This window comes from Ambystoma mexicanum, chromosome 8 (assembly GCF_040938575.1).
Source record: "Ambystoma mexicanum isolate Mex_15411 chromosome 8, UKY_AmexF1_1, whole genome shotgun sequence".
Taxonomy (NCBI): Eukaryota; Metazoa; Chordata; class Amphibia; order Caudata; family Ambystomatidae; genus Ambystoma; species Ambystoma mexicanum.
Genome location: NC_090929.1, coordinates 770127096 through 770199184, shown reverse-complemented (window position 1 = coordinate 770199184; position 72089 = coordinate 770127096).

Genomic DNA, 72089 nt, shown 5'->3' with positions numbered 1-72089 from the left:
TATATATATATATGTATATATATATATATATATATATATATATATATAACATTTATACCCCTGATGAAAGGACATCAGGTTGTCTGATATACCGAGTTCCAAATGCGCAAGCGGGGCACGCATGAGTGAGCAGTTGAAGTACTTAGTTATAACTTGTACTTGTGCTGTTTTGCATGCATGCTGACAGCTGCAGACAGTGCAGGCTGCCTGTAGAGGTATTTTTTACACGCTGCAGGCCTGAAGCAGAGATACCATTTTGGGGGGGGGGTTAAATGCCATTATATCCTCCCTACTTAAAATTGTGGGGGGGATTTGTCCTCCATGTCCCCCCCCCCCATGTCCTACACCAATGCTATTACTATTGGCTATGCAGGCAATATTGTATCAATTGTATACACTATGTACTCGTCAGTGTGTGTGGGAAAGGGACATCTAGAGACAATCTTTCTGGTCGATTTCCAAGAGGAAATGCAGACATGCACGTGCAAGAGCCTTCTGGCTTTATGGTGGGGTGCTCTGTTTTCCTAAAGAGGCAAATTAAGTCTTTAGGACCATGAAACCTTTAAAAAGACATGCTGGCCATTTTCATAGGGGGCTTACTTTTTGAAAACTGACATTTTGTTCTAGTCTTATCACTGTTAATATATTTCACCTTTGTGGGAATGGGCAGTAACCACACTTGACCCTGACCTGTTTATACACAACAAAATATGTTGTAGGACATTCTTATATCAATTTCCCAGGTCCCAAGAGTCGACATCTGCATGAATCAATAAGTCTCCAACATGGAGAGTCTTTTATACCAGCTTTGTCACAGTAATTCTCGCTGATTATAGGTTTGCTGGTATCCCATTGGTATTATCTTTGGGATACCGGAAACTGCACTAACTGTCTCTGACGCCCGATATCCCGGTATTACCGGGATATTACAGGAAGCAGAGTCCCTTAGGACTCCATGGTATGGGATTTACTGAATCACCAGCATCATTAGTAATGGTGCCAGTGATTCAGGAATTGAAGTATGTCAGTCCGGTATATATGTCGGAGATGGAATTATCTTCATTTTTAACAGACCAGCACACTTGTAATGAGGCCTCATGTGAAGTGTCAAGCTCGAGGGGGTTAGTCTTTAGTTGCATTATAAGTCACTGTACCCACAGATGCCAAGGAGCATGAAATGGAGGTGGGCATGGGATGGACTAAATAGGAGCCAAAAGTTAGCAGAGAAACAGGGTCCGGGCGATACACTCAGGGGTAGACTTTAGTCTTGGGGTAAAATTGATGGGAACAGCCAGGGTAACATCATCCATCACTGGAATCAGCAGCTTCGCCATCCTAAGATCTTACAGATTTTTCAGATCAGGTGGCAGATACTGGATGGGCACAGTAGATGCCACACTGAAGTCTGAGGGGTCGCAATATCACTGGGATTGGGGCAGAGGAATCAACCACACTGGCATTCACACCAGCAGGGCTATTTGCTTTGTCATTGGCAATATCCATGAACACAGATTGCCCTCCAGTGGGGGACTTACTACAATTAATGACTTAGTCTTCACGGTGTAGAACTGTGCAACCTGCTTCATGGGACATGGTAGCTGAGCCACCCAGGCTGCCGGATATCGCGCCTCAATGGATATTGTATGTTGTAGTTCATACTCCTCCAAGAGCCTCTTGGCTATACCCCAAAAATTGGTGGATCTCTTCTATCAGAGAGTAAGCCTCCCCCACAGAGTTTCTGGGATTGTTGTCAGATGCCCAGGTTTCCCCCCCAGGAATAAAGTCAGTGGTAGTGGCACACTTCCTACCATGGCTCATTGAGTGTGCCCCCCGTTACTGCTTCCTCCCCACAGTTAGCATCTTACTCTGGAACTTGTCTTGTGTGAAGGGCTGATTGATAACCTGTAAGAAAAAGAGGAGCGGGGGAAAAGGAGAGGTGGGTGGGTACTCCATGAGAAGGCCCTAAAATTGTCCCGCCTGACTCAGAAGATGCCATTTGGCCAAGTTACTGGGCCAACAGTCACCCACACAGTATTCTGCAAGAGTCTCCAAAACAGTTCCAGCTTGCTTTTTCCTTGCTCTCACTTGCTCTCATGTTGGGTCTTCAAGATCTTCAGGGAAGGTCCCTCCAGGCTCCAGGTTGTCTTCATTTAGGTCACCCCCCACTGCGACAAACACATGCAATGCCAAACACTGCAACCTTGACCTGCCGTGGGCTTCACTGCTGTGGGGGACTCTGCAGCAGGGTATTTCCCAGGGTACGTAGCCAAAAGAACGGCAACCAAAGAGTTTCTCAGGCCCCCAGAGTGACGCCAAACACTGCACCCTTGCTCCGCCATGCACTTCACCGCTGTGGGGGTCTCTGCAGCCAGGTATGTCAAGGGGACATGGTCAAAAGAACGGCAACCAAACAGTTTCTCAGGTCCCCTGAGCACCACCAAACACTGCGTCCTTGCCTCTCCGTGGGCTTCACAGATGTGGGGGACTCTGCAGCAGGATATGTCCAGGGGGCGTATCCAAAATAACAGCAACCAAAGAGTTTCTGAAGCCCCCAGAGGGGCACCAAACACTGCGCTTTTGCCCCGCCGCAGGCTTCTCCACTGTGGGGGGACTCTGCAGCAGGCTATGTCCAGGGGGCGTGGCCAAAAGAAAGGCAACCAATGAGTTTCTCAGGCCCCCACAGCAGCATCAAAACGTGTGCCCTTGCCCTGCCGTTATCATAAAAGCAGAAATATCTAGAGTTGGCATTCTATGATCAGTTTGCCAAACAAAAGCTTAAATACAGCTGCAAAATGTAACTCAATGCAATTTAATGTGTTCTGTTACATTATGTTGTGTTATTTTATGTTATTATATGTTTTTCCAGTGATCGTTAATACTGTGCCAAATCATAACCATAGTCGTCTCAAAGTTCAGGGGCTTGTCTGGAGGTTGGCATATGGGGCGCCCATTCAGAGCGTAGTCTGTGGATGAAAGGAAAAGAGAAAGGGCAGGTGGTCCTAGAAAAAAAGACTACAGATAAAACAAATAGGGTGGTGGAGGCATGTTATAGGAAGAAGGATACTGTTTGTGAAAACACTAGTGCATGTTCATCCAGCCAAAGCAAATCTTAGATAGCGACTTTATATGGGATTTATCAAATTAGGACGGCCAATTAGAAAGTGGAAATATTTACTGATAGGTAGATTTTAGAGCGGTAAATAGGCATTACTTGCCAGAACACATGCACGCACCAAGCCAGGCTATTGTTTCAGTGTTAGGGGATTTTTCCTAACGTTCCACTTGGAGGTAAGACTTTAGTATGCTATCCCAGTGGTTGGTAGATCTCCAACTCTTAATATCCGGCTGTACTACCGCTGGAACCTTGGTAGAGTGGCAGAGCAGTCTGGCTTATCATAAGAGGAAGATGTGAGCTATAAGTAAGTACTCTGAACCTAGTTAGTAATGCACATCAAAGAAACACTTACACATAAATGTATATTAAAATACAGATGTGTTGGATTTGCACCAGAATCCCTTTAAATTACTTAGCACAATAAACCAAAACACTGAGGAACAATTTAGAATACATTTCAAAGGCCACTACTTAGTTTGTAGTTGCTAGCTGTTAAATGGTTTACAGCTTTTGACAGTAATGACAGTTCTATCGTATTATTGGTATTAACGCATACTCGTGAATCTTAGCAGGAATATGGTAAAGACATTTGCTCTGCATACACATATAATATAGTGACTTTTGGGATTTAAATTTGTTGGTTAATGCAACACTAGTAGTTCTTAAGGTTTTAGAGGCAGTTTCTACACACATCAAGTCTTTCAAGGTCCAAAATGCAGTACGGAGAGGGCTTAAAGTCTTAACAAACAGCAGAATATGAAGGTTCCTGTGGATATTTTGCAGTCTCCAGTCTGTAAAGAAGTGATAGTGATACTATCAAATGCATCTCTGAAGAAAGTGAAGTGCAGACTGGTCAACCCCGCAATTTTCCTAGCAGATGTCTTACAAGAAGGAGACTATGCACACAACTGCACAAAAAATATACATGCATTCAGTGACACTCGCAAGGAAGATGAGGATGCACTTGGGGGGGGGGGGTGTCTTGTACATTGACGGGTCTTCAACTATTGACCAGACCGGTGGTGTCAGGCATACAGAAACTGCAGTAGTGAGGTGGAAATAAGATGGGATGAGTGAGGTAGTGGCAAGTGCACAACTACGATCTCATTATTCTGCATAAGCAGCAGAATTAGTGGCCTTAATACTAGCATTAGAACACAGCAAAGACAAGGAAGTGACAGTATATTCTGACTACGCTCATGTGACATTAACAGTACACTCAGGATTGGCACAGTGGACAGGTAGAGGGTTCAGAAGGGCAGATGGGACACTAGTACAACACGCACTAATACTGGGTAAATTGATTGATGTCATTGAGTACCCCAAGAGGGTAGCAATAGTGAAGTGCCAAGCACACACTATAGGGGAAGATCCCATCTCAAGGGGAAACAAAGCAGCAGATTTTGAGGCAAAATATGCAGCATATTTGGGAGAGCTATTAAAGATGGAGGCAGCATCAAATGCCGGAGAGTGTGCCAGGAGCATGCTACTGAAGGAAGGGTACAATGCTCGGCCAGAAACACAGTTTATGGAAATGCAGCAAGCTGCACACAGGGAATAAAAGGAATTGTGGATTAAAAGGGGATGTACAATATCTCCTACAGATGCCCAATGGTGCAGAAGAACACAGGGAAATTGGTCATGCCACTAGCATTATTGAACACTGCACTGACACAATTGCACCACCCAACACACACAGGAAAATAATTAATTGCTGCCCGCATAGGAGAAGCATGGTTCTGTCCTAATCTGGTGAAGCACGTGGTTGAATTTGTGAGTAATTGCTTCAGTTGCAAGCAATATACCTCAGGGCATACATTGAGAATTGTGAGAGGAGCCATACCTTGACCAGTAGACCCATTCCAGCATTTACATGCTGACTACGTTGACATGATACAAGTATGTCAAGGGTACCACTACATGATAGTGTTTGGGTGTCCATTCTTCATATGGATTGAGGCAGGTCCCTGTTCACATGCCGAAGCCTTCAGAGCGGCCATATTTATGGTCAAGGAAGTGTTCCCAAGATGGGATGTGTGTGAGATACTGCGGTCTGACAATGGCCCTCATTTCTCCAATGAGATTTTCCAGCACATCACCACGTTGCTGGGCATTCAACACAAATTCCACTGTGCGTACCACCCACAAGCAAATGGGGTGTGTTAGCACCTGAACAGCCACCTGAAAGAAGCCATAGCCAAAACGCAGCAGAGCACAAAGAAAAGTTGGCTGCACTGCTTATCTCTTGCTTTGTTTGCATTGCGTAATATGTCTGGGTCCAACCACCATTTAAAGCCCCATGAGGTGGTGACAGGATGGCACATGCAACTCCCACTGGCTTCTCCTACAAGAACACTGAAAGACTGTGAGAATAGTGCAGTTGTGCTAGGACAAGAGATCAATGAATACATTCATTCCTTGATTGCTAGTGCCTCTTTTATCTCTCGCCCGATGCAACAACACCGAGGGGCCCATAAAACAGGGGACAGAGCAACTGCGACAATGCACCAAAAGACTCAGGTCTCCAGAGACAAGTGAATGTAGGGGACCTAGTGTTATTTGCAGAATAGTATCCACCAGTGGAATGCACCAAGGTTCACTGGTCCTCACTTTGCGGAAAAGGTGTCCGACCGTGCTGTCAGGCTTGAGAGGAAGACAGTTTGGAACCACCTGTCAGACATAAAGCACTACAAGGCAGTGGCTTCACCTGGCAACAAGTTCAACAGGGCCAACAATCAACAGCAAGAAGAGCAACAAAACAATCCTGAACTTACACTGCCAAGTGGAGGACACACAATGGTTACTGTCTCACGGGCAGCAGAATTAGGGATTTAACTGCTAATTGATTTAGAGTAAGGAGACACTGGGCCTCATTACACGGATGGCGGTGAACCATGGCGCTATTAGCCCCCTTCCACCATTGCCCTTCCCCATTCTCAATTTTGCCCTATAGGGCTCGATGGGAATGGGGAAGGCGCTAATTACGGTACCGCAAATTGCAGTACTGTAATTAGCACCCTGGTCCCTTTGCGGGTTGGTTTTTAACGCCTGCAAAAAGCAGGCGTTAAATTCCCCAACCCACAAACGGACCTCGTAGTAAGGCGGTAAGGATTTACCGGTACAGGTAAATCCTTAGCGCCATCCGTGTAATGAGGCCCACTGTCTGTTTGTTATGTTATCCTCTACACATCTTCGATGAGAAAGCCAATGTAATTGATGTAAGTAATTGTGATGTTAGTCACACCAATATCTTTCACTGACAGCAGCCTGATGAAATGAGTGACTGCGACGGCCTTCGCCTCCACCTACCTACCCCCTCACACTCCCACCTCTGACTCTACCTCTGACACTGCCCTCAGGAACCTTGTCCATCACCAACACCCTTGACATTCTTGCCCCAGTTATGAGGATTCGTCTGAAACCTGCTTCAAAGCGTAACACTTTGTACAACTCTGAACTTGCAGCCCTGAAACGCCCTGAAACGCAGGGCAGCAGAATGGAAGTGGCTAACCTCAGACTCATCCTCTGAAAAACTGGCCTGCTGCCTGCTCCAAAGACAATACAGACCCCGCCATCCGTGCAAACAAAAGAGCCCACATTCAGGCACGGGTCTCCGTTGCATCCAATGACTGGGCTGAATTTTTCAAAATCTGTAGGGAACTCCGCAATGCATTAGCCTCACACTTTGCCACTAAAACACAGGATATTCTGACCTTCCTTTATACACTCCCCCACATCCTATCCCACACACCCCCTCCGCACCCCTCCTTTCCTTCTTTCTCACCTATCACACCAGAGGAAGTTACCAGAGTTGTCCCCTCCAAGAAGGTCTCTTCTAAACAGGTCTTCCCTTGCTCACACTCGACCATCAAGGATAACATTGGCTCTCTTGCCCCTGCTCTCGCTGAGTTCTGCAATCACTCTTTTATGACAGGATTTTTCCCTACTACCCTAAAACACTGCCTTGTGTGCCCAATACTGAAAAAACCTTCCTCTGACCCTATCTGCACTGCCGCTATCGCCCTATTTCCATCACCTCCTTCCTTGGGAAGCTTCTCAGGAAGCTGGCCTTGCCCCAACCTAACTCTCACACTGAACTTGTTGGTGGCATCCCATGACCATCAATCTGGATTCCGAGTATCCAGAGGCACGGAAATTGCTCTTCAAAACACCCTTGAAGAACTACTCACCTCTCTTCACTCCTACTACCCAGCGGTCCTTATCCTTCTTGATCTTTTCTCCCCTGGCTCTTTAACATCTACCTTGCTCTTTTTGCACACCTCATCTCCTTCTCCTCCAACTTCCAGTGTTATGCAGACAACAACACACAGCTCTTCTTCAGACTCCTTGCTGACCCTCTTGCACCCTCCATCATCCCTGACTGGCTTCCTGCCATCCAGTCCTGGTGTGCCTCCAATGATTGTAGCCTCAACGCCTGTAAAACTGAGATCCTTCCCATTGGGATCCCTGCTTCCTCTTTCATCCCTTCACTCTAGCCCTCCTCCTTGGGTTCTCCCCCTGCTCCTTCAACTGAAGCCAGAAACCTTGGAGTCATATTTGACTCCTGTCTCTCCTTCCTACGTCACACTCAGGATATTGCCAAGAATTCCAACTACCAGCTATTCCTTCCCAAAGGAATTCTACATTTTCTCACTTTCCCGCAGAGGGTCAATGTGACTCAAGCCCTAGTTCTCTCTAGACTTGACTACTGTAATAGCCTTCTTCTGAATCTTCATTCATCCACTATGCGACCCCTTCAGCCTATCCAGAATAGAACAGTTTTATACTTGGCCTTAAACCCAGGGACTAAATACTCTGCCACAATACCTCTTTGCTCCTCTGGCACAAACTCTGTGTGTAAAGCATTTGGCTGAAAAGAGGGCAGGGGGTTGCTTACTTTCTTCTGTGGGCTCTCTCCTTTGGAATAGCCCCCCCTGCCCGTGCGCCTTGAGCAGGACCTTCTCAAATTCTGGAAGTTCCTTAAGACTTTCCTCTTTTCCTCCTCCTCCCACCTTCTCTCCTCTGCTAGGCCCACAGTTGCTGATTCAGTGTCATTAACAATTATGCATCTTAGGGGCCTTTACCTTCCTCACCAATTACTCCCAGCTCCTGTCTATCCACATCACTTTGCATCTGCGCACCCTGCACTTACACCGTCTGCGGCTCTGGCAGTGTATCACTCAACATTCCTAGCACTTGCTGCATGGCTCTTCCACAAGCTCAGACTTCCTAGCACTTACCCCCTCTTCCCTCTTCCTTTATGCACTTGCACGTTCTGAATACTCACAAGGCTTAATAGGTTTGTCCCTCTTCCTCTTCCCCTCTGCTCTTAATATTGTATTGCAATGTACCCTCACTCTGTCCTTCCCTGTTGATGCTTTGAAACAGTTTATTCTTATTATATAAGTGCCTAACAAGCAAACAATGAATAAATAAATAAATTGTTGATAATTGTTCATGTTGCCCACTGCCCACCGCCCTGATACTTTCTCAAACCAGCATGCCCACACTGTGCGAAGACCCAGTAGGTTCCGAGCACGATCTCCTGGAGTATATTTTCTTGCCTTTATAGAATATCTGGCCCAAACATGCCCACAACTCGAACACGGCAATCCCCCTATTCTTGCCACACTGAAAGACCAATCAGTAAGGGCAGTGTGGGAAGAAATGTTTGTGTTTGCCATAAACAACTATTTGGTAGGCAGGGCTTAAATAGTTACTTACAATTCTAAAACAATAACATTTCTTAGCGCATTTCAGGCGGGCAACTATATATTCAAGCTGCATAAGGTTCAGCAGCAGAGGTCAAGATGAGTGAAATAATAAAGAATGCAATGATCCTGTTGTTTCTCATTATTCCTAGCGGAATTGTTGTGTTTATATTTTGGACAATCTCTTTTGTTGCCAGTGCTACTGCTGTATCCTCTACTAACATTCCCCCAACCCAAGCAGGTGGAAAGACCAAGTCAGGTGGACATGAGAGCACTGCAGACACGGGATGGAGAGGTAAGCGCATTGTTGACACAGACATGAAAGGGTTAGACATGTATCTCACCGACACTGCTTGAGCGTCTAATACCATGTGGTACAAACACATGACATAGGTAGGTAAGGAATCCAATGGGGAAAGCTGCTATGTCTGTTCATTAATCCCCTATGTCATGAGTGCCTCCAGAATGTTCATAGCAACTGAAATACCAGCAGCCAGAGCACAATGCTTGATGTATATCTGGATGGTGACAACTAGAGTAAGGTTTCAAGGGTAAGCAGCAACATTGAGATGGACGTCTTGAGCAACGTTCCCGTATGAAGATGATTACATAAAGACATTGGAGATGATGAACAATTATTTGCAGTCTGATGAAGCGATACAGTAGATAACTGATTGGCACGAAAAGGGAGAAACTAAGACTATAACACTGAAAAAATTGCCATGTCAATGGACGAGAGTGAAAGAGAAAAGAGGAGACCCTGGTTGCTGGGAAAGGCTGCAGATACTTGTGTATGGCCAAGTATACACAGAGGACAGATGGATGGACGGAGTGGTGGGAAGCAAAGCGCTAACACTAGCACAATCACCAGTGAACAAGGAACAGGAAGAAAATGAAAAGTGCCTGAAAGAATTAGATGTGAGTGCAAAGTTACTGACATGGGTGGAGAATGAAGCTCGACCAATGCCAATAATACCCCTGAAGACACCAGCACTGCACTGTCACAATAACGGTGAAGTAGAAGTTGGCGAGAATATCGAGTGCATGCCATAGAGAAGCATGCAGCAATGAAGACAGGCACAGCAGTACTGATGGACCACTAATGCAACCACCCATTCTATTTCGGACAAATCCCAAATGCACCAATGATCGACAAATACACTGAGCAGTACCCTCTCAGCCAGCCATATAGACCAAGTGCGGTACAAATCTATCCATGTTAAAAAATTCTAATCTATCCATTTAAATATTTGAATCTAGCTGTGCCCTGTGGCTGCACTGTGTTTTGATTTTGGCTGCGCCCAGTGACTGTATTGTGCTACTCTGTGCTGCTGTTCCTGTCTTGTTCCTCCCCTCCTGCTTCCTCCCCCACCTCTCTCTCCTCTTTCCCCTCCTCCACATCACCTATGGCGCTCTCTGTTTCTCCTATCTTCTCTAACTGTTTCTCCATTGACTATCCTACCCTTCTCACTAAGTCTGGTATGAAGAAGTTCAAAAAGGATATCTTGGTGACTGGCCACCAGGGGGCACACGGATGAGCTCGACCTCCGTGTGAGCTCCCAGTCCTGAGGTCCCAAAAGTGGTCTGAGCACCCACTAAATGGCCTCCTCACCTCTCAAAAAAGTTTGAGGAAATGGTTATGAAGACAACCTCCCACAGCTGACAAGAAACCTGGAGAGAATCGGTGCATAATATCCTGAATAATCAGCTATTTCCCAGACGCCTGCGAGGATCTCGGCAAGCATGGGCCGTGCCCTGAAACTGAAAGTAACTTGGCATCGGGTGCGCAGTTTGAGTCCTCCAAGATAAATCTGCGGTGGAACGTGCCCAGAAGAAGAGATCGAAAGCAGAGACATCTCTCCCGCCCGGAGGACTGCTCATCCGCGGCCGGCAAGAAGAGCACCCCCCTTGGGTGCACACACGAGACGGAGACGTGCTAACCAGAACGGCTATGGACGTGTACTGCAACAGGGACTGAAGGTGAGTCCACCAACACTCCTTCTCCCATGCTCCCCATGCTTCAATGAGTCCCCTTCTCCCTCCTGAAACCGGAGAACGGACCTCTGGGCATCGTCAGTGCAGATCGCAGTGAAATGTACTTCCGTCAGGGAAACCCTGAGTTAAAGTGCAGACAACCGCGAGATACGGCGCACAACTGAACTTTTATAGGGGCCGTGCAGAGTAACTATATTCTATGCCACCGTTGGAGACAAACGTGCTACACAGAAAGATCTTGCTCCATGGGGAATCGGGCCGCGTACTGTAAAATAGCTGGTGGTTTGCGCGACTCCAACGGCCCAGCAGAACCCGAATCACGCTAAATCCCTCATAAGTAACAATACCTTGACCCCGTTACACCCCGCCTGATTCCCCAATGAAGGAGGCATACACCACAGAGCGACGACAAGCAAACCTCCCCTTTGACCACGCTTACCCACATCTGGGTGTCACAGAGCCCAGTTCGCAACAGATACGACTCTGCATAAGCTGTTCCTGGAGGGGCCTTTTACAGAGCCCGTTTTCTGGCTAACTCGCTCCAGCTACACTACACTAGACCTGCCGGTGAACGCTAGGGAGAGGAACCCCTCCCTCCTGATCCCCCACTGACCCAGTTTACAGCTGAAGAACGTATGTAACGCTCCACATATTTTGACACGCTCAGATTGTATCTATTGTAAAGAAATAGAACCCGATCGGTGACAGCGGCAAGAGCCAGGGAAAACGGCGAGTTGGCGAGAAGCCGACCCAAGAAAGGGGACCCTGGTGCAAAGAAACCTATTGAAGGGGGCTGAACTCCTCGAATCACTCTGAGGGCACCCAGATTGAATATCAGCAAAGTCAATTTGTACCTGCTATCCGGGAAGGTTTTGTTGCGGAGGGGATGTCATAGATGTGTACAAGGATCACCCTACGACCCGGTGGGGACGGCACTGGCAGGCAGCTTTGATTTGGGGAGACGCACCCTCCTCTAAACATGTGGAAACCCACAGCCCCTTTTATGGACACACAAAGCAGGTGAAGACTTCACGAACCACAATAAAACTGAAGCCCTGCATACTCAACAAAGAAATACGACCTTCTCATCTTACAGAAGATACAACCTAGGCGCACACCATATGAGCCTACTAGAGGGTTGGGCCCCTGAGTCCGGGGCATGTGCCCTCCTCTAAGTGGTACTAACACACTCATTGGGAGGTGAAGATCCTCCTCACCTCTGCAACACTTCTATAGACCTGCACCCCTGAAATCTGCACAATGCTCACAGGCAAACTCTGCCAAAAGGAAATCTGAACACCCTCTCCCATTTAGAGTGCATCCTTAAAACACATGCTTAACACTTGTGGTGCCAATCCTAGTGGGCGGCTGAGAGGGTTGGGCCCCCTCTTTAGGGGCGTGTGCCCTCCTCTATGGATAGCTCGCGCCGGAACCAAAACACCCTTGTATCGCATAAAGAGATTGAGAAGGAGAACTATACCAGTACAGGTTTTGCCCAGAGGAGGTGAGCTCAAGGTGGGAAATTGCATGCAGCGCCAAACTACATACAACATAACACACCCTATCGACGCAGCACCAACTAAGAGGCACATGGACATACAACAGAAGCTTGCTTCATATCGATTTGTCCCACAAGTCACTCCAGAGACCCCAGAATGGCATCACCGGGAGCAGAGGTGGCTGCAACCAAGGGAGACGTGGTGGCCCTGCTGAGCAAAATAAAAAGCATGATGGCAGATATCAGTGGGAAAGTCGACAAAATAATTGACAAGATGGAAGAAAGATTAGATGAGGTTGAACACAACCAAACCTCCCTAGGAACACTTGAGTCCCAATAGATCTGAGGATCTTAGAGATAGAAGCGAGGGAGGAAGAGTTCTGTCTGAAAATTGACAATCTAGAAAATCGGGAAAGGCGGAACTGACACATCTTTGGCATACCGGACAAGGAGGGAGAAACGGAACAGGACTTAAAAGATCCTCCATGCGATTATGAAAGTCTTGTTTCAGGATGAGTCCATCGACGAAATGAACCCATACCCCATACATAGAGCCAGAGGGGCAGCAGGGGGCCCAAAGACAGTACTAGCACATCCACACCCGCAGATCCTCTTGGGCACAGCACGAGTGACAATCTTCCAGGACCTGTCGTGACTAACTCTCACCATGAGGAGTATGTGCATGCCAATTACCAAATGGCTGAAGGAGAAAGGAGTCTGGTACCACTGGGGCCACCCATTCTCGTTCACGTTTCAGAGGGAAGGAACCACAATAAGACTGCGAACGAAGAAGGACATCCAGACCTGTACGACTGATCTGCTGGGAAACCAAGAAGATGAGGCGAATGAAGGAGAGAGACAAAACAACGTCAGGCAGTGGCATATCCAAGGCCCGAGGCGAGGGCATATACAAGGGACCAGAAAATTTAGGAGGATGAATGCCTCACCAGGGACAGACCATTGAAGATATTACTGGTGTATCACAGGACCTCCTGGATTAACCATGCGACTGACCAGGCATATTATTGCATGTGTCGGAGAACTACAAGACGGCATCTGAGTGGTCACATAAGCAAGTGGGGGACCAAGGTTTCAGACATTGGATGCCATATTGGTGCCGTAGCCGAAAGGTAGATGAGCCCAGGAAGCAAGAAGGTTATCTCTTGGTGGTTAACTAGCAGCAGAGTGGAGAGAACTGCGGATGCCCAACTCTCGGTTCATAATCAAGAGGTACTTGCGTATGGGCCTAAGTAAAGCTGAACCAAGGTAAAAATGTAATGATTTAGGGGTTCCGGGAGGGGAGGCAGAAGGGGGAAACTAATGGGGGCTCGATAGTTGGTTGAATGTTTTGTAATTGGACCGGGACCATTCCGTTTCTCACTGGTGGTCCGACTTCGGGTGGAAGAAGTTAGCCAAGCTGGTTCAGACGCAGCTAAGGCATCTGGGGGGAGGAGAGGTACACAGTGTTATGCAGATATGGGGTATTTGGTCCATTAAATTACATAAGGAAACCAGATTTGTTAAGGTCTATCACACGTGCACGATAGGCCCCGTATAGGTAATGGCAGCAAGACTTGACGTAACGAAAGGTGAGCTTTCTAGAATCTGTAAACTTAACGTCAAAGGTCTCAACCCCTCGACAAAGAGGTCTCTGAAGTGCAGGGAATTTTGGAGATCTACGATAGATGTGCTCTTCCTGCAGGAGACCAAGTATGTGCGTGGGGAGGAACGTAGGATTCTGCAACCTAGAGTGGGAATGGGATATTGGGGATCTGGCCCTCTTAAGAAAGCGGGTGGGGATATTTGTTAGAAAGGTGTTGAATATAAAGGTCTCTGAGATGTGGATGAATGTGGAGGGGAGAGCTTTTATGGTAGTCGGGACTATGAATGGTCTAACGGTCACACTGGCAACAGTGTACGCCCCTAATGTGAGACAACCAGGGTTCCTACAGCGGACGATATCCAAAATAATGCTAGAGGCCGCAGGCTATGTGATCCTGGGAGGGGACTTCAGTCTCTGGACGAATACTAAAAGGAATAGATACAGAGCTGCCCCACATCAGCCCAAACCGGCCGATGCCGGCCGAACAGCTGTAGTGGAGATGATGCGAACATACAAGCTACGAGATATATAGTGGAAGTTACACCCAAACACCACAAGTTACACCTTCTACTCTGCACCCCACGGCACATATACTAGAATTGATTATATATACATTTCGGAAGAGTTGGCGGAAGTGATGGCCCGCTCAGAGATTGAACCCATCACCTAGTCAGATCACGATATGGTCTCTGCTGATCTGGATTTGGGAGATCTGCCACGTAGAGGAAATAAGTGGCGTTGCAATGAAAATCTGTGGAAAGACCGAGTCTTTCAAATGGAAATGGTTAGAAGAGTACCTCAAAGCAAATAACATGGGCAAAATATCAAAAAGTATAGTGTGATACGCTGGGAAAGCGACTTGGCAGGGGAAACTGATCAGAGAAGGTGCCAACAAGAGAAGAGAAAGGGCTCTGATAGAAAACAAATTGAGGAAAGAGATAACACACTTAACTTGGGTAGTGCGGACTGCCATTGAGGGCAGGGTGGAGAAGTTTGCCCTGGCCAGGCAGAAGCGGGATGAACTGCACATCCTAGAAGAGGCGCAGGTCATCCGAAACTTCAACTCCTTAAACAAAAACATTACGAGAAGAGTGATAAGGCCGATGCTCTCTTGGCAGCTAGATTACAAGGTATAGGGAAGAAAGGTGGGTGACGAACATAGATGAGGAGGAAGGGGATACTCACGATGATCAGGGTAGAATCATACCGGAAGCATTTGCACAGTTTAATGAGCACCTATACAAAACCGAAATGACCCTAGTTAGAGTTGAAATAGACAAATACTTGGATGGTGTAGAGATGCCGAGACTCACAAGTGTGGAAGCAGACACATTTGATGCCCCAATCACAGCTGAGAAGGTAGAAAAGTCGGTATAGAGGTTGCCAGTACCTAAACCAAAGTGTGAATTGGAATTCTAACATGGAAATGCACACCACACATAATTAGGTGAGGGGGGGTAACGTATTCTGAGATGGATGGCACACCTGCCATGTATGGGAAAACACCCCAAAGAGCATCTTTGTTCTTTGTTCATCGTTCATTAACCTATAATATTGTAAGAGATGCAAATCTGGACGTGAGAGGCAGACCACAGATAAAACCACCATTATTGGTGGGCTCACTTTGAACATGACACTGTTCCTGGGATGATGGCTGGAGGGTGAGAGGGAAGTTTGTATCAAGAATGGGTTCCAACATTCATGGGATGGAAGATACAAAGGTTTTCTTTTTCCTGTTTGACAACTATGATGTTAATAGTACCTGTACGATGTTTCATCTGTTCTGTTGAAAACTCAATAAAACCAACAAAAAAAAAAAGGATATCTTGGTCTCTAACCCTGGTCTCCCTATCGCTGACACCTACACCAGAGCATCCTCCAGACAGACCCTCACTGACATGCTCTTTGTCGTCCCTTCGCCAGACCTTTGGACTCCTCTTATGGTCTCTGCGCTCTCTCCTTTCTCTTCTTCACCCATTAATGGTGGCACCCGGTGGGAGGCCCTCCTGGACCCCTTCCACTCCTCTAAGATAATCATTCATGTCTAGGTGAATGGTAACATCCTGGTCCAAGGCCCTCAGACCAACCTTCTCTTCTTTGATAGACGCTTCCCGCGCCTCATCAACTTCCTTGCTGCTCCTGCTGTGCCCCCTCTCTCCTCTCTGGCTTCCTTACCTCCCATCTCTGCCTCCTCCTTGGCTACCTTTCCATCTCCTCCTTCCTCTTATTCTCCCCTCGGGCTCCTTCTACACCTCCGCAGGGCGTAGCTCTGATTTGTACCCCTCCCGGATGTCTTTCAAGATTGGCAACCTTCTATTGCCACTCTCGCTCGGCTGTCAAACACTCCTCTGACATCTACCGCCTCCTGGAAGAACTCAACCTCGATATCCTCAGTCTCACTGAGACATGCTTCACGGACAGCTCTGTCACAAGCTTTGACACTCTCCTCCCTGATGGCTACAAGATCCTCTCTGCGCCCAGATCCAACAGTCCTGTTGTGGGCGTAGTATTGATCTTCCCGGAGAGGATTCCTTCCTCTGTGATTCCTGTGCAGACCTACTCCTCCTTCAAATGCCTTGTCTGTATACTTTCTCTCTCCTGGTCACTCTCTCACCATTGCTACAATCTATTGGCCACCTGGTCAGTCTACCTCTTTCCTCTCCGAGTGGGCTGACCTCTCCTCCTCCTTCCTGGCCTCGACCAGTCAACTCCTCCTCCTTGGAGACATCAACATCCGCCTCGATGCTTCCTGTGCCTCCTCTGGAATCTTTCGCAACCTCTGCAACTCTCTCTCTCTTTCTATTCTACCCTCTGGACCGACTCACTCTGCAGGACACACTCTTGATATTCTCATCTCCTCTGTCCTCCGCCTCTGTAACCCTCTCACCACTCCTCTCCCTGGAGTGATAACTTTCTCCTTTCCTCCCATCTCTACATCTCTACCCTGCAGGCCAAGCCAGCTCCAGCACTTCCGCCTATTTTCTTGGTCATCTGGCCCATGAAGCGTGTGTCAGTTGAGACTTTCGCTGCTACTTTCTCTCCCCCTCTTCCACCTCTGGATGACTTTCATCCTGACACTGCCCTTTCCAAGTTCCACTCTTGTATGTTGGTTTCCCTCGATGTTCTTGCCCTTGTCATGAGGATCCGCTTGATGCCAAAAGCCAAGTGCAACTGTTGGTACGACTCTGACCTTGTCACCCTTAAGCACAAGTGTAGGGTGGCTGAGAAGAAATGGCAGGCATCTTGTGCATTCTCTGACAAACCGGCCTGCCGCCTGCTCCAAAGGCAATACCGGCTCTCTGTCCACACTAAGAAGAGAACTCACACCCAAGCCTGCGTCTCTGCAGCATCTAACAACTCGGCTGAACACTTTAAAATCTGCAAGGAGCTGGCCAATCCTGCTGCAGTCTCCAATTCTCTTGTGCCCTCCCAGGTACTCTGCACAGCCCTGGCTTCTCACTTCATCTCTAAGTCCCAGGACATCCTGTCCACCCTCTCCCCCTCTCCTTCTCATCCAGCTTCTCTCTCCGCTACCTCCTGGCCGCCTGCAGCCGCCTTGCCTCCCTCTTTGTTCACCTTTCTTCTGTTTTCCCCTAACAAGTGCTATCTATGAAGTGCTCGTCAAAACAGGTTCTTCCCTGTTCGTCCAAAACCATCAAAGACTATATTGACACCCTCACTCCTGCCTTGGCCGACTTATACAACCCCTCCTTCGCCACTGGTGCCTTCCCCTTCCCTCTGAAACATTCTCTTGTTCTCCCTCTTCTCAAGAAACCCACAGCCGACCCCTCCCACACAGCTAACCATCGCCCGATCTCTATCACTCCTTTCCGACAAACTCCTGGAAAAGCTGGCCATCTCCCAGCTTAATTTTCACACTGATTCTGTTGGTTGTCTCCATGACCATCTGTCTGGCTTTGGATCACCCTGAAGCACAGAAACTGCTCTCCTGAACATCCCTGAAGACCTGCTCTTCAACCTTGATTCTAATCTCCCCTCTATCCTCATCCTACTCAATCTCTCTTCTGCCTTTGACATGGTCAACCACGCTATCCTGCTCAACCGCCTCAGTGATAACCTGGGTATCACAGATCAGGCCTTGGCCTGGCTGACCTCCTTCCTCTCCAACAAACCCTCCCCCCTCCCAGGTCAACTTGGGTCCTTCCTTTCCTCTATCCCACTCTATACTTGTGGTGTTCCCCAGGGGTCTAACCTCTCTCCCTGCCTTTTCAACCAATAACTGACACCCCTCGCCCATCGCATTGCTTCTCTATGCTCCAACTTTCAGTGCTATGCGGATGACACTGAGCTCATTTTCAGGCTCCCCTCTGCTACCTCCTTTCCCTCTCTCATCTCTGACTGTCTGGCTGCAATCCAGGAGTGGTGTACCACCAACGAGCTCATCGGCACTCCTGCACCTTCCTTTCCTGTCAGTCTCTGACTGGCCTCCCTTCGCCCTCTCCCTGTTCCCACCTGTGAGGCTAAGAGCCTTGGGGTCATCTTTGACTCCACGCTTTCCTTTTTGTCACACATCCCTGACGTCTTTAAGAAATCAAACTACCAACTGCACATCCTCAGAGGTATTCCTCCTTTTCTCTCCTTCCCCCAGAAGCTCACTGTCTCTAGATCTCTGCTTCTCTCTAGGTTGGACTATTGCAACAGCCTCCTTCTAAATCTGCCTGCTACTACACTCCACCTCTGCAACTCATCCAGAACAGGTCTGCAAGACTTGTCCTTGGCCTCAAGCCCAGGGATCGTATCTCTCCAGCCCTGAAATCTGTTCATTGGCTCTCAGTGGCTGCAATGATTAAGTTCAAGACCCTTTGTATTGTCCACAAGGCATTCTGGAGCCTGGGTCTGCAATAAATTAAACTCTCCCTTCGGAAATACCGTCCCACTTGAGCTCTTCGGAGATCTGCAACAACTAGGATATTTAACCTACTAACCCAAGCTCGAATCGCTGCATACCTAATTTACCCGAAAACCCACACTACCATTTCTCGCCCGCAAACCGCATGCACTTCACCACACAGCAACAACAAACAAACAACACATAAATTGCACCAACAGCGCACAAGATCTCGCATCGGTCCCATGCTCACACCAAAGCTCATCGCACTGTGAAAACCGAACTGAAGCCGCCAACAGCACACCACTTCTCTCACTTTCCTACTCCCTCTACACCTGACTAACCTAACCAACCCGCTTTCTTGTTTTACAGATCTGCCTGAGCGCCTGGGGACCAATTCCGTTGGTGAAGGTGCACGGTATAAATACCTTTAACATTTAAAATGTTACAGTCCCCTCACCTGCACTTATTAGACACCCATTGTCTGCGCTTAATTCATGCACTTGCCACCTGCTGCCCGCACAACCTGTTGTTGTTTTGATCTCATGTTGAGCACTTTCCACTCTTCCCTTGCCCCTCGATCTTCCCCCTTCCCTCTCCTCTGCACTTGCGCGTTCTCAATGTCACTGAGCCTAGTAAGATCGTTGTTCTGTGCTCCCTTGTACCCCTCCCAGCATCTTCACACCTTGAAACACTTACAGTATCATATCATATCATGTGTGAGTGAAGATCCAAAGACCAGGGTCAGAGACAAATATATGGACAGCCTGGACTAAGCACCAAGTAGCCATGTTGCTGATGTCATTAGAGACACCACGACACAGCAGCGTTAGACGTGAAGTACACGTTCAGTCCACACTGCACCACACAAACACACTTGAATACATGAAGAACATGAATGCACTGTTCTATAGTTAGAGGACAGATACATATACATACTGTCATTGCTTTTATTATTTTGTCATTAGCCAAATGCAATAAGGCAGAAACCGCAAGGCACAGGAGATCTTGAGCAATATTGCTAATGTTTAAAGCCAATGATCGCGTGGACATAAAGGAGTATATATGGACCTGATCAGACCATGAATAACTAACCCAAAGCGAATGTAGTATAACATGAACAACGCAGAAACTGCATTATAAGGTTTAGGAAAATTACAGAGGGCCTCAAATCATTAAGCAGGAGACGAGCTGAGCTGATTCAAGCTGAACAGTAAGCAAGACCCGTGAGACAGGGACCACAGCCAAGGCGAAGAGATACGAAGACAACGAATCCACAGATTGCAAAGGGACTAGATGCAGGGAAATGGAATACTCACAATTAGGAGCTGCAGATCTCGATTTTGTGGTCTCTAAACATGTGGTACAGCCATATTGGACGATGGACAGTCTTCCAGGGTAGGAAGAAGAAGCCAGTCGCAGCAGCCAGCTGTAGATTGCTACAAGTGTTGCTACTGTTAGGAGAATATTCTGATAAGGCAACAGTGGTGTACACAAGTTACAATACAGACACATAATCGTTCACATTACCTTGAAGAGGTACACTGCGAGCTGAGAATTCGACTGAGTCCCAGGCCTCGGGGAATCAGCTCTAGCCAATCACAGTTTATCATTCCAGTGGTGGGTACCAACGGGCGAGAACCAATGGTAGGCCCACTACTCTGCAACAATGTAATAGTCAGTAAATTGGGATGGGACAGGCCACCCTGACATGTAAGAGCCAGCAGAATGACACATACAGGTGCCCATATAGGTTATTAGACTCCTGACGGCCAATCCCATAGATCGATAGATTTTGGGAAAGCAGCCCAAGTAATGACAGCACAGTCATGTAGTTTTATTCTAAAACTGGCATGCGAGCCAGGAGAAGCTGAGACGTAGTGGAATCCATCTCTGTTTGTTTGTTTGTTTATTTATTTGTATGGCGCACCAAACCCGGAGGTAACTGGGCGCAAGCAGTATATGATAACGTTAAGCTTAGGTTACAGGAAATGTCATTGGCAGATTTTCAGATTACAATTTACAAGATTTACAAAATATAAAGTTGCATGTAAGTCCGTAATATACAATATTTACAAGATATATAAATCACAGTAGTCAATATGACGAGAGCAGACTGCGTGTTAGGTACAGGGTACAGGGTATAAATCGGCACATCATTATGGTTCATAAATATAAGCTGAAACATACAGTTAGGTTGCGTATTGTTTTTGGAATTAGATCCCAGGATGATTGACATTAGTTCTCAGCCATTTCTGAATGTTGCGTCTGAAGTTGGGGTAAGTTTGCTCAATACAGAGTGTAAGTAGGAGTGAGTTCCAGGTTTGAGCTGCCATAAATGGCATAATTGGTAACTGCCATAACTCTGTTATTGTATCGGTCCCTGTTGTTTTTATTTGTAATAATCAACAGTTTGAACTTGCCGTTGACTGAGTCCTGCGTGTATACTCGGGGAGGGAGTTGAGCGCTCCAAGACCGCGGAATTCCAGCATCGCTCTGGCATACCTGGGAGTTTGCCCTAAACATACATATGCCTTAAAAGAGATATGGAGGAAAGTAGACTCCATACGGCAGTAAAATACAAAGTTCAAAAAGACAGATCCCATAAGAATGAATGAGTGGAAAAAGGCTCCACTCATTCAGGTATAAAAAAAAGTCCAGAAGTCCAGCAAAAGGTGCTGGAGGTCTCACTAGGAGAGTTGATGACACATAAAAAGTATAAATCTCCCTAACATGCAGGGTATTTTTCTTGAGCACATTTCAAGTACACCATTTAAGGCTAGTCCAAAGACACTTGACTAGAGTGATTCTGTGTCTCAGATCTCATGACCACGTTAGACCTGGTCTCAAAGCATTAGATTGGCTCTTGTAAGAACACTGCATCTCCTTTAAAGTTGTTTGTTTGACCCTAAGAGGAATCCCATAGAAAGGGCCTAGATTACTAGCCAGTGTTCCCATCTACAGCTTCTCTATTTAAAAAGAGAAGAACATGGTTATCCCTAAAGTCAGGAGATTTCAGCACAAGCAAAATATTTTCTTGTGAAATCCTACCAAACTCTGGAATGAATGTCCTTAAAATCTTACCACACTCTGGAATTAATGTCCTTAAACACTGGCTATAGAGGAAAATGCTTTGAACGTTTAAACAAATCTTAAAACTCACTTCATTAAAATAGTTTTCCCTAAGTGCATTTTATATTGGTTTCCTGATATTAAATAAAGTAGAATACGCTAAATGTCTTCTACAAATGTGCAGAGCTGATAATGGAGGTCTTTTACTTGCTTATATGTGTCCCACTGAAGCAGAACATTCCTTGAATTGCTAGTCTCCACTCTAAGACATTAGCACTAAAATAATAGTCACAAGGAGCTACAAATAGTTATACACAACAGGGATTTTAACATATGTCAGAGATCTCTAAAAACACCAACCCAACCTATTGATACTCTAGGATTTGTATATGTTGCACAGGTTTCTCGTGATTGACTTGAGATGTGCCCAAGCAGACCCTTGACGCGTGTTGGTGTTTATTGCTTGGCAGCTTCTTCCACAAGACACATTCCACAACAGTATTTATGGACTGCCAACTTAGTGGCCACGAGTGCCCAAGTCAAGGAAAGACTATTCGGAAAGTGAATTAGGAAAAAGATAAACAGTGTAAGTAGAGGGGATGGGCCAGATGTCTGTCATTTTGTATACATTGAGGGGCTGATTCATAGAATTTGTACGCAGAAAAACAGGGTTTGTGTGTCATTCTGCCCGCAAATCCCGATTTGTTAAACAGAGATTTGCGGGCAGAATGGCGCACAAGTCCCTGTTTTTTGGCACACAAATTCCATGAATAAGCCCCTGAGTGTCTGAATCGTTTTTTGTGTGAACTTGTCTGATTATCTGAATATGTTTTATCCCAGAGATGGCCAGCCTTTAAGGGCTTTTCAAATTCTATGGTGTCATTGTTAGCCATGGTATGTTCTATTTAAAATATGCACACAGAACAAGGAGAGCAGATTCCATTCTATATAGTCCCTATGCCTAGTCACATCCACAAGTGGCCAGGTTCTATAGATGGCCAAGGTGGAAGGATCTCTTCGCATATTTTAATTGAGGGTAGGTTTTGAACTCTGCCTCCTCTAGGAGGAATGCCCTGGTATGGGCTTCCTGGATGTTTTTTTTCAGTCGGCTAGGAGATTTAGATTGATTGTTTAAATGGTGTAGAAAACATGTTTCATCTTTGGAGGAAACAGGGCTCTTGTGGAAGATAATCTGCATAATACAGGTTTGACAACCCTTCTGAATCCTGGTGAAGTTACTTTATCCTGTTAAAAGCGTACCACGGGGGTCTTAGGTGCAAGACAGAAACTGGTGTAAGAGGATTCAATTCAACACTACAGCTAAGTCAATGCCTAGTCTGGGATACTGAATGGAAACCCTTATTGATATATCTTTATGTCCAGTTCATGCGTTCTGGATGACTACCCCTATATAACACCCCTCTCTAGGAATCCCCCTGATCCCACTGAGCCAAGAAGTAGTTCTGTTTTGCAATTTAAAAGGTTTATTTGATAATTTAAACAATATATATATATATCACGCTTTATAATAAATTAATAATTGAATATCACACTGAATCTGAGCAGTAATCAATAATGGATAGTCTGGCACTAGCACACTTGTGAATAGGAACAGAAGAATAAGGTGGTAGAGAATACTTTATATAAATTCAGATGGATGTAATGTTGAATGAAATGCAATACAGAAAATACTCAATATGATTTCAACAAAACAATGTAGTCACTTTTCTCTGGCAATCCCCTCCCCCCTTTATGCAATGCAAGGAAATGGAAGGCAAGCACACAGTTCTCAGAAATGCAATCAAATGTAATTCAGTTCACCCCAGCAAGCTTAGACTACAGAAGTTTACAACACAGGCCCAAAATGCTTTTATATGTGCTGGCAATGAAGTGAAAAATACGCTAAAATGCTTTTAATTCCCTCTAGAGGTTCAGGGTGAGTGGTATCTAGTTAATAGTGGTCCAGGCTCACTCTAGCAATGATTCAGGGAGGGTTCTTAAGAGGCAAACAAATTTTTAGCAAGAAAACTGCTGTTTTCACACGTGGAGAAATTTGCAAATCGCGGTAAATTCGCGAGTGCGTTTTTCGCGATTGCGGCAAAAGTATCGGGGGTAGGTTCGTAGGAAAGCTAAGACTCTAAGCTTTCAGAGGAAAGTTACTGCAAGATCCTAGCACAAACGGTTACGGAGTTATGAACGATTTTGTGAAGGTGGTTTTTTGGATTTGAAAAACTTGCAGCTAAAAAATGACAGGTGACAGCTTTGCAAAATGACAGGTGACAGTTAGGAGGCAGTTTTACTTAGATTAAAATAGATTGAATTATATTATTTGAACTAAGAGTTTGGTTCTGCACAGTTCTACTAGGTACTCACACTATATTCTTGAATTAGAATGGGCCTCGCCACGGATCTGGTCAGGTTTTGGACTGGACTCCGGTCTGGTCTGGGTCTCTTCACAGTGATCTGGGTCAGCTCTCTGGTTCTGCTAACAGTGGTCTGGGTCAGCTCTGCTCTCTCTCTAGCCTCTCTGGATTCTGGAGATTGATGGATTTGAAGTCTGGATCTTTCTGCACAGCTTTCTCTAGAGATTGATGGAGGTAAAGTATGGATTTTCCCGGCATAGCGTCCCGCAGCAAATGGATTTGAAGGTCCCTATCTGTCCTGACTGTCTGCTTTTATGTGTTTTGAAAATGGGTGGAGAGGCTTGCTTCCTAGGCCCTACCCCTCTCCACTTGTCATTGGCCACTTCATCCTCTTCCCCTTGATTGGGGGAATGAAATGAAGTGTCATCATGATGAGGTCTGTTTATGGCACAGAGAACCCACCCCTATCAAATTACACACAATCTATATTTTGACCCAAAAGACATATTTGCACAGGTACACATTTGTTTAAAATTACATGCACCCATCACATATCACAGGAGGTATACCCTGTCCAAATCTGCTCTTCCTGGGAGCTTGCATTCAGAAATGGCAACATATTTCACTTTTTGGTCAAGTTACCAATATCAGATTCTTACTGAAATTTACCCAAATGTGTGCAAGGCATGCAGGCATTGATTGATGAAGTGTCAGATTTTTAACATGCATACATTTTAAGTAACACCCTCTTAACTGCTAGCTTGCCCCCAGATCATGCCACCGGTTCTAAAAACCTCTTAAAATGTGGGCAGAAAAATCACAAGAATTATGGTATCATTTAAATAATTATGACAAGTCCGTACTATGAGTTATTCATCTTTTTCTAAGACCACATTCTGGCTACAGGGGTGTGTCTTTTCAGGTCACATGGTACAGAAACCAGTCTTTCCACTTTCTGCCAGGCTCAGCCTCTGTCTCCAGTTTCTCCCCCTCCCAGTTTCTGCCAAGAGGAAGCCATTTTTATTACCCCTGCAATAAACCATCTGCCTGGGTCCTATGTTTAGTCTCTAGCAGTCCCTTGATAATCCAATCAGAGAAGTGTCATATCCCTTTTGGTGGGAGCAGCAAAAAGGCAGCTAGGCCTGGGAACACAGCTGTTGTGCAAGTCTCATCTCCTGTCGGGGGTAGCTGGTGGGCAGAATTCCGTTCCTTAAGCGAGGTTTCAGATAAAATGTCACTTTTGTTCCCCAGTTTAAGTCAAGACAATTTTTTAGATATGCAGCTAGGATGCTGATTCTAAATTTAAACTATGACATTTAAACAATTGTAACCTATGTGACACTCAAAGTAGGTCACTCATTTCTATTAAACATTTAGATTTTTAGTGTCTTTCAGTCCAAATTTACTTAAACTGCTGAAATCCACAGCTCAGCCAGTCTTTTTATAAACCTTCAAGTCACTTCAGAATATAACTTTAGATTGTATCCACCTCTCAGTAAGTCTTTCTTTGGCCTGCCTTGGGTTCATTTATTCAGTTTTACACAAAAAAGAAAAAGTCTGGTGTTGTTTTAAACCGCCGGCTTTCTGATAGTGGTGAGTACTGGTAATGCAACCCTTTTTGGGATTTAAGAAAATGAATTCCCCACAATTCTAGGTTGCTTTTGGCAATCAGCATTGCCATTCCCAATGGTTTCAGGCTACTGTGTGGGTAGTCCAATGGTGGTTTTAGGCAGTGGCCTTCTGTGCCCATAACATCGGCAAAATGGGTGGCAGCCTATTCTTCATGCACTTCCCTGGGCATTTTCTGGGAATCTCTGGCCATCATGATGTTTTCAATGCCAGTACTGCACAGTTTTTGAGGTAGGGCTCGGATGCATGGGTAAAAACATCCCACAAGCCCCCCTCTTGCGATGGCCATTCGGTTTCACTGATGGAACTCGCAAGACCGGGGATGTTTCCTCATCTTCTTCCAATAGATGGCACAGTTCAGCATCTTTTCCTCCATCCGGTCGGATCGTTCGGTTCTCCTCGCCGGTCCTGATGGGAATATTGGGCGGTACCCTGGGCCCCCTACGTCTCTGCTCCCGGTCTCCGGATCATCCTCCTTGGCCAGTCTACAGGTTTTCTTTCTCCTAGGACGATAAAGGAAGAGCGGCAATACCTATTCATGGACATTTTTCCCCCACCATATAGTGGGGTGGCATATAAATTTATAGTCAAAACATATGGACATGCACATTTCTTTTTGCATTCAAAAACCAAAACACCCACATTGAGAAACTCAGAATTTGATAGGCGATATGTAGGATATTTTAAGTTAGAACTGAATTAATCTGAGACAGTACCCTCTAGGATTCCAGAGGATTCCTCCAGTTGTTGCAGAGTGTGCCTGGGATGGCAACACTTCAACTGGTTAATGTGGACCCACTTGTCTTCCCCCTCTGCCAAACTGCCTTTGGTGATGCGGATCTTGTAGGCCACAGGGGAGATCTTGTCTATAATCTCAAAGGGTCCCTTCCATGTAGGCAAGAATTTTCGCTGTTTGGCCTGGTTCCTTTGGAAATTGTATAGATAGACCCGGTCCCCCACCTGATATTCCTTCCTGGAAGTCTTCAGGTCATAGTGGGTCTTCATGCTATCAGCTGATCTTTCTAGATTCCGCTGAGCATAAGCAAAAGCATGTTGAAGGTGTTTCCTTAAATTCTCCACATACTCGTGAGTTGTGGAGGCATTTATCAGTGTCTGCTCTTGGGTCCTGTAGAGCAAATGCTGAGGAAGCACCATCTTGCGCCCAGTCATCAACTGAAATGGTGACATTTTGGTTGCAGATGAAGGGGTGGATCTGATGGCCTTTAGGACCAGAGGTAATCGGATATCCCAACTTGGCCCAGAATCTGCCACAAACTTCTTTAATATGCTCACAATGGTTCGGTTATATCTCTCTACTGCCCCAGAAGAAGCTGGCCTGTAAGCAATATGTAACTTCCTTTTGACCCCCAGTATCTCCCACATCTTTGTCATCACTTCACTGGTGAAGTGGCTACCTCTGTCTGACTCAATCCTTTGAGGTAGACTGAAACGGGAAAAGATGTGGTTAATCATCAGGGCAGCTGCAGTTTCTGCCTTGCAATTTGGGGCTGGGAGACATTCCACCCACTTGGTAAACAAGCATGTCACAGTCAACATGTACTTATTCCCCCTAGCAGAGCGAATCACGGGGCCCACAAAGTCGATTTGTAAATCTGACCATGGCAGTGTCATCCCCCTCTTTTGGAGGGGTGCACGGTGCGTGAGGGATGATGGCTGAAATTGTGCACACACAAGACACCCCTTCAAGTATTGGTCAGGGTCCTGCCCCATGTGTGGCCAGTATGCAACCTCTCTTAAGATTTCCAGTGTTGTGTGAAACCCCCTATGACCGGCGGTGGCCGCATCATGGGCGTGACTTAACATCAGGCTTCGGAATGAGGTAGGAACCACCCACTGATCGTGGCCAGCTTTGGATTTCCTTACCAGCAAACCGTCTTGGATCCGGAACATTTTTGGACATTTCATCAACACCCTTAGGTCCTCTTTCCCAATGTAATCGGTATCCGTCAGGGGAAAGCTCTCAGGGTCCTCAAGGTGCTGGTAAAATTTACCAATTATTGGATCCCCCTTCTGAGCTGTAATCAAATCAGCATCAGGGGTCTCCTTACTCCATTGTGCAATTGAAAGATCATTGTGAGCATTTGTCTGGGACCTAGTGATATCAGTGACCTGGATTTCCCCCAGCAGGGACTCAATCTCAATTAGATCCCCTTGGATGGCCCCGGTTTTGGCCAGCTGATCAGCTAAGTCATTTCCAGTTTTGTCTGGTCCCTCTACTTTGGAATGACCCTTGATCTTTTTCCAATAGATGGTCATCTCATTCGAGGTGACCAGATCATCAATGTTTTGGATCAACTTCCCATGTTTCAAGGGTTTGTTGTTAGCACATAACATGCCTCTGGTTTTCCAATTAACAAGGTGCTCCACGAACCCGTTCCGTACATAATCCGAATCTGTGATTATGACCAGTTCGCGGAGTTGATGCTGGACAGCAGTGAGGATGGCCTGATGCACAGCCATCAATTCTGCCACCTGACTACTTCGGGGACCAATTTTGTATCCAGCGGAGGGTTCTGGGGACTCATTTACCCATGCATTCCCTACGCCGGCCACCAGTTCTTTCTCCCCGTTGTTGTCAACATGGTAAGAGCATCCATCCACATAGACAGTGGGCATTCCCTCACACTTGTCTTCTTCAAAGACTTTGTGTGGGGAATTAAGGTATGCCTCCATGTTGTCCTTTATTTTTAGACTTTCGTCCTCGAGACAGTTTTCTCTGGCACAATCATGCAAGTCAGCCAGACCTTGCACGAGGGGACTCTTCTTGTTTTGGCCATATCGGACCTCCACAGGAAAGCCTTGCATTGACAGAATCCAGGAAGTAATTCGGGAATTACTCACATTTCCGGCCCGGATTCTGTCACTTTGGAGATATTGCAGAGGCTGGTGTGGAGTCTCCACTATGATGTGTTCCCCCTGGATAAACGGGCGGTAATTCTTCAATGCCCACACCGTTGCCAGGAGTGCCTTCTCACAATCGTTGAATTTTTCCTCCACAGAGGATAAAGTTTTGCTCGCATAGGAGATTACTTTATTGACCTTGTCATGCTTTTGGTATAATACTGCCGTCAAGCACGTATTAGAGAACCCCGTCTCCAGGAAGAACTCCTTGTTTCTGACAGGGTAAGCTAGACAAGGCGCTTGTGAGAGGCTTCTTTTGAGTTGTTTTACTGCCTCGGCTTGTTCTGGACCCCATTCCCACTTGACCCCCCCCTTCAGGAGATGAATCGGGGGTCTGGTGAGCTCTGCGTAGCCCTCAATGAACTTTCTGCTGTAATTAGTCAGTCCAAGGAGGCTCCTTAGTTCCCGCAGAGTTGCGGGGTCTTTCAGTTTCTGAAGTGCTCCCACTTTCTGTTCCTGGGGACAGAGACCATGAGGAGTAATCTCATGCCCCAAGAAATTAACACGGGTTCTACACCACTGTGCTTTCTGAAAGGAAAGTTTTGCTCCGGCGGCCCTCAACTGCGTCAGAACATAACCGATCTCCGCTATGTGTTCCTCCACAGATGAACTTTTGATGAGGACATCATCTACATAAGCCAGGTTACCCCTCGCACCCAGGTCGGGCACGGCCTTATGTAGGAAAATGTTGAATTCATTGCCGGAGTTGAGGTATCCGAAGGGAGTCCGGGTCCATGTGTATTGCTGGCCCCCAAAGGTAAAAGCCAGCTTGTATTGGTCCTCCCTACTGACAGGCACAGTCCAGTATCCATTGGTCAGGTCTATTGCAGTGAATACCTGTGACCCCTGGATCTGGGCCAGCCCTTGGTCAATGTAGGGAAGAGGCCATCGGGAAGTATGGACCCGTTTGTTGAGCTCCCTGAGGTCGGCGCAGAGTCTCCACTGGCCGCTTGGCTTTAATATTCCCAGCACCGGATTATTGAAGGTGCTGTGGATGGGACGGATTATTCCCCTGGACTCAAGGTTCTTAATTATTTCAGTAAGGGACTCCATTGATGCGAGAGGCAAGCGATATTGCTTCACAAACACAGGAGTCATGCCAGGGTCCGTGGGGATTGTTGTTGTGTGGATGTCAGTGCGACCACAGTCATATGAGTCTACCGCAAAGAGATCTTGGAAATCCAAGAAAACTTGTTTCAACTTTTGCTTTTGTTCCAGAGTCACACAGGCATCAGCTAGGTTGACTCTCTCTTCCACCATCTGCCTGAAGCCTGGAAAAACTTCTGGTTTGGCTATCTCAGCGGCCTCCTCCAGCTGGGTGGAGAAGTCCCTGGTCAGACTGCTGATTTGGACTGGAGGCTTCAGATGGGAAAGGCAGCCCTCATGGACTTGGAAATTCACCTCATCCCTCCTGAAGTCACAAGTCACATCTTCCTTACCATAAGGGCAAGAAGTGTACACCAGGAAGTTCCCCCCATGCCGGGTAAAAATCATGTCTGGTGTTGTATTGTCATCACTGTCACTGTCAAAGCAGTCCTTGGGGATTGGCCCTAACAGTTCATTACCTAAATCTATGGAAAAATGTCGGTCATCAACCGCCATTCCAATAATGGTGCCTGCGGCTAGAGTAATACTCTTTAAGTCGCTGTTATCCACATCTATTGGAATGGTGTCATGTTCTATGTTGACTAATGCAGTTGGGTTTACCCCCAACCCTTGCTGTTGGAGAGAAGCATTTAGATGTATATAAGCATCAGGGTTTTGCAGATATTGTCCTCTTTTAACTTTCACTTCCAGGGAGAATTGTCGGGTCCTTTCTGGGATGGTGACTTCCTCTTTGATCTGAATTTCAACTGCATAAGGTAGCAATTGAGCTGACCTAAATGCTTTTTCTGGATCATCAAAGCCCATGGGATTATCCGCTAATCAGGACCAAGCTTTGAAGTTTATTAGGTCCAAACTAATGGCAAAGCGATTGAGAATGTCACTGCCTAAGTAAAAGGCGGCAGGGACGTCTCGCACGACCCAACAATTGTGGACTATGCTCTTGTTGCCAATGGAGATTTTGAGCATACACCTGCTTGGCAGGAGATGTTTGGAATTAGGTGCTTCCAGGTCCATTTCCCATTTGTCTGTCAGTTTGAATGTGGGAATGGCTGGATCTTTTGGGAGTTGGCGGAACATGGCTTCGCTGATGAAGCTCTTACCGTTGTTCACACACACTCGAGCAAGAACAGAGTCCTTCCCATCATTTAACTGAACAGGGATGAACAACTGCTCTCCAATTTGCTGAATATCAGCCAGGCTCTGAGCTGATTTCACATCTTTCTGGACTATAGGAGTGGGAGTTTCTGATTGTGGATTAGTATAGAATCTCAGAGTGTTTCCTTCCAGCGTGGAGTACCACTTTAGACTGGAAGGAAGGTTGATTTTCAGAAATAGAGAGGACCCTCCATCACCAGTCTGTTGTCCCACTGCTATTACTGTCACGTCTGGAATTTGGCTATTCTGGAAGTGGAATTCTACTTGGTCAGATTTTTGTTCAACCATGTGGTAGGTGCCGTTTAAACTAACATGGTTGACACTCTGTTTTAATTTTATTGGTCGGCTAGTCTGGGTCCAGAGGACCTTGTTTACGCAATCTATTATGGGTGACAACCTTCTCAGGAGGTCATTCCCTAGTAAACAAGGGGTGCCCTCTGAAGTCACAACTATGACCGGGTGTTTCAACTTGTGTCGCCCAATTTTAATGTCCAAGTCTGCCGTCCCCTCGACGGGAATTTCCTTCCCGTCAAAGTTCTGGAGTTGTCCAGGAAGAGAGGTGAGAGGAATTTGGTAATTCTCTCCCCTTCCTGCATTCAGTTCATCAAAGGCCCTTCTGGACAGAAGGGTAGCTTGAGATCCCGTGTCCACCAGCGCTGAAATCGTACCCTGCCCCTGTACTTGTACCGGGGCATAATATCTTCCCTCCTTCTCCTCAAGGGGGCACAGATAATGCACATTTTTGGACAACTGGTGGGCTAACTTTCTGGTTTTGGACATCGCTAGCGAAGAGATTTGGGCAGACTTCGGTGGAGAACCTTGGGAATCTGAAAGAAAAAGTTGGCAACTGGAGATCAGAGCCATTGTGGGTTCCCCTGGTTCCGGTTCTGGGCCGCCTGCCCTTTTGGAGGCAGTCATCAGGATGGGTTTGAACCAGGGGATTTCGGTATTGTGGGTTCTGGGATGAGATGATGGGCCGCGGTAGCTCAGTCTCCATATCTCCCCAGTCTGGATTGGAATCCCTTGGGGCCCATTTTTCCTTGGAGGAGTTCCCCCATCTCTGAAGGAGAAGATCCTTTTCCCAGGATCCTCTGAGGATCCCTCTCCCTCAAATTGGAATATCTGTACCTCCTCCTTAAACTGAGTCTGTTTGGGTCTTTTGTTTCTCCTACCCCCCTCAGGGGCAAGAGATTTTGTTTCCGGTTCCTGGGTTTCCAGGGGCTGTTCACAAGTGAGGAAGGAAGCTTCCTCCAAGGCTTTACACCCCCCTTCCCTTTGTGCCTCCTCCCTGGGAACCGGTGAGTTATCGGGGTGCTGCCCCCGTCATTGTTCTGGGGCACCAGGTCCAGAGTTGGATGCGTTCTGCGCCGGCATGCCGATCTGAGGGTTCTGCTGAGCCCTCAGTATGTGACCCAGATCCCGCGCCATGTTTTGAACCTGGCGCTCTAACTGGGAAACCCGCTCAGGCTGATACGGGGCCCTGTTTTCTCCCCTGGGCTGATCCCGGGAAGGGTAGCTATCCCTTCTTTGGTAGTACCCCTGGTTGGGAAGATTTGGATACCCCTCCACCCTTGGCCTCCCCTCTCCCGGATTCGGTTGTCTGGGCTCAGGGAATTGGGGAAAGAAGGGTGGAGGATTTTGGGGCTGGAAATTGGGTGGATACCTGGGGAAAAAGTTCTGCCCAGGATTCAGAGAATTTCTGCCCTCCGGTGGGAAGTTAGGAGGAAAGTTCCCTGGGTTAGGTTCTTGGCTGGATCTCCCCCCTTGGGCTGGAGGAGTCCACACATAACCCAGGATGGGTCGATTTCCCTTGTAACGGGGACTTACATAATCAGGAGAGCGAGGGACCCCATTTGTGGGGCTGCCTCCTTGACTCCCTGTTTGTGACTGGCCCGAGGACCTTCTGGGCCTAGCATTATTAGGTGCAGGTAGGTTTTTAGGCCCCCCATCTCCAAATCCAAAACGGGGGCAACCTTTACCTCTGCCACCTTGGCAGCAGCAGGGGTGCTGTTAGTTTTGGGGTTTTTGGGCTGGTTTTTGTTTTCCACCGGTTTCTGCACGTCATAGATCCGGGTCGCCTGTTCAATGACCCAGTCTAAAGATCTTTTCTCATGAAAATCTCTCACGAGCTGGGTCATTATGTATTTGGGCAAGGCATGGAAAAAAGTATTAACAAATTCTCTGCTGTCTGTGCGCACCCTTCTGGTGGTCTGCGCAAAGGCACGTTTCAGTTCTTGCACAAACTCTTGTGGGGCCTGATCCTCCCCACACTGCAAATTGTAGGCTGCCTTGCGAGCCTCTTGGGGATTTCTGTGAACAGAAAAATGTTTTAATATGGCCACCCTATAGGTGGACCACCTGGAATGATTTTGGTCCTCCAGCCCTGCAAAGAAACTGGAGTACTCTGGGGAGAATGTTCACTTTACATATTGGATACAGCTTTGGCTGTCCTTCAAATGAAAAGTCTCCATCATTTGCTCATAGAGCTCCAAGTGTTCCCAAACAGAGTACTTGGCGTTCCTATGATAAGGCGTGATGGCACTCCTGATTGCCTTAATCTGTTTCAATGGGTCCTTAATCAAGGCCTTTTTTGCCTTATTGGCCTTTTTGGTTCGGGTAACCCTGGTCCATTCATCTTCTGACTCAGAGGCACTGCTCCCAGAGGTTCCCGTCTGATCTTCCAGGTTTTCCCGGATTCTGCGAGCCTGGGAATGGCTGGCAGAATGTGGGGACCTGGTCTCCTGTGTACTGTACCGCTCAGAGGAGTCTTCAGATCCCTCCTTGCTGCCAGGATTTGATGGGTACCCCCCCACTGACCTAACTGGGCAGAGGTTTTCAGGATGCCCTTAATGGGCCTACTCTCCTGGGGTACCCCATCAAATTGCACTGTGATTGGGTGCCCATATCCGGATGCCCGCCCCTCCATTCCTGGGTGGTACTGGCCTATGAGCCCCATGCTTCTGGCTGGATAGTAATCTGCCATCCCTGTGGCCCTGTGCTCATGTGCGCCAGGTTACATGGGGGTGGCAGAGTCCAGGGACTGAGAGAAATAAAGGCCTCTGGTACTAGGGCTCCTGGGGTTATGCTCAGGAGTTTCTCTTTCCCAGCGAACCTCATCTCTATCCGCCCCTGCTCCCTGTTGCAATGCAAGAGCCTGCGCCTTCAGTTCCTCAGTTAAGGCCTTACTAGACTCTATCAGTCTCTCCTGCATCGCTACCTGTTGTTGGAGCCTATCATTGTGCTGGCAGAGAGCCTCCTTCTCTCTCTGCGTTTCCTGATTGGTCCTGGAGCACTGGGCCAGTCTTTGCTGCAGGAGGGTTACCTCCTGAGCTGTGTCCCTATTGGCCTGCTCCTTTCTTGCCAGAGCATCCTCCACCTTCCTGGTGTGCTCTAACAAGTTCTGGTGTTCTTTTTGGAGGTCACCCAGTCCCTGGAGGGCCAGGTGATTTTCTTCCATTTTCCTTTTTAAGTGGCAGACTTCCTGGCCTAAGGTATCCCTTTCCTGACTAAGAGCCTGCATCTGTGCCGCCAGGTCGTCCCTTTGCCTTTGGAAGGCACCCGCTTTCTGGCCGCTCCTGGTCAAACTCTGCCTGGGTATCCAGGTCTTTCAAAATCAGTTTATTGCTCTCTGCCTTCTCCCTATCTAGGTGGCTTTGCAGGGTGACTACCTGCTCAGCACATGCCCTATTGAAGTCTAACTGTTGCTCCAGCTTTTTCTGGCTCTGCAGTAGGGAGTCCAAACCTTCTTGGTACTCCTTCTGCAAGGCCAGAAATCTGGTATCCTGGTCAGCCTTTTCCTGTTGCAGGATGTCCATATCCCTCTTTATTTTAATGATGTGCTGTCTACTCTCATTTTCTGACTCCTGGCTCCCCTGCAGCCTCTGCTCAGAAGAGACCAGGTCAGATTGGACCTTCTCTAATGCCATCTGTCACTTATTCGCCAGATCTTGGCTTTCAGTACATTTATCCTGCATGTCTCCCATATATAGGTACAGGTATGCCGCTATCCTAACCATCTTGTCTTGTTCATCCTTAGCTTCAGGAGCCATGTATAGTTCACTCAGGGCCACATGTAGGGGACCCTGATCTCCCCATATATCTGACCCTGTTTCAGTGACCTGTTGCGTGATGGCCTGCAACCAGACCATGCGGTCCTGGTGAGTCCACTCACCTCTCACAAATAACTTATGTAAGAAGTGCTCTCTGGCTATTTTCATGTCTACTAAGGTCGTCATTCTAGAGATTGGTCTCTGTCCTGACTTACAGAAGTTTATATTTTATTTTTTGCAAAACAGACCTTTTCCTTAGAGCGTTCCTTTGAGGAGTGCTTTACAGCGTAACACAGCGTGGTGATCCGACCGAATATGTGTATCGTGTCAGCTGGCACGCTGTATTAATCTGCACAAATGGTAGATCTAACCCAAACGTCCCGCTCGAGCCCCCAATTTGTAAGAGGATTCAATTCAACACTACAGCTAAGTCAATGCCTAGTCTGGGATACTGAATGTAAACCCTTATTGATATATCTTTATGTCCAGTTCATGCGTTCTGGATGACTACCCCTATATAACACCCCTCTCTAGGAATCCCCCTGGCCCCACTGAGCCAAGAAGTAGTTCTGTTTTGCAATTTAAAAGGTTTATTTGATAATTTAAACAATATATATATATCACGCTTTATAATAAATTAATAATTGAATATCACACTGAATCTGAGCAGTAATCAATAATGGATAGTCTGGCACTAGCACACTTGTGAATAGGAACAGAAGAATAAGGTGGTAGAGAATACTTTATATAAATTCAGATGGATGTAATGTTGAATGAAATGCAATACAGAAAATACTCAATATGATTTCAACAAAACAATGTAGTCACTTTTCTCTGGCAATCCCCTTCCCCCTTTATGTAATGCAAGGAAATGGAAGGAAAGCACACAGTTCTCAGAAATGCAATCAAATGTAATTCAGTTCACCCCAGCAAGCTTAGACTACAGAAGTTTACAACACAGGCCCAAAATGCTTTTATATGTGCTGGCAATGAAGTGAAAAATACGCTAAAATGCTTTTTATTCCCTCTAGAGGTTCAGGGTGAGTGGTATCTAGTTAATATTGGTCCAGGCTCACTCTAGCAATGATTCAGGGATGGTTCTTAAGAGGCAAACGAATTTTTAGCAAGAAAACTGCTGTTTTCACACATGGAGAAATTTGCAAATCGCGGTAAATTCGTGAGTGCGTTTTTCGCGATTGCGGCAAAAGTATCAGGGATAGGAATCCGGTTCTAGGTTCGTAGGAAAGCTAAGATTCTAAGCTTTCAGAGGAAAGTTACTGCAAGTTCCTAGCACAAACGGGTATGGAGTTATGAACGATTTTGTGAAGGTGGTTTTTCGGATTTGAAAAACTTGCAGCTAAAAAATGACAGGTGACAGCTTTGCAAAATGACAGATGACAGTTAGGAGGCAGTTCTACTTAGATTAAAATAGATTGAATTATATTATTTTAACTAAGAGATTGGTTCTGCACAGTTCTACTAGGTACTCACACTATATTCTTGAATTAGAATGGGCCTCGCCACGGATCTGGTCAGGTTTTGGACTGGACTCCGGTCTGGTCTGGGTCTTTTCACAGTGATCTGGGTCAGCTCTCTGGTTCTGCTAACAGTGGTCTGGGTCAGCTCTGCTCTCTCTCTAGCCTCTCTGGATTCTGGAGATTGATGGATTTGAAGTCTGGATCTTTCTGCACAGCTTTCTCTAGAGATTGATGGAGGTAAAGTATGGATTTTCCCGGCATAGCGTCCCGCAGCAAATGGATTTGAAGGTCCCTATCTGTCCTGACTGTCTGCTTTTATGTGTTTTGAAAATGGGTGGAGAGGCTAGCTTCCTAGGCCCCACCCCTCTCCACTTGTTATTGGCCACTTCATCCTCTTCCCCTTGATTGGGGGAATGAAATGAAGTGTCATCATGATGAGGTCTGTTTATGGCACAGAGAACCCTCCCCTGTCAAATTACACACAATCTATATTTTGACCCAAAAGACATATTTGCACAGGTACACATTTGTTTACAATTACATGCACCCATCACATATCACGGGAGGTATACCCTGTCCAAATCTGCTCTTCCTGGGAGCTTGCATTCAGAAATGGCAACATATTTCACTTTTTGGTCAAGTTACCAATATCAGATTCTTACTCAAATTTACCCAAATGTGTGCAAGGCATGCAGGCATTGATTGATGAAGTGTCAGATTTTTAACATGCATACATTTTAAGTAACACCCTCTTAACTGCTAGCTTGCCCCCAGATCATGCCACCGGTTCTAAAGACCTCTTAAAATGTGGGCAGAAAAATCACAAGAATTATGGTATCATTTAAATAATGATGACAAGTCCGTACTATGAGTTATTCATCTTTTTCTAAGACCATATTCTGGCTACAGGGGTGTGTCTTTTCAGGTCACATGGTACAGAAACCAGTCTTTCCACTTTCTGCCAGGCTCAGCCTCTGTCTCCAGTTTCTCCCCCTCTCAGTTTCTGCCAAGAGGAAGCCATTTTTATTACCCCTGCAATAAACCATCTGCCTGGGTCCTATGTTTAGTCTCTAGCAGTCCCTTGATAATCCAATCAGAGAAGTGTCATATCCCTTTTGGTGGGAGCAGCAAAAAGGCAGCTAGGCCTGGGAACACAGCTGTTGTGCAAGTCTCATCTCCTGTCAGGGGTAGCTGGTGGGCAGAATTCAGTTCCTTAAGCGAGGTTTCAGATAAAATGTCACTTTTGTTCCCCAGTTTAAGTCAAGACAATTTTTTAGATATGCAGCTAGGATGCTGATTCTAAATTTAAACTATGACATTTAAACAATTGTAACCTATGTGACACTCAAAGTAGGTCACTCATTTCTTTTAAACATTTAGATTTTTAGTGTCTTTCAGTCCAAATTTACTTAAACTGCTGAAATCCACAGCTCAGCCAGTCTTGTTATAAACCTTCAAGTCACTTCAGAATATAACTTTAGATTGTATCCACCTCTCAGTAAGTCTTTCTTTGGCCTGCCTTGGGTTCATTTATTCAGTTTTACACAAAAAAGAAAAAAGTCTGGTGTTGTTTTAAACCGACGGCTTTCTGATAGTGGTGAGTACTGGTAATGCAACCATTTTTGGGATTTAAGAAAATGAATTCCCCACAATTCTAGGTTGCTTTTGGCAATCAGCATTGCCATTCCCAATGGTTTCAGGCTACTGTGTGGGTAGTCCAATGGTGGTTTTAGGCAGTGCCCTTCTGTGCCCATAACATCGGCAAAATGGGTGGCAGCCTATTCTTCATGCACTTCCCTGGGCATTTTCTGGGAATCTCTGGCCATCATGATGTTTTCAATGCCAGTACTGCACAGTTTTTGAGGTAGGGCTCGGATGCATGGGTAAAAACATCCCACACTGGACATGAAGAATTAAACTATATAAAACACAAGGGGGTAACAGGGCTAAGTATAAATGCGCTGAGAGAGGAAGGGTAAGTTCAACAAGGGTGTAGGAGGCGGCAGGGCATGTTGTGGGAAGAGTTTTCTTATCAGCCTGCTTATATTTTTCATGTATTTATTTGGCTGCTTTTTGGACTGCTATATGCCACCATTGAGTTTCTTCAATTTGCTTATCAGCCTTGTATTAAAGGCCATGACACTTATGCAAAACAACATAACAAAACATGGCATACTATATAGACATAAGCAGCTATTTAAACGAAATAAAACAGCTATAATTCCACACAAAAAAAAGATTGAAAAAGGAGGACCACCCAAGCAAAACTAAAAGGGTGGAACAGGTTTAGGCATACATGTAGAGAGAGAAGAAGTGGAAGTCCAGAGGCAGCAGTGGATGTTTGATGCAAAAGGGGTGTAGAGTCTGCTTTCTTGCTTACAATTGCAGGTCACCTTTGGTGTGTTATGCTCATTTTTATAAAGTGAGTGCAGCGACAATGGTTTATTTATTTGGGTCTTTTGTGGCGTGCTCTCTGTTACCTTCCTCCTGTGTCAAAGCACTTGGTATACTTGGACAAAGCAACATAACATTGATGTGAAACAACCAAACAAAATATGATATAACATAAACTGACATCATGCAACATAACCAGCAAGACATACAACTCACGCGTTTCCCCTTAGACAGCAACACAATATGACATACAGAAACCACGTTCTCCCTCACAAACCAAATCAACACATACACAATGCTCCTTCAACTAGTTAATATGAAAAAGAAACCCCAATCAAGTTTCGATGTGAAACTAATCATACTAGCATCAAGACATTGTCATCGCTCAAATGTGCTAAATTGCTCATAGACATCTACATGTATCCTCCAACATATCTAGCTAGCTCGATACCTCACCCTATTGCCAGCATTGAATTCCAACTCCCGTACTTCTCCTCTGCGTTCTCTCTTTCCCACCACTTTCACAATTCATCGTCAGTCGCATTATAACATTTTCTGCATGTTCTTTGCATCCACGAAGTACACAACCTAGCTTGTGGTAGTTGACCCTTCATATTTAAAATAAAACAAACCTAGTAGGGCCATGTCTTATGAACTTCATTTCTGCAATCCTTTCCTTGTCCACCAACGCCCAGTCTCCTGTATGTACTCTAGTAATGGCCTAATAAGTTTCACAGCTAAGATTATTAGAAAGGTCTGCATTCTTTATAACAGAATTGTACTCCATTGTTCATGACCCATGTTAATGGTATAGCTTGTAGGAAGGTTTATTTAATGATTTGGGTAGGCTGCATATGGTGTTCAACACGTTCGGGCTGGCTTATAGAACTATAGGCACATGACTAAACCAACAACACAAAATACTGGCGTGGGCCCTTTTGTTGGTCAAATTGTGCCACTTTTTTAAGCCAATGTGATGAGTTTGATGAGTTACTTCACTATGCGGCTAGTAGTTTTGACCAGTGTTGCTGAATACATTGGCCCTCATTACGACCCAGGCGGTAAGGGGTTTACGCTGGCGTAAACATCGCCGACCCTTACCGCCTGAGTACGAGTTCCCTTAGCGCCATGGTGAGTTTAACGCCTGCTTTTTGCAGGCGTTAAAATCCATGGCGCTAAGGGACCTTGTTGTTAATTACGCCACCGTAATTTACGGTGGCGTAATTAACGCCTTCCCCACTCCCATTATGCCCTATGGGGCAAAAATGGGAATGGGGAAGGGTAAAATGGGGATTGGGGACTTACCACCCCGCCAAGGTCGGAATGGGGCGGTAAGTCCGCCAACCACCATGGCGGAGTTGGCAACTTAGCGCCATGGACCATGGTGCTAATAGCGCCATGGTCCTCCGCCAAGGTCCTAATGAGGGCCATAGTCTTTAAAATGCACAATTTGCATTACATGTTATCAAAAAAGTCTGCCTTGGGCACTATTCAGACAGTGTCACAAAAGGAATGAAATGCCATTTGCAACTCTGGGTCCCTTTTCCATTGGTTCCGGAGTTTTATGGCCCAGTCCGCATCTGGTGTTCAAGGGCTGAGGAACCCTTTAATTTTCACAGTCCGTTTACTGCAGCCTTTCACACTGACAATATCTGTCAATGGACACATTTTCGTGCGTGGTAAGGTTTTTTGTAATTATTTGTTTTTGTTAAGAAACTATAATCAAATAGCATTTTAAGGAGCTGTACAACAACCTCGACGGTGCGTAATATAAGCATAGTCATCAAGACTCCCTGTGACATATCGAAAGCCCCTGTCCCAGCCCTCATAGTCCCTGTGGATCACAAAAACCCAGGCCTTCATTGCCCCCTTGTGCCAGCCCTCAAATGCCTACTGTACCAGTCCCCATACTCTGTCCCATCACTCACACCCCGTTGTGTCACCCTCACAGTTCCCTTGTGCCAATTACACCACTCCATTTTCCAGAAGCCAGAGCCCGAGCCCCCATAACCTTCTGGGCAGCTCTTGTTGCCTCTTGTGCTGGCTAACACAGGCTTTATGCCATCTCTCAGAGCCTCATGTGACAATCCTGACATCCCTTGTGCCAGAAAATATATGTCGGTCTCGCATTTGTATTTGTATTTGTATTTATTTATTTATATTGCGCAGCCTGCCCAAAGGCATCAGGGCGCATGTTTAGAAGGGTTACATAAGTTTACAGAAAGATAGATTACAAGTTGCATGGTAAATAAGCATACATAGAAAGTCGTCACAATAAATACAACAGTGGATGGGGTTGAAGAGCATAGCCCCACATCTTCATTGGCCCGCTTTCAACAGTGGATGGGGTTGAAGAGCATAGCCCCACATCTTTCATTGGCCCGCTTTCAATGGGCTCTGTGCAGTCCACATAGCATGCAATGCCAGCCCTCACTGGCCCCAGTCCTCAAAGTTCCCCTATGCAGCCTCACTGACTTTAGTGCCAGCACTCACGGTCTCCCTTTTCAGCCCCCACAGCTCCATGTGACAGCCCACATGGGCCCTTATGCCAACACACACAGCACATGTGCGATCACGGAGAGTACCTGTACCACCTTTTATGCCCACTGGGCCTGCTCTTGCAACCTCCTGTTACAGCTCACATCTTCTGCGCCATGTCAGAAGCCTTTTGTCAGCATTCATAGAGACAATATGAGAAATAACCTCCCAGTGCTGGAATTGAAATGGATGTTGCTGCTGGATTTAAGTTCCAGCACAATATGCCTGGCCAGATCATAGATATAGCCCAGCCACTTGCATCCCTAAAACAATTGATGGCAGGCTTCACAAACAAATATACATTACTGTGACCACTTTAAGCATGCCCATGATTGGCTACCAATTTACTTCGACTAGATCACTACTTCGTGTATACACACACACAGACGGCGAAGACATGTTTTGGTGATTGCCATAAAAAATCAAAGCACGCATCATTATCACATATTCGAGATCCTAGCGCTCTCTGCCAGCATCAGAATACCTGCCCAAAGAGGCAACCCACAGCCGGCAGATTTCCTGCGATGGTCCCTGCTTTGCAATCAGTTTAAAAATAAATTGTTATGGGTGTTAACCCTTTTTCTATGGAATGCAGTCCCAATCTCGTCAAATTCCACACCCTTCAAATGTACAGTAAAACAAATAAAGCCAAACTCCAACAATTCCTTTTTACCCTTGGACCAAATTCTTATTACTATTCAGCACAAGTCATTGTTGAGAAGTGTATTTGTCTTGCAATCCAGACATTTGACATCTATAGAGTGATCAGAAGGCCCTCGTTCTAAAACGATGCAATGTATAGGTCTCAAACTGCTGAAGACTTCCCAGCCTTTCACATTTTCAAGTGCCATTGAGCAGAATTATGGCATTTTTTAGGATTCAAGTTGAAGTGGATAATTAAGTTCACGTCGTGTGCTATATAAATACTATCACAGTTTTATACAGCACTTAATTCCAGATGTCTCACAATTCTAAGCACGAAAGTAATAGTTATATTCCCTAATTGGTAATCAATTGATGGACCTCTGAAGGATGTAGGGATGAGTAATTCCTGATGAGATTCTTATCTGTGTGCTGAAGCCTTAACGTAGATAAGGTAGGCAAGTGTTTACCACTCTATTCTGTCTTATTATGTGCTTCTTTGTGGAGTGCGGTTGCTCGGCACATGGCGTGTGCAGAGTTGAGAAGGGTTAAGGAGAGATATATGGAAGTACAATAAAAAAAGGATTGTGAAAGCACAGGTCTAATGAAATCTTGGTGAATATTTTACAAGTGATAGTACACCTTCTACAAAATGTATTAATTTTTTGTTGTGTTTTCCCCTATGCTTATAGAAGGCTTAGATATCATAAAGCTAAACTAGAGAAATTCCAAATGGTACTAGGTAACATCAGGGCTTTCATAAAAAAGGTTGAAACCTAAACAACTGGATTTTGTATGAATGTACATGCGCCCACATCTGATTTTTTGGCATAAACTAGTTCAGTTAAATGTGGCATATATGTCAACATACTCTACTACATGAGATGTTTTCTGGCACTTGTTGTTTTAGGATTTATAAATGAGATATCAAGGACTATATGTCAAATAAAGCAAATATAAACCAGGGATGAACTAACATCTTCCATATGGAGATCGACATGTTGATATGTGTGCATGAAGAAATTGCATTTTCAGACATGCAAGATCATCACAGGTCACAAACATATAAGCGTTATAAGAGTTCCAAAATTAAAAGTGGCACATGCTACAATATCAAACTTCACATGCATTTCGCCTATAAATATGGACCTCTTACCTGCTTCTGAACATATAGAGAAATCACGCGCTATTGATGCTGGGAATCCTTCTGCAGACAGCGTTTAGTCAGCAGTACTTCCAGCTGAGCAACTGAATGGGTGCAGTGCGACCACAGTGCGACCACAAACCATTAGGGGAGTCGTGGGCAGTCTAAGGGCTGCACTATATGGATGCTCAAGAAGCTCTTCCAGATCAGGGAGGGGCCCATCAGGGACATCTATTGTGGGACTGCATTCCCAAAATGTCACCCCTCTGCTTTGTAGAAGAAATAGAGGACACAACCTCTGGCGTTATGAAAGGGACAGGGGGAGGTAGTGGGGGGGTTGATAGTTCACCCTCCCAGCCTGGACATGGGTTTAGTGGCAGGGAAGCAGTTTCAACATGGGGGTCTGTGGTGGATTACCATCTGGCAAGGGGGTGTTTTTTATTTTCATTAATAAATACAATGATGTAGGTAATTCCATCTCAGAAAGGGAGATCGCCTTACCAAACCTCCCCTTCATAAACTTGATGCCAAAAGCATAGTGCTGAATCAGTGCCCTGCTCTTCTCATCTGCATATGTTCTTCATTGGCACAGAGCCGTTAGAGGCGTTACAGGTGCCCATTTGACAGCTGCTGTGACAGTCCAGTCACTTAAGCACAGAGGCTGCGTTTAAAGTCTGCACCTCTGTTCCAAAACCACATAGGCATAATCAATTACTATTCTGGTGGCAGTTTAATCTTTAAATATTTAGGCATACCTGAGTTTAGGGTAGGGTATGGAGGAGTGTGATTCGCATAACCCTAAGCAGCCATATCAGATTGAAGTTATTTGTGTTTTAGCACTGGGAGACCAGGCCAGCTAGCAAAATATTGTGGGTATTCTGTTCAGACATCCTGGCTCTGCCAGCATAAAAGATAGAACAGCTGGGCCTCTGCGTTTGATCCTATGTGGGGTATGGTAACACCTCTCTCCAGCAGGACAGCCTAATACCAGGAGCTGTGTTTGGAAAAATAAATGAACATGCACACCTGCACCAAAAGGACAAGCCTTACATAGGGGCGCTGCATGTATAAAGATCCTTTGATGCTATTGACAAGGGAGGAGGATGAGTTAGTGTAGACAGAAGGAACTCAGCATATTTGGAGGAAGATTCCACCATCTTGTTTCGCTCTATAATTCTCTTCTGTCTTGTCCCCTACACTTGCTTAAACACCAAGCCCTTTGTGTATGATATATGAAGGAAAAGACCACGTGTCTCCAGGACAGGGACCTGTCCCCTTAACGCAAGCTTGCTTTAGTCCAATGACCTATGGAAGTCCCCCACTTCTTCATCGATTCACTCTTGAACAAAAACCAGAGGACCTCTGTTAACTTTCCAAAGATTTCCGCCAAAGGTGAAGACTGGGTATCCAAGCCAGAGGCAAGCTTTGCTCCCTAACCATTCCCAGGGCGCATTGCGGGGTAACCTGTTGCTGGAGCAAGAACTTCCAACCACACTGATACCTAGGACCTTATTGCACTGAAAAACCCATGCAGTTGTGTGTTTTAGGACACATCTTATCCTTGAGTCCCTGGATTGTGACTCACAGCAACCTGATATCAAATACAGCCACAATACCAGTGATTCACTATCTCCAACCAATCAAACTCCCATTAGACCAGCTTTGTCATATTCGATCCACAGAACCCACCAGTGCGGCCTTTGGCACTTAACCAATCTCTTTAAAGCAGCACGCTTGCAACTTCGAACCAGCTCAACACTGCATCATGACCCTGCTCATCAGTGGACCTCGATTAGAACCACTGGAATGTCACTCCTCCACTCTAAACAGCAGTTAAAGAATGACTTGGACTGGCTCGACGTTGAACAGCCGCTTCGTCCAACTGCACACCAGAATATCAAGATCACACCCTGTGAACCATCACTGTACCTCAACTCAAATTTATGCTATTTGTGTAGAGTTTTCTTCTGGCCATTTTCCTTTTCAAATTGACTTGTTGTCTGAAAGCAAGGAGGAGCATCTCAGGGAAAACTTCTCTCAGCCATTTATCTTGTTGCAGGATGGGTTGGAGATCCTTAGCAATCTTGGGGATGGGGATTAGTAATTGTTCGGTTTTATGCTTTAGTGCAATTCGGTGCATAACTGTGATATAGTGCAACATGTGCAGTATTAAATTTGAATTCACCTTTTAGATGCCATGTGCTTTATGAATTCACAATATTGACATATACTAGATTCAACCTGAGTCTCAAACATGAATTTCACACCCTTGCTCACAAATGGGGTCAGTTTTATCCTTGTTGAAATGTGGAGCCCTAGCTAAAAATCCTTGCTTTTGCTAAAATTCAGAGCACCCTCTCCCTACAGAGGTCACTGACTGGCAGTATTGACCTGGTGTGGGTGCGTTATTTGGTGAGGGGGCACTGATTAGCAGCATTGGCCAGTTGCTAGTGGTTTGTTTGGTGAGGGACGTACTCACTGGCATCATTGGCTGGGTGGGAGCAGGTTGTTTGAGGAATCATAGTGGCACTCAGTCACTGGCTTCCCCAGTTTAGAGTTTCCTATGATAGCGCTACTTACTTGCTGGCTTTGCCTGTTTAGCAAGGTCGTTCCAGCACTTAACAGTGGGTCCATTGCACAGGGCGGGCTTTGATGGGAGAGTGTTGTAGGCGTATATGGTGTTGAGTTTTTCCATTGGGCTCTTGTCATGGGTTTTACACCGACTTTTCTTTATGAATCAACTTGCATCGCAATAGTTTTGTGAGGCACATTCTTATATGTGGTGCTAAGACTTTGTGCTATTTTTGTGTTTTTGTGTGAATCAGGCACTTTGCCTTTTTTGTGCTAGTGAAAACGTTTCATTCCATGACAAAAATCATTACGTATACTACTAGTTATTTACATAGCAACTAACGTCAGACTCCTACAGCTTCTTAGCACTTAGTGTCAAAGAATCAAACCTATTTGGTCCAAACGTATGATACAAGCAGCAAAACTTGTGCATTTCGTCCACGTTTAGCACTGGTGCACATGTTAGATAATCTGGCACTACAATTGTCATTTTCGTTTTTTTTTGTCATTATGTTTTAGAATTTCTGCAGTAAGGTGGAATTACAAATCAATGCATTGAAACAGGGATGTAATTTCACCACAATCCTAAGGGAAGCGTAAGTGACATCACATAACCCTTTACCTCTGATGACATCACAGGAAGTGATGTCATTTGATCCCACTCCGAAACCCCGAAAGGACATCAGAGAAAGCCATGGAACACGACCTTTCACCCCTTGACTGAACAGAAAGAGGCATCACATAGCATTGTGCCTTACTAAACTATGAAAAATATGGTTACGATATCCTGGTAAAGTGATATACATTTCATACAAGAATGGATCAACATGTGCATCGTTAATATCAGTTTGTATAGGCCCATATTACCAATTACTGTGAATGCAAGCAGATGTCCAAGGCCAAATGATAATGATGTTTTATTATATAGCACTTATGCTTAAGCGCTTTATATAGAAATAATATACATAGGCGCTTTAGATAGAAAAAATATACATACAATATCACACAAACTGTGTTGGTACTCATTTTAGAAACCTCAGAAGGATGAGAGGCTGAGTTAGCTTTGATGGGATTCAAACCTGTAACCTGCAGATCACACATATATGGCAGCAGCGAGCACTCAACCTACTGAGCTATCTTACCGGCTATAGCGACCTTACCGGTCCATAGTAAAATGAGCAATTACATGTCTGAATTTTCTCAAAGTCAGAAAGCAAAATACACTCTGTAGTGAATTCCATTAAACTGGTAACTGATTTTTAACATCTGCAGGTCTGTTGCAATGTTGGACACATGTCAAACCTGCGGGGATCTACTTTTCAGGCTTCAGAGTTTGGAAAAATACATACCCAAAAAAATACAAAGAATTTAGAGTAGCACAGGGAAAGCAGCACACTCACATGGCATCCCGTGGGCACTCGTTACCTCATGCATGCAAACCAACATCCTGAACAGCATGCCATGGATATGGGAAAGATAGACACATTACAACAAGGCATTCATTGTGGCACAATGAAATCAAGGGCCACTTTATGTGCTGTGGTCAAACATTTCTACGTTGTATACAAGCTTTTAGGCACAAGGATTTTGTCAAATGACCGAGGACACCGAGAAGGAATGTCTTGTGATGATCGTAACAGTGACAATGGCAGAAAAACCATGCTATAACTGCAACTTGCGAAAAGCAAAATGCATATTCCGAAATGGAGGCTTATTCTACTCTAAATGTTTTTTGGAAGTTTTTGTCTGCATTGTGAATTTGAGGTGTTTAAGATCAGACTAAATCAATGACTCACCCAATGAAGTGTGCATGAAATAAACCTTTAATGAGTCTAGCAATTGTTGTATAGAATTGCAAAAAGACAAATTATTTGTTATTCCTATTCTTTTTTTATTGAGGGTCACTGCTCAAAGTGTTACACTTGTGGAACCCCCTGTTGTTTTTAAGAAGCCTGCACAAGATAGCCAGCCACTCCAGAAATAAAGAACCACCTGGCACCGGACACTGCCCAGGAGCTTCCATTAAAAACAAATAATTAATCATCTTTTTTTATTTTTTTATTTTTTTAGGGGCAGTAAGGAAGGCCATGGGGGTAGCAAGGGAGACCCAGGGTTTGCAGATGCAACATCTGGCGACCCCCAAAGGACATCCCTGACATACATAGAATATTTGTTGTTACACACTTTAAATCGCCATGAGAAGATTGGTATGCTTAAAGGAAAACATAACAGAATAACAACGTGGGGTATGGGCCGGTTTTAATTTGCATGTCAGAAATATGTAAATGACTTAGAAAACTAAGTTTAAAAAATTAAAAGAACAGCGAGCTGAGCCGATTCAGGCTGGACAGAGAGCAAGAAGCGTGAGACAGGCCCACAGCCTACATGCTCATAATTCAGAGCTGCATACCTCGATTTTGTGGGCTCTAAACACGTGGTACATCCGAATGAAACAATGGACAGTCTTCCATGGTGGGAAAGAGAAGCCAGTCCCAGCAACCAGACGTAGACTGCAACAAGTATTGGTACCATTAGGAGAATATTCTCATAAGGCAAGGTTGTGTACATAAATTACAATACAGACACATACTTGTTCACATCACCTTGACAAAGGTACACAGCGAGCTGAGAACTCGTTCGAGCCCCAGGCCTGGGGGCAGCCACTCTAACCAATCTCAGTTTAGTATTCTAGGGGTGAACGGCAATGTATAAGAACCAATTGTAGGCCAACTACTCTGAAACAATCTAATAGATAGTGAATTGGGGATGGGACAGGCAAGCCACCTGACATGCGAGAGCCAGTAAAATGACATGTATAGCTTATCGTATAGGTCATTACACTCCCAATAGCCAATCCCTCACACCAAGAGGTTTTTGGAGAATGGCCCAAGTAATGACAGAGTAATGATGCAATTCTAGAGTAAAATTGGCCTGTGAGCCAGGAGATGCCAAGAAGTACCTGTGTTCTTGTATTGATCCCTGTAGGTTTTTTTTATGCACCGCAATTTGAACTTGCCGTTGAATGAGTCCTCTGTGTATACTGCGGGAGGGAGTTGGGATCTCCAAGTTCACAGACTTCCAGCATCGCTCTGGCATACCTGGGAGTTGAAAGATGAAAAATAGGCAAATCAATTAAGGGCCACACAGGTGGGAGAGGAGCAAGCTTGTGGACCCTGATACACACATTCCTATTATTTTTGCTGTGTATGTACAGCGTGCAATGTTGTACTACTTTGTTTACATTCTTGGGTTTAAAAAGAAGCTTTCCTTTTTGGATCACACACAATCTTGGTTCTTAGTGTCATACAAAATGAACATCTACCTTTGAGATAATAGAGGGATGCATACCTAATTTTTACTGGGCATTAGAAGTCCGCTTAATGAAGAGTGCTTGGTTTGCAAAGGTCAAAAGGTGCAAAAAATCTATTGCAAATCTGTGAATATTTCATACACCATTTCACAAATCCAGTCCAGTCATACATTAACCCTGTGAAAACCCACGAAATTATTTATTTAGCTGCTGTCAGTGATTTATATATGTATGTATACATTTTAGTCCATTTGAGCCAAGCCACACATTTCACAATGCCATCGCTGGAAGTTCACCTCCAGTTGTGAGTCACATCAGCAGGGCATTGTAGATCTGTAAATTAACCAAAATGCTAATCTTTCTCTCCGGGTAATTGTCTTTGAAGGCAGTGCTACTTTACACGCAGCTTAATAAGCCCAATACAGACATTTTGCAAGGCTGTCAGGACAACAACCACATATCTGATGTCAACATTATTTGGAATCATCAGTACATATCTGATGTGGCTCAGAACAGGAGGTGAACTTCCAGTGAATGTTACTAGGTGGCATTGTAGAATGTGTGACTTGACTCAAATGGACGTTTCTACTTTCACATTTCTGGTGAAAGGGTTTTTTCAAGTCTTTTTAAACTCACAGTAAATTTCTTTCTTGGTGTTCTGAATATATTACAGGGCCTGCGGTAGCGGCCCTGTAGTTATGGTTAAGTTGCTCAACCCATAGGAAGAGCACTTTATGGGCAGCTTATAACTTTACCGCCCCAAGAGGTATCCATATGAAACTTTGCAAAATAAAGTATATGGTCCCGTCGGATTGATTCTGTGAAGTTTGGTGAGGTTTCATGTAGGGGGTGCAAAGTTATAGGGGGGGTCCCAAAATTAGATCTTTTTCCAATAGACGCAATGGAAAAAAACATTTGCTCATGTCTACAGGCCAAACCGCTGGACGGATTTTCCCCTAATTTGTGGCAGGACCAGCGGCTTGGTCCCGAAAGTGTGCTTTTGAAAATTTGGTGTAAATCCGTCGAGTAGTTTTTTTTAAAAAATTACCAAAAAGTAGGCCAAAAAGCCGGAAAAAATGCGATATCTGTGCAAGGACCATGGACTCACTTCCCTGTTCGATTGGCCTAGAGGGAGACGTGAGGTCAGCAGACATCGGACATGCTAGCTGATTGGATGATGAAAAGCATGAGGTGCGTAAGATTTTTGGGAAATGCCTGCCATGTTGGACCGTGGAAAACGGGTGGGGAAAAAGTCTGGAAAACATATTTGGGTCATTTGGTGGTGAAAAGAGGGGCTGGGAAGGGTGCAGGAGTGGACACAAGATGATATGGGGCTGTTTCTGTAGGTTGAAAATGACTGGGCACCTGCCGTACTTGTCCACGGACACCACGGTAGTTTGCAGGCAGCGCCGCGGTGAACAGATAGTTGAGAAAGACATTTGTGGTTATTTGAGGTTTGGAAGACGGTGTAGAAATGGTAGTGAAGTGGAATGAAGGCAATGTAGAGCTGTTTTTATAGGTAAAAAAGGGTTTGGAAATGCCACCGGCCTGCGGTCAATGTCCGTGGTCGCAGACAACATTTCAATTGCTGGGGGGTGGTGTTGAGTTTTATTGGTTGACCTTGTCTGATACGTTCTTGTTATAATTCATTGTGTTGTCATCAGTGGTCAGATTCTGGGGGCATGGCCAAAGGGCATGCCCCCAGAATATGTGCACCATATAAAATCACTGCAGTAGTAATATATGTATTGTAATTATAGGTAATGCAATAGGAGTATGGCCAGAATAACCATAGTAGGAATATGTGTACAGTAATTGTACATAGTGTAGTGGGAGTACAATGTGATTGTAATATGGAGGAATTATGTAATTGAATTGTATATGGTACTTATGTTTTTAGTATATTTGAGGATAGTGCTGGCAGAATTAGAAGTTTATTAAGATTGCTGTGGCTACCTAGTGTTGTAGCGTCATGCAGCTGCCTTCGGTGGTTTGTTTTCTGTGGAAGAAAAAAGTACAATTGTTAAGCATGATAGTTTAAAAGCTGCACTGGTACAGAGTTTTTAATACACATTTTCTTTTTTTAGACCCTCAAAAACAGTACATTTTAGTACTATGTTTGCTACAACATTAGTGTATGACACACCGCTGTTGTTTTTACTTTATATAATCATTGGGAAAAACAATATGTACTGCTTTTGTTTTCCAGTACTTGTAGTAAGTCCATTAGGAATTCTTGTGGATCTTTTTGTGTGTTTATGGTCAATTTTACCATTCTTGCACAGTAGTCCAATTTTTGCCTTACACCTGAGACACTGCAAGTGTTGTCAGGATTATTTGTGTTATTTCTGTGAAGGACGAGTATTTGCAAACACGGTCCAAGTAGTTTAAGTAAAAGTTCTGAACAATAGGGGCAATTGAAAGAGAAGATTGATTGTCACATTAGCATAACAATTTACTCCAGTTGTGTTCGTGAATTTAAATGGACCAGAGAGTTCTGTTTGTGGATCGATAGATGGGCCTGTACATCTTTGTGGAAAAGAGACATTTGTGTCTGTATTTTCTGATGGATGTGACCTTGATTTTGCACTAGATAGATTTGTGATTGTATTGTTTGATGCAGGAGTTGGCCATTTTGTTTAGTGGTATTGTTGGGAAACAGATACAGGGTGCATATTTAAACAGGTGGTGTATAGTGCCCATAGCCTGTTATATTCCAGGATGCAAGGAATGTCAGCATTGACTCTATTTGCATCAAAGTTAACCAGGAATATACCATTCAGTGTAGGCAGACGTGAAAGTTCTACATAACTCATTCATTCTTTAAAGACTGTGCTGCCAGTGTGAATCAAAGCTTAATCTAGGGTTAAACCTTGTGATTTGTGAATAGTGACAGCATATGCAAGTGACAGAGAAAATTGCTCTCTGCGTACGTACACGTCTTTGAAAAGAAAAAACGTCCTATTGTTCCACTGATTTGTTTAACCTCTGCAAGTTTGTCCGAGTGGATAGTGACAAACTGTATGTCGTTGTCATGCGGATATATCTGGAAGTCAACAACTGTAACAATTTCTCCATTGACTAATCCTTACTCTATGTTAAAGTTATGTTTTAGAATTACTCTGCAGTTTAGACACAAAGTTAATATTTTCTCCAATCCGGCTGTGTTGGAGAAACATTTTTCTAAGCTATTTAGTTGTGCTGTTGCTTGTTCACAAAGGAAGTTTTATGCCGTGCACTTCTAGTTTGTCTGTGGAGCTGATATGCAGTATAGGTTGCATTTATTTTTTCAACATTGTTTCGTTGAATTGACTACAGCTTGCAAGTGTTGACATTTAGGAGAAATATTTTACATTTTGTTGTGTTCATTGTTGCATGACATCAGGAGCAGATGGATTTCGCCCATGTAGCTGATGGATTAGTCTTCTATTTAAGATGGATTTTGCATCTTTAGTAAGCCACCCAGGGCTAATGCTTTTTAAAATGGTAGCATATGTGAGATCTGCAGGCTGGCACATGTTTTGTAGTGAAAGTCTTGGCAAGTGTATTGCAGCATTCTTTGTGCCCTAATGGTTTGAAAATAGGTTGCCCTTTCATTGGCCTCAACTGTAGGAGGTCTCAGAAAACAATAACATGTTTTCTTCCAAACAGTTCCTCGTAGTTGGTTTTTAGGACTTCTTGCATACTGAGATGAATTAAAGCCAACATGAGGTTGGTCACCATGCTTACTTCATCTATCAAGAGCACTTTCATTTGTTTTAGAATTCTGTGTACCCCAGTTGCAGCCTCTGCTGACAATTTGTGGTATTCTAATTTGTTTTGGTGTTCTACAGGAAGAAGAAGTAGTTGGTATAAAGTGACACCACCTATGTTGTAAGCAGCTAAACCAGTGGGGGCTGTTACTACAGCCGAAAGGTTGGTGTGTGTTAAGTTTTGTAGAAATGTGCTGATTATTTTAATTCGGAATGTTTCACCGCCACCAGCTTCACCACCTACATACAGGAGCAGAGGTTAATCATTTGTACAGGTACAGGTTTTACTTTCATGCTTAAAACCATGTTCAATTTCTTGAGTGACATCCAGATAAATAGTGAGTTGTTCATTATTTTGCTGAGATTGTAGAACTGACAAGCTCTCTTCAGATTGTTTATATTGATACATTGTCATTTCTACCTCAGCCATGGCCAATTCTTCTTCATTTTGAATGAGTGGTTCTGCAAGTGGGTTTTGGCTTCCTGTGAGGGAAGGTTGACTGCCCTACGGAGTGTCTTTTTGTAGTTCAGCTTCAATGTCTTCCTCTTGTTGGCGTTCATTGCCCAACATTTCTTTGTATTGTTTGAAATTGTCATTTGTTATACTGCTTTCATTTTGCTTGAAAGGCAGCTTCACATGAGTCATTGTCACCTAATAATTATTTTTCTTTTCTCCAAGATTTAAAAAGTTGGAGTGGGGCCATGTAATACACTTTTCTATGCTATGGAGTTTTAAATGATAATTTAATATGATTAATTAGACTGGATTTAGTTAGCTTCACTAGGCTTCCTTCACATGTTGAAACTGAATATTTGACGGTTGTCTCATGTGGTGTGACATTGTTTTTGTAGGTGTAGTTTTGGGCAATGTTGTAGAGACACATGTTTTCCGAAGTAGTACTTCTGTTTGTGTTATATGTGTCAAGTAAATTGTTTTTTAAAATGCCCTGGCTCTTGAGATCGTTTGTGGCTATGTTTTCTATCTCTTGGTAGGATTTTAGTACTCTTTTTCGGGTTGAGGCTGGTCCAAGGTTCAGCCACATAGGCCATATATGGCTGTACCAGTTAAATGGTCTGCAGCTTCATAGGACCCGCATTCTCTATGGGAGAGCATTTTTATTCTGAAGCTGTACAACTTCTATGATAGTGTTTTGACAGATGATATGCATCCCAGAGGTCCTTTAGCTCTGTTTTCCCAGCTTTGGTGAGATAGGCTGTGCCATATCTTGCAACCATAGTGGAATTGTCTGCAATGTATGTATGTCTATGTTTGCCTATTGACTTGTCCTTTTTTGCACAGTGGTCTAGGGAATCCAAAGCGACATTTGGCATAGTATTCTCATGCCTTGAAACACTTGTGTATAGGCGCGTTACAAATGCCATATCATATCATTTCACTTTGTTTTTATATCCACGTCAGCAGTATTTGCCACATTTATGTTTTTGGAAGTGTAGCAATTGTGAATGTAGGTTACATTGGGCCTCATTACAACTCAGGCGTTAAGGGTTAACAGCACCGTTAACCCTTAACGCCTGATTCTGATTTTAACGCCTGCTTTTAGCAGGCGTTAAAATCCATGGCGCTAACCTGCCATGGTGCTAATTACGCCGCCGTAATTTACGGCGGCGTAATTAGCGCCTTCCCCACTCCCATTATGCCCTATGGGGCAAAAATGGGAATGGGGAAGGGAAAATGGGAAATGGGGATTTACCGCACCACTCACCTTGGAATGGGGCGGTAAATCCGCCATCCACCATGGTGTAAACGGAGTTTACACTATGGTGGTAAAGTTGGTGCACTTAGCACCAAGGTTGTAATGAGGCCCCTTGTGTCATTTCTGAAGGGATGCCGCAGGTCATGTATTTTTCAATGAATTGTAAAACAGTGACGTCAGAATCGCCCACATTTTGGAACATATTTTATCCACAAAAGCATGTGGATGTGTGGTGCTTCTCTGGATTGATATTCTTTTCTCCAAAAGAAGTGTTGCACTTCTGCGAGCAGATTGGTACTTTTATTGCAGATAAAATGCAGTATGGCTATGAATCAATGTTGAAAGTACCTTAGTACATTTACCGGGTCAAGAGAACAGAGTTCTCTTGGCGTTTTTATGTCTATTCCGTCTTTATTTTGGTTTGCAGTGCATAAGAAGTAGTGCAAGTCATCCCATGCGTACTCTGCACAACTTAAAGTAACAAACCAGGTGGGTGGGCCTAGGTTCCTTAGCATACAACGTACATCATGATGTCAGCACCAGTATTCTTTTGTACCACGCATGTTTGCCAAGAGATTTGTGATACTTGACTGGAAAACTTCATCTTTGTCTTTAACTTTTTTGAAGTAGTTGGGTAACGGATAGGTTTAAAAAGTTACGACCTGTCTTTAATGGGTGTGCAACTCCATAACACAGAGTTGCTAGTTCACATTCGAAGAGGAGGTGGAAAATGTATTTGAAATTTTGCCTGAATCAGGGGTCTTCAGAGTACATTTGTAAAGAACGATATTCTGATGCACCAATTTGTGCGGACCTTTCATCATATCGTCCTCCTTTTCCTGTAGGAAAGAGTAGAGGAAAAGAATGTGCTTCTACAATTTTTTCCCATATGCTCATTGGGGATCCTTTGGCTTCATGAATTTGATATGTATCTAATCCATCATCAATTGTCTCTTTGGAGTGCAGTGGGTGAATGGTGTACTGGTCTAAAAGGTTGCCTGCTGTAACAGGATCTACACATTGAAATCGACCACTTTCTGATGACTCTTGAATAATGTGAGTGGTTTCTCTTAAGTTTTCCTCTATGTTTATGTCTTTGTAGTACTCATTGTTTTCTTGTCTAACTTTGTTTAAGTCTACTAGTTGTTGGCAACTTTTGTCTTCTGTTGGCACACCATTAACTAGTACAATTAAAGGGTGATCTATTGATCATTGTAGTCCTAGAGTTTAAACATTTTATTTTAGATCCAATGGTAAATATACTCCTTTGCCACGGATGCACTTTAGTAGCTCTGATGGAGGAAATTTGGTGATTTTGGTTGAAGGCGTATTATAGCCATAAATTGGCACACTGTTTGAATTATAATACTCCTGTACAAGTTAAGCTGTTGGAGATCTTTTGGAAGTGGGAATATTTCTAGGTTATTAGTGAGTGCACATGATGGCATTTGGTTATTGTCAAGCTTTGTGTTACGGTACGTGCACACTCTTGAGGCACAAGTTATTTTGTATTTAGCTTCTGCTGTTAGATATAAAGCTAATTGGAATTCTTCATTGCCTTCTTTTTTGTAGGTTAGATCTACTATTTTTGTGCTTTTTTATAAAATGTTCTGCGGCAACAGACACATATTTGGTCTGGAATTTCAGTAGATGTGTTTTAAACCTTAGCTATTTCTTTTTTGTATGTTGTTATTAGGAAGTTGGTGTTTATGAGGTTTTCGGTAATTACAGGGTACAGAATTTTGTAGTACACCTTCAGTTCCAAAATATTTAAATTGGATGTTCTCTATTTCTTCAAGTAGTTCTTTGACTGTTCCATGTAGGAGAATGTTATTTACATTTTCCAATTGTAGAGCAGGACTTTTTGCATAGTATAGCCGATGCACAAGATTCCATATATTAGAAAGTTGTGTTGCTTACATTTTGATGTGGTGGAAAGTGCTTTTGCAACCAGTTCCTGAAATGAAGCCTAATATATGTCCTTGCAGATCAGTGTGGCTGAGCACTGGACACGAGTCTATGGTTTGTAAAGTTTTGATTTTACTTTTGTCTTTTAGTTTCACATAGCGATTGAGGAATTGTCGTAAAGATTTAAAGGATTATTGGAGTACATTACACAATGATCTGCATGTCTGTTTGTACACTGAATGGTTTGTTTGGGTGAAAGGAGGATTTGGTTCAAAGTTTGTTGGTGATTTCTTTTGCCATAATTGTTTGATACACAATTTCATACCCTCGACCATTATTGTCTAAGGCAATTGTTTTTTCTTTTTTTTAATTTTTAATAGTTTTTTTGGATTGCTTCACCATGACTACGTTAACACAGGTAGATAGAGGATTGGGTCCGTTAGTAGGTGCACATATCTTTGTACATAATATTTTACCTTTTGTTTTTGCAAGAGGGGCCTTGCCTTTTTTAGTTGTGGTTGGTTTAGTTTTGTTGAGTGAGGCTGTTAGCTCTTTCATTTAAAGGTTTTCTATAAAATGTTTTAGAGGTGGATGACTATGTGGTTTACATTTAGGCTTATCTGATCTAGTTTTTCTTTCTTTTCTACAGAGTTGCTGTTTGGTAAGCATTGTGTTGTGTCTGTTGGGAAAAGAGAAATGTTTTATTGGGACATTGTACAATGTATATACATGTATGGTCAATTGGTGTGTGGCTGTGATTGTAAAGATTCATAGAGTACTGTGAGGTGGTATCTTAGGTGTGATTGGAAATACCAGTGTACACAGGTGTGATGGTGCTGAGTTAGTGATGAAGGCAGTGGTAGCGCGATGGAATCTGTATAGTGATTGTGCTGTTTTGAGGAACAGAGTAGGTGTTGCAATGGTGGTGCATAGATGGACATAGCAGTGCTGTGCATGGTGGAATATAATGGGCTAGAGTGAAAGAAATGTTGGTTTGAAAAAAGTAGTCTGGGGTAATATATATAGTGGCAGTGTGTTGCTATAATAGTATACATATACCTCATCCATTAATGTACTTACTTTGTCGGATGCAAGGGTTTTTGTTTTTCAGTTCTTGATTGCTATGATGTGCTTCTTTCCTGTAATTGTAAAAGAAATTTAGTGGGCATAAATGGTAATGTGAAGTACTGTTAGGAAGGAATGGTTATATTTATAATTGAAGGAGGAGTGGTAGGGAAAAAGTTAATAAAATTGGTGGACGGCTAAACAAGGTTGCCTTTAGGAGCATTTTATTGAAATTTAACAAATGTGTGTGACCCCATCCCTTTCTTAAATAAATATGTTTTGTACTACAAATATTTTCTTTATTGTTGTGCGGTATTCTCCTTTTTTTAAAAAAAAGTTGAATTATGAGTCCACAGACCATGCGACTGTCCAAGACATTTGCACTCAAAATGAAGGTGCCCCGGACTGACGTGATGTCCGTATATGTCCGTGTTCACATGAGGCACGAATCTCTTCAATACATTCCTTACATTATAAAGGAAAATTGAATTTCCAATATCTGTGAAGTGAATTCTATCTGGATAAATAAAATTCACACCCTGAGAATTGTTATTATCATTCTCGAAAAATGACATTCCTGAAGCATACAAAAGAGCAGATACACCTTTATCAACAATCTGTCCTGATTGTTCAATTTGAGGACTAAAAAACTGTGTTGGACATCTTCATGTGCAGCAGGAAACAGCTGCATTAGGATTTAAAAAAAAATCCTTCAGTGCAACTTGCAAAGACACTGGAGTCACAAACTCCAAACTGTCCACTCTACCATGGACAATCACAATGTCCGGATATTTGATTTGAGCCTTATGCTCCCCAAATAAAATCAAGCTTGCCCAGTTTGGGCCAAAAACTGCATGATAGGAAACCTCCACTTCTGCCTATCCAATATTTCCAAGGATGCCCTGATTATCAACATATACCTTCAATGAGTGAATTGTTGAAGAGTCCCCCACAATCCACACACTCTGCCTTCTCAAACATATCGTCATAGTCTTTATCACAGGTCTCACAACTCCTGCAAACCAAACTCCAACTATCCTCTCTTCCTGTACACCACAGCCAGCAAACCTAATTAGCTACTTCCCACAGTCCCCTTTCCATGCCAGGCATCCACAAAAGACCCAGATGTGGCATGTGTACACTTCAGCTCTCAAAGTATGTCCCCTGTTTCTAAAACACATCTGCATCAAAAAATGTTGTACAACTGGCCAATATCTCTATTTCCAGATTCAGCAGGATCTGCATATTAGAAAATATAGTACAGGTATTCTTTGGGGTCTCAATATCTTTGGGGGCCACCTTTTGAATTTTAATATTCTGACTGTCAGTGAACAAAACCACCTGGCCTAGATATTTCAGTGAAAAAATTAAGTGGGCCAGATATGTGTCATCAATGACATTTGTGATGTCATCTTTGATATCCTGGGTCTTAGTCTTAGCAGTGCACGGTGGTGGTGCGAGTTATGGTTTATTTATTTATTTTAACTCTTGATAGAGCGCCAAATCGCCCGCAGGCCTCACGGCGCACATAAAACAAGACGAACAATCAGAAGTAACAGAAAGAATGAGAACCAGAGAGCATAGAACTAGGGAGCGGTAAAAAGAAAGGTCTCCAAGTTCTTTCTAAAGTCAATCAAGGACGTGGAGGATTTTAGATGAAGTGGGATGGAGTTCCACATTGCCGGAGCAAGGACGTTAAAGTTTGTTTTTCCAAATTTAGCCAGGCGGAAATGAGGCTGGGAGAGTCTTGCCTGTTCCACTGACCTGAGAGAGCGTCTTGGGATGTATGGATGCATCTGTGTAACTATGTGCAGTGGCATTTAGGTATTCAAATGTGAGTGTTGGTATCTTAAAAGAAACCCTGTGCCTGATAGGAAGCTGTGTAGTTTTTTTTCGGGCTTCAGTAATAGAATTCCGTCTTGGTAGATCAAGCACTGCATGAACAGTTCTGAATGGTCTGTTTCGACCACGTATGGCAGATCTGGTTGAGGATGTCGGCGAACTGGTGCTGTGGTGAAAGCAAGTTTCAGCTCCTGGAAGGCTTTCTCTGCTTCTGGAGACCAAACAAATTTCTTGTTTTTTCTCAGTTTATTCTGCTCCATTAGGTAGTAAATTTCACTGCAGGAATTTGGGCTCTGGGCACCAGATCGATATGGCAATCGTAAGGCCTGTGTAGAGGCAGAGTATTTGCCTGCTCCTTCTGAAAAACATCCTGGTAATCCAGATATTCTGATGGTAAAGAACCAGTGAGTCCCAGAATAGTTTTTGTCTTGGGTTTCAGGTTGCCCACATTTTTGTTGTAGCACCCATTAGCACACTCTTGAGGAAAGGTCAGAACTCGTTTCCTCCAGTCAATCCTAGGGTTGCGGGTTTCCAGCCAAGGCATTCCTAATATCATCTGGAACTGAGGAGCACCAATGTGATCAAAGGAGATGTCTTCTTGATGACCATCCTGGCACATAAGCATGACTTTTTCGGTATGCTGCGTCACTGGCCGGATGATAACCGAGAACCATCCATTTATGTGACGTTTTCCGATTTCAGCTTTTGTTGGAGAGGAAGGCCCATTCATGCAGCCAGATATTGGTCAATATAAATTCCCACAGCTCTGCTATCAATATATGCCTCCAAGGCATGTATCTTTGACGGTTGTTTGTGGTTAACCAAAAGTACCGGGATGACTATGTGTGAGGTCTGTATGAATTCCTTCTTTTTGCTTGACAAGTGGACCCCTACGCTTGTCGGGCGTTGGAGATTCCCGAATCTTGTTCCTTTTCCTCGTCACCATTGTCCGTTGCTCCAACTAATTTCTTGGGTGGTTTCACCGGGCATTCTCTGAGGAAATGTCCTGCTCTCCCACAGTATAAGCAGAGCTGCTGTTGCCTCCTTTTCTCACTCTCAGCCTTGGTGATAGGACTCCATAACCCACCAATCTGCATTGGTTCAGTTTCTTTGCGGGTTCAGGTTTGATTGTCTCGGGGTCACTTATAGACCGACCTCCCTTCAGCTCTTGTGCAATCCATGTTTTGATTCTGCAATCTGTGATCGAGCTGCCCAGTCAAATTGATGTACTCCGCACATACCTTGGGAGCATTGACCACTTGGGTTAGAACATCCTTAAGTTCCCCACGTAACCCTTGATAAAAGAGCATAATCCTTTTTTCTTCTGACCAGTTTGTCTGTGCAATGAGATGATTGAAAGTGGTGATGCAGGTCAATAGGTCTTGGTTTCCCTATCTGAGTGACAATAATTCTTTGTCCAAAGCTTGTTGTTGAGTATGCCTTGCGAACAATTTCTCCATCTCCCGCTGAAATTCCCCAAAGTCTCGAAGTAGCGGATTGTCCTGGTTTACTAATGGTATCCACCAGTCCGCTGCTCTACCCCCTAAATATGAGAGTACAAATGCGACTCTGGCTTGATCGTTAGAAAAAGCCCCAGGCCGGCACATAAAATGGAGGCGACATTGGTTCATGAACATAGCGTACGTGTTAGAGTCGCCAGTAAAGTATTCGGGCGGGGCCAGTGGCACTGCACCTGGAAGAACCACTTGAACTGGTGATGATAGCTGCAGCATGGGAGGATGGGCAAGTCCTGGTAGCGGAACCTGACCGCGTTGGTCTGAAGCATTTGTCTTGTCAAGTAGTCAGTTCATTCCCAAGCTATATAATATAAGCTCCCTCCTTAAAACATTGGTTTCCTGTCTGGCGGCATGGACTTCGGCCTGTAATTCCCCCAGTAGTTGGGCCAACTGGTCTGTTTCTGAGGTTTCCATAACGCCCAGCCAGAGATTCGGAGAGGCTTCACATTCTGTTAAGTTCAACTGGTCTCTGCGGGGATGTTGGGGCACGGTTGGAGCCCTCCCTGGAAGTGGATTCCCCTTGTCAGACTTCTTCCCCTGCTCATATGCTGTGGGCTGCACTGATTGTTGACACTGCTCCTGCGTGATATGACAGATTGTGAGAATGCGGCTATATGACTGCTGTCTCTCTCGAACCCTTCTTCCCAGAATGTGGTGAGCATGCACCGATCCATATAGTCTCACCTGTTGATTGATGATGAGGAGCTCTTCGCTCTGCTTTTCAATGCAGGTGCGCTTTTGATGGACCGAGTTTCTTCACTGGCCCATGTGCGTGGTATTAAAATATTGTGATGTTGATTCTTGATTCCCAACAGATGAAATGCTGCCGAGCGGTAGTTGTGGTGCATGAAGCAAGGCCATATGGGGAAAAAATGGAGTCCAAGATGCTCTGACAGAAGGTGGGTGTTTTTTAAAGTTAAGCTCAAGGATTTGACACAGCTTGACTTTAAACGTAATGGATTTGCAAATTCTAACCTTGTCTTTCTCTTTTCTCTTGCAGGCACCGATTTTCAGATGGATTGCTTTTGGTGTCATGACATCGGGCTGGAGCACTGCTTTCTGGAGGTCTGGAGATGGATGATGAATGCTGTACTGAAGAAAGCAAATTCCAAGGTAAATGCAGCAGCTGGTAACTGGAAACAAGGTAAGATGCGCTCAGGCTGGTAGCTGGTAGCAGGGTAAGATACGCTCAGTCTGGTGCTTGTAGCAAGGTAAGATGCGTTCAGGCTGTAGCCTGAAATAAGGTAAGATGCGCTTAGGCAACGGTGAGCGTTACGCTGCAATAGCAGAATAATGCAAAGCGCGTGCACGAGGGCTGAGCGGGCTTATATAGCCTAGCTCTGGCCACGCCTATTAGCCTTGACTCACCGGCCCCACCCAGCCACTCCTAAGGGATGCTTACACATGCAATCTGACTCTCCCCAGCAGCCACGCCCGATCAAATGCACGTGGAGGCCCCTGTAGGGAAAACATAGTACTTGCACCAAATAAAAATTTGCTAGTGCACATTTAATCATGAGCCTGGCACCAAAGGCGCCAGGACTGAGTCCAGCTGGCCCTCCATGCTGTATTGTCCCCGAGGGACAATAAAAGGTAGTGTTACCCCATGCTCTTGTTCCCTGATGGTGTGGGATCTGGGGTTCCGGGCCAATGGCCATGACAGCATATGCCAACTATCCAGGGTCCACCAATGATAGTTTCATATTCAGAATGTCACCCCTACACCGGGCCCTGAAAACTGGGAGGCATGGCAACACATGGCTCATTGGTGAGTATAAATGCCCCTGCAGATGCATGCATGTCACACACAGACAAATACACACCAATGACAAACATTTCCACCTCTACAGGGGACAGTGCCTACCCTCTGAGCACCTACACGATGACGCCAATACGGAGCCCTGCCACACTGCCCCAGGTAAGATACAACACAGCCCATATTGCAACTCGGGCCAAAATGGAGCGCACATTCATAGTGCTCAAGTCCTGTTTTGGCTTCCTTGACCACTCTGGTGGTGAGTTGCTATATGCACCACCACGAGTGTGCAGGATCATTGTGGCAGCATGTGTCCTATACAATGTTGCAACATGGCATGGCGTAACTGTGGACATGGTGGTGCCCCCATATCCACAAACACATGCACGCTGCTTGTGCATGACACATCAAAGGGCACATGGCGAGGCTGCCCGTACCCAGCTTGCGGCTACATTTTTCACCTAAAATCCAACCCCTGTAGAGTGCACATAGTCCTGCCACACAGTCCAGGTGCCATTCAATGATGACAAAGGGCCAAATACCTGTGCAGCCCAAACCATCCTGAGAATGTGTCCCTGTAAGTGCAACATTGTGTGCATCACTTAGAACTAAATCTCAATGTAATTTTGGGTTTCCAAAAGAAACACATAGAAGAGGGAGTATGCCACTATCACCATGCCAAAATAGACATCAAATTGCCAGTGTGTCACATAAAACGTCCCATGTTTCATGTGAAATCATCACCAGAGTATTCTATGGTATGTAATGTCAAAGGAGATAGATACATGGCCAATACATAATACACATGTCAGAAAGTGGGTAAACATGTATGGAACAAATACAAAAATAACACCTGCTCATATAGATTCATAATATTATGTACAGGAAAAGTAAATACATAATATATATGATCAACAGGGGATGTAACAATGAATCTGTCGGAAAGTGAATCATCATATTTTCACAAGTGCATCAATGTGCCATTATGCAGGGATCGAAGACAGAGTGGCAGACATCGTGCCTGCATCGTGCAATTAGAATGAGCAAGTGCACAGATGTTCAGAGGGTTGTGGTATTCGAAGGGTGGCAACAAGTTCAGGGGTATTTCAAGTGCAACCAGTCAGTGGATACTCAGGTAAGTTTTGAGAGATGCAACTCTCTCGGGTCATTCCCCAAGTGCAGTGATGATGACACTAGTCCAAGTCACGGAGGCAACTGCCACACACAGGTGTGTGTGAGACCTTGAGGCACATCAAGCAGACAGTCATCAAGGAGCTAGGAAAAAAGGAATAGAAAGAGTGAGAGAGCAGAGGGATTACTTAGCAGGGAAGAGGGAGAGAGAAGGAAGAGTATAAGATGAAACATATGGGTATTTCATGGAAAGTTAGAAAATGAGTCCCCAAACAGAGGGCGGCAGGATGGGTATCCCAGAGGCTGGCCCCTGCTCTCAATTAAGATCCCCGGGAAAAAATCTCCATCAATAACTGGATCACCTGAAGAAGTTCAGAGTAACATGATAAAATGGCTCTGGAGGGACAGCATTGAGGAATGAACATTTGCAGATAGGGAGTAAGCAGGCCTCACAAATCACAGTGTACAATGCATACTTACTACGACTCGATGCTGTCTGCCATGGCTAGCCAATGGAGGATAATCAGTGGCAGACAGATGTGGAACCTGGCCTTTACGTCAAGCATAATACTTGCACACTTGTCCCAAATGAACTATACAGGGTGTGGATTAAAAGCATGTGTTGGTGCAATAGGCACTAGCGTAGCCTGGTGGGTAACACAGCTCATGCAAGATTGCACCTCTGCGTGGTGTTGGGGAAGTGTACATTTACTGTGTGCATCACAACCTGGAAGTCAGACTCATTCACAATCACATGAATATGTGGCAGTAATGGAAGGGGGTAGTTGAACATCAAGGCAACATCCCTGCCTTGGAGTGCAAACATGTAGGAAGCACTGAGTCAGTGGCACAAGTAGGCTGCAGTAGAGTCAATAGGGACATGCAATTTTGTAAATGGCGCACAAGCCAAGGTCATTTTGAGGGCACCAGCCCAGTTTGGATGTGTGGCAGACATGGTGAATAAGGGTGTTAGTGTGTCACTACGAACCGTGCTGAAGAGTACTCTGTCTTCATCATAGCACAGTAATCATAATGACATTGTTCCAAATATGCGTAGCACCAGGCAAATGTATAATTCAAAGATGCATGGTAAAGGAATGGACACCTGTATGATGCCACAGGTGGCGGCTGAAGTAGGGCAGAAGAAAGGACACAGTATGGGGTTTATGGAATGACATACGCAAGTCCACTGCCCGTTCATGGATCATCAAAATGAGGATGGAATGCTCGACTGTGTGAAAAGCAAATGAGACATCAAGGACGATGAGGACAGCAGGGCATTATGAATTGATGGATGCCACCATTCATCATGTGACCCTAGTGACTATTGCTCCAGACTGTTACAATGCACACTGGTGTTCTCGTACATCCACGAGATAGCCCTAATGGGCGTACATTTGTGTGTGGACCAACTTCGCTAGCAGTTTCTCCCGGAAGGCTATCAAGCTATTCACCATTATGTTGGTGGTCAGGAAGGCTGTGCATATGTCACATTAGCAGTGTTGTGCAGAAGTGAGTGCCTGATGGGGGATTGAAACGAAACACCAGTAAAGGAGAGTATGCATAGATCAACAAGAGCATTTGACCTAGAGGAGAAGTTTGCAATGATGGTTCTGTATGAGGAGCTGTACACCAATAGGAATGATACCTTCATGTACCTGTCAACTTGATTGAGTCCTTCAGATGAGACATGAGTGAATGAGGAGAATGAATAATGATGACAGTGAGTGTCAGGGTGCATCGAGGTGTGGAGGGTTGTGTATTAAGTGTTCATTCAGTCACTTGCATTATCAAGACAAATGTGGTGTGAGCGCATACCAGAGGTACTGTGAAGCTGGCCTAAGAAAATGTACAGTGGATGTCTTCACAATGAATAATCCACTCACCTCTTGCTCCTCCACCAAAACCCTGCTTGATGGCACAAAGTACTCCTGCACACCGACGGAGTGTCAAGGGACGACATAAGCCAACAACAAGCAAACACATACAATCCTAAAAATATAAATAATGTTAAAAGTGCACTGTAAACCACCAGAACATGGTCAATGCAGACTTCATTGTTATGCCATACCTATGGTGTAATGCTGCATCTATTACAAACCCTCACCACCATGCACCCAGATGCGTTGCACTAGAAGCTGCATACACGATGTTGCCACATGCCTGAGAAAAGGAAGAAAACCCACTAACAATACAAAACCTGACGTGCCGTAAGAACAAATAGGCCATATAGCATCAGACAAAGCAACATGTTTGTGGAATGACAATGCTGTAGCACACACTAATAGTTGAACCATAAATTCGACCCAGCAAATCTGAAAAACATCCCTCATCCCACAAACCCTGATAGGGATCAGATGTGCCACTCATTAGACCTGATAAAAGTTGAATGAAGCACACCTCAGCTCAAACATCTACCACTGTCAGTCCACAAACTGTTGACCATGCTACACATTCACAAGCAACCATGAAAGGTGGACACACAGTCAGAAAGCAAAGTTATCATAATAAGCAAACAGTGTCCCCAGCAATCCATTAGATTAACAAGACCATAACCATCATTGGCATCACTTCTTGGTGAGTAATACAACTCTCGAGCAATAGTGACAGAGCAAAAGGTTTGTAAAGCCAGAGTGAACACACACAGTGCCCTGCTCCCATGCAAACACCACCAAAGTGTCAGAAAATGCCATGCACTCACCTGTCCGTGAAACTCACCTGCCTTGCTTACAATGCACACCATCGAGAGATACTCTACCTACATGGAATGCAATGTAGAGTAACAGCACAAAATACATGGACATACATGATCACAGTTGACACAAGAAAGAAAATGTGTATACAACACAGAATGCAGGAGTGACACAGGGTGACACAGGGTAAATGGCCATTGACATTGATTTGTATAGATGCACAGTGTACCACACCAGAGAGAGAGAGAGAGAGAGAGAGAGAGACAGAGGCACAGAGAGTGAATAACAAGGAAATGACAGATCAAGGAGTCCATGGCCTGGTTTACCGATGTACAATGACTTGCTGCACAGCACAGTCAGTGCTCCCATTGAGGTATCCACATAGGTAGCTAACACAGTGACATGAGCTGTAATCAAATTACCAGAACGCCATCTGAGCATGCAAAGGACATATAAGAGAACCGACACATGCAGCAAAGATGCCTAACAATGAAGCATTCTCAATATGCAAGACAGTGCAAATGCTTACCAAATTACTGTGTCTGCATGTTGTAAATCCCACATGACCTTCACTAGTAAGTGTGTTTCCTAATTTGTTAAAGGAAGGATATTGTCTGGTGGAGGGCACGAGAAGTGTGTTGACTTTGAATGGTGCAGGATGTCTCACCCAGGACAGCAGTCACCGCCACATCACGGATTACTGGAACAACATGGGCAGACATATTAAAACACTCATTGTGCAGTATAATTGACGCAGCACACACGTGCCAAGGAAAAACACAGCTATGATTACCTGCACCTGCATCCTGTGCACGCCCATGCAAACATACTAGATGACTTGACTAGGCATGCCTGCATGTACAACACTGCACATGTATAGCCCCTGAAGAGTTACTGGCACACCTCAAGGGCAATCAATACAACAAATAACAAAGACCACAACCAGGAAAGGGCAAAACAAAATATGACATGCCAACATCTGGCCGGGGGGGTGGAAAAAAAGAAAAAAAAAATCAATCTTGGACCGGGGGTGGGGGAGATGGGGTTCCACCCAGGAGGAGGGAGGGGCAGGGTGCACGTCAACACCCACATGTGTGGATGTTAAAAAAAACAATTCCCTCCATGGGATCATGGACCGCACAGCTATCATAGATTGGGAGGGCTGTCGCAGCTGTCGCCACCTTCCTGTGTAGAATGCGAAGGTGGTAGTGGTAAGGGAGGTTGCCATGTATAGCGCTGGCCTGGTCCTCCATGGGAGCAGGCGGGACACAGATGAATGCATCTGCAACATGAACCCTCAGAGGTCTGCATGCAACAGCTCACGGAATGCACAGAGTTCCTCCGAGATGGTATGACTCAACAGTTGCATCTGCTGTTGGTACTGTGTACAGCGGGCTGCCTCTAGCACTTCCAATGAAACTCTTGCCTCAGGGCTTCTCTGTGGGCACGACCCTCTGCAAGCAGGGATGCCTGCAGAGACCTCAGTTTGGCTCGTCGGCTCCTGTTGCTGGTATCCATGTGCAGCCTGTGTGAGTGGCATGTAGACCGCAAGGCCTACAGATGGTGCGTTACCTGTGTTTGTCAGGAGAACATGGAATTGGCCACCCTATCCATGCGCTGAGTCAACATCTCATAGGAAGCACCATGTTGCTGTGCAACATTGACTTCTCCCACACTGTCTCGCCAGCCGCGACACATCCACCACGTGTGTGTGCCCCATGACTGCCGGACCCCAGGGAACATGTCCCTTGATGTGTAGCCACTGTCTGTGGCTGCAGGACTGCATCACTCCCTTAGTCATTCGTCCCAGGATGGGAAGCCAATACAGTGGAGCATGGCCTTGCAGCCGTAACCATCAGAGACGGACGTGGCAACACAGATTGTCCCTGTGAGGGGATGTGACCCCCTGCAGATGCACGGGCTACAACAGCTCAAACACTTGATGCACTCAGCTCCGACAGCATAGAGGAAAGGACATTCCGGTTCACCACCAGAGTTATTGGTATCATTGGAGTCGGACTCATACTGAGTCATGCCCCGGATGGCCTGTAGCACCAGTGGATTCTCATGGGCTGCCAAAACACATCCTCCACTGGTGCTCTCTTGGGGCTCAGGCTCCCGTTCCTCCTCTACCTTCTCCCCTGAATCTTGTTGGCTCATCACCTGCACATGGACACATAAAGACACAGCGAATCATGTTAATTGCATCTACTACATGCATTGTCATCACAATGCTGTCCTGCAACACATTGCCATGCATGTTAACATGCCATCATTTGCATACACACACTATGTACAAAAATCCCTGCGATCATGGCGTATGCAGACCTGCCACCACATCCCATGTCCCTGACCATGTAAGTACTGCACACATTGCCAATACACATGTATCAGTGTACACAAATCCTGCCCCATGGCAAAGCAGCCAGTAGATTGAAATATGCAAATGTTGACTCAAAAAAAGGATGTGCTACGTGCCATTAGGGTACATTAGAACATGTCCACACACAATCACAGCCAAGTCCACTACAATTACATCTAACACCAGTGTACTACCGGCACAGGGAGTGCACACAATGTGGAGATGCCCCAAGTGTGGGTCTCAGGTGTGTGATGAGAGAGTGATGCCATGTGCTGGGAGAAAGGAAGAGGGGACAGTGACACACAACAGGGACAGTGCCATGCACCCAGGGGGGGTGTGTTGTGTGTGGCAGGTCAACATGGATGACTCCAGACAAATATCTTATAAGGGGGTCCATGCCATAGCTGCGGCAGGGATATGCACAGTGTAGTAAAATGCTATGTCACTCATGGCACAATGTCCCGCCCACTGACAGTGTTCATGGAAGGTATGGGAAGCATGAAACCACCTATGACATGTGTGAATGGAATTACTACTACATGCAGTGCATGATGTGTAGCACGTGCTTCAGACACAAGCACTTGACTGGCATAGCTGAGTCACTAACATCACTAATGTACATAGCCAGATGCCATGTTGTTTTGGCATGCCGGAAATGTCTTTTAGTATCTGACGGTTGTGGATGACTACTGTCCCAAAGCCATGTTCAACCGATGAGCAGCACACGGGTTGTATGCACTCTGCAGTACGCTAAGCATGGGTCAGTACACCATGACATGGTTCACCCATGACAGTCATACAAATGCAGGCAGAAGTGCTACACAATCATACACATTTATTTAATCTATATACACATATACAGGATGCACATGCTTCATTACTCACCAGACGTTTCCTCATAATCTGGCAGGCCTCCCACGCCTTGCAGCTGATCCACTTGAATCAACTCGCTCATGGCCTCTTCATGTGGTGTGAGATCCTGCTCCTGTTGTGACCCACCTCCAGTCACCAGAGCAGAAGCAAGGTTGTCACCAAGCTTCGATTTGTTTTGATGGTGGAGATCATTCCACCGCTTCATGACCTCACGAGCGGTGCGCCTCTCATTCCCCAAGGCATTGAGGCCATCCGTGACTCGCTGCCAGTGGACCATATGCTGAGCAGGCGTATTGTGCTCCCTGGCTGCATGCACATGTCACAGTGGTGGTCGTGCATGTAGTCCACGAGGATGTGGAGTTCATAATCATTCAAGCTCCTCTTCCTCGACGTGGCGGCCTCCTTTGACAGGCTTTGGGATTGAGCCTTACCCTGTTCTGCACGCTTTTGCCTCTTGGAAGGTGGTGCAGACCTTGTATGTCTGGGACCACTCAGGGCAGTAGGGGCTAGACCACTAGTGGCCTGGGCCATTCCATCACCCACTGATGTTGGGTCAGTATCTGGCCCTGCTGGTGCCTCAACCTCGTTGCTTGCGAGAGCAAATGACCCTGCAGATCCCTGACGCAGGTTGCTGAAACACTTGTGTACAAGCACGATATAAATAAAATATAATTTCATTTCATTTCATTTCATTTGCTATAGGCCAGGTGCTTTGACTGTACGTCCTTTCCCCTTGCACTCACGGCCATCAGCTGCCCCTATGTGTCCGTGTACCTGGGTGGGGACGACAACAGATACTGTTGTAGCTCCCTGACCCTTGCAGTTGTAGACAGCAGCTGCATCTGCAGGTGCCTCAACCTGGGCACTTGGGAGAGCAGATGACCCTGCAGATCCCTGATGCAGGGTGCTGTGGCCAAGTGCTATGACTGTACGCCCCTTCCCTTTGGACGCACGGCCATCAGATGCCCCTACGTGTCTGTGTACCTAGGTGAGGACAACAACAGATACTGCCATAGCTCCCTGACCCTGGCGGTTGTGGACAGCAGCTGCATCTGCAGGTGCCTCAACCTGGGTGCTGGGGACAGGAGCTGCCCTTGCAGTTGCCATTACCCTGGTGCTTGCTTTGCCAATATTGTCAATATTGGAGTGCCACTGAATGATGGCTGTGCCATTGAATGCCAATATTCTCACATAAGAACATACTAATGTTGGCTGTGCCCACAGGTCCACCCTTACAACACATGTCCATCCTGGCTGTGCAAGTATGCTAATATTCAAACATAAGAATGCCATCATTATTGTTTTTGTCCTTAAGATACCCAAACTCTGAGTTCATTTTTATCCCATAAATGTCTGCCAGTACCTCCCCGACTGCTACCCGTAACCCACATCCTCAAAAATATGGCCCTTAGCCTGGATATAAAGAGTCACACTCCATGCACCAAACATTTTCATACACATGCGCAGACATGAACATGCTTAGACATACACATTTGTTGTAATCAACCCCAGCCCGATGATGCTCCTGGACTCAACTGATCTGCAGAATGGTTCTGCCATTACCCACATAACATCAAGAAGTAGGAACAGGGTGGAGCTATCAATCAGAATGCTTCCTAAGTCTGGTTCCTACATCATGGCCACATATGTCAAGATTGAAATTCCCCTAACAGGATATTAGGGCATTGATGCAAAAGAGATTCTCCTGTACTCTGATAGACTGCAATGATGTAGAAAGCCCTTTGAATGGGCAAAACAGGCCTAGGCAAGCAAAGTTACCCACGCCTTGCATTGCCAATTGGACATGCTTTGGCTGGGAACTCATACATGAGTGGAACCTTTGTTTCTCATCCAATGTATGCAAGCTGAGTACTCTTTCAATCACTCGCTGCTGCTGAGGGAGCACTCATGAATTTAGGACTTAACCTTTGGTTGCTCTATAAAGGATAGCGTATAATAGACCGCTGGTTGACACCCTGCCCCCAATTAGAGACAAGCCACCCAAACTTTTGAATTGAAATATCTTTGCTAATTTTCTAATGGTGGCTTCATCTCTTAGCCAAATAATCATGTGATTCTTAGCACTTTTATTCTTACCATTTCATGAACAGTTGCACATTATAATGTGGTGTGCTCTCTGACACTTTACCAGTTGCATGTTTCTATCCAACATGATCATCAGATTATTGTTTCTGTAATCCAGGTTTAAGCAAACCACAAGCACCATACTGTTATTTGTACATTGCCACACAATGCTTGCCCTTTAGGAAACATAGGGCCTCATTAAAAGTAGGGTGGTAAGTGGTAAAATTGGCAGTAAATCTGTTACA